At 35.6% G+C, this 72,089-nt stretch overlaps 1 protein-coding gene and 2 long non-coding RNA genes across 3 annotated transcripts; 1 reads left to right on the top strand and 2 right to left on the bottom strand.

Moving 5' to 3' along the window:
• Positions 1-16,686: 16,686 nt before the first annotated feature.
• Positions 16,687-17,463, bottom strand: LOC138337979 (uncharacterized). The gene is made up of 2 exons (XM_069288426.1): positions 17,200-17,463; positions 16,687-16,980 (listed from the first exon to the last, which is right to left on the bottom strand). Exons 1-2 carry the CDS (start codon positions 17,461-17,463, stop codon positions 16,687-16,689), a joined length of 558 nt encoding a protein of 185 aa, XP_069144527.1.
• A 3,260-nt stretch (positions 17,464-20,723) lies between these two features.
• Positions 20,724-21,776, top strand: LOC109120947 (uncharacterized). The gene is made up of 2 exons (XR_002028361.3): positions 20,724-21,560; positions 21,668-21,776. It is a non-coding gene; the product is annotated as an uncharacterized lncRNA (long non-coding RNA).
• Positions 21,777-48,995: 27,219 nt separating this feature from the next.
• Positions 48,996-54,628, bottom strand: LOC112942037 (uncharacterized). Its single transcript, XR_003247878.1, has 3 exons — positions 54,472-54,628; positions 54,075-54,110; positions 48,996-49,189 (listed from the first exon to the last, which is right to left on the bottom strand). It is a non-coding gene; the product is annotated as an uncharacterized lncRNA (long non-coding RNA).
• Between the last annotated feature and the right edge of the window lie 17,461 nt (positions 54,629-72,089).

Genomic DNA, 72,089 nt, shown 5'->3' with positions numbered 1-72,089 from the left:
TTAAACTTGAAAAGGAGTAAGAAAGAACACTTACCTTGGTTCTGCTCAACTCATGATTACTAACTCTTATTTAATATATTCAGTTTAAAAGTAAATACAATATAAATAAAAGAGGACAGAAACATGCTGTAAACTCTGAATGTATACAAGTATACAAATAATATGTGAGATGTATATAAAAGTACAAACAACTGATGTATAAGAAGATAAAATACTTCTGTGGGAGCTTCTCAAACCGACAACCATCACTTAAGAGTTATAGTGATGATACTGCGTTACTTAGCCCACGCTGTTCGGCCATCCTAACCTTGACAGAGCATAGGACCTGAACTGCCTGATGGATCCACTAGCATACTATGAAAAGGGTTCATCTAAAAAGTATGATCTCTTCTATTTATCCATGATGTCTACATGGTTTATATGGAGGCTTGAGTTAATATGAACTCGCATCTCCACATCAGTGCTCAATACTATTCCCAAAAATATATATTGATTCTTATGCTTTTAAAACATATTGATTCTGTGATTTGAGATTAGTTCTCAAAATATAGCTTTAATAGCTTTCTTGGAAATCATGTTTCTCTGCTTGCTTCAGTTCATAAAACTATTACTTATGTCTTAAAACTAGGCCAAAGGCTCTTTACTTGTTAAATGTGAAAACACTTGTACCTCTTAGGGATTACTTAGTCCCTTTATAACTTTTGAGGATGCACTTAACTCTTTCTTCTTGCTTAACTTGTAACTTGAGTCTTAAAACAATGTTAATAAGTTTTGTTAAAGACACTTGGAAACTTTAAGACCTCAATTTGACTTGCTCCTTAACTTTCAAACTTGACTCTTAACTTCTTTGACATTGATATGAACTTTCTTGAATTGGATTATGAATTCAAGGATCATGATATCATGTTTATGGATGATTTCATGATGTTTAGATGTACTTTAGAGTGTTGAAATCAACTAGGAATAATAGATACATCACTTAGGAACCAGTATGAAAATATGGGGAGAAATGCAAACTTCAGGTGACCCTGGAGCTCTGATAGGCGTGGGGCACCAGAGCGTACCCTATATAGTCTTGTGGGGCTATGGATAGGGCGTCATGCCAATCTATGTCGAATAGAGGCTTTCTTGAGGGGCTCTGGCAGGCGCGGCGGCCTAGGGCCTATCATTTCCGACTTTACTTCTCCGATTTTCAATTCTAAACCTCCCAAACTTCCATGTATCTCCCCCCAAACACTTAGGATCACTAATATCATCAATACCCAATATCTTAGACTCGTAAAAAAGTCAGGAAACACGAATCACAAACCACTAAAGGTGCACTACAATTCTACCAACAAGATTTCAACAATTGTTCATCAAGAACATCAAGATATATCATTCAATAAATTGAAAACTTTCTGATTAAACATATAGGTGTGTGGGTTAACAAACCTAACATAAAAAGATCTCACATACCTTGATAGGGATCACCCCACGAATTCCACTAGTGAAACCTTGAAGAATTCATGATCTTCCTCCTCTCTTCTCTCTTCTCCCCAAGCCCTAAGCATTCTCAACATTTCTCAAACTAAATTGGGACTTGATTTTACCCCTAATAAACCCTTAAAAAGAATTAGGAAATACTAGGGTGAAAATATTACTTTGACCTTACTAAAATCTGGATTGGACTTTTCTCAATCAAACAACCCAACTTCTGAAAGGCATATATCCCTTAAAAAAATAAAAAATGTTCAAACTTGGAGACATTGGAAAGATCTTCCCAAGGCTTTATAACCATATAAAGAACTTATCCTAACTCCTTCTTAGTTGGGAGTTATGGCCGTTTGAAATGACCAAAAACTCACTTTTACACTTAGGAAATTTCCAGATTTCCCTATTTATTTCCACAAATGATTATTGTTGGTTTCTTAGGTTATTCTTAGTTATTTCAAGTTACGCGATGAACATTCTTCCTTGAATGAGAACTCTTTCGCTAAGCTAAGGGTAGTAACATCATTTCAACACTTAACGACAAAAGTTAATAACAACCTGCTTACACATAGTCATCTAAGGAGCTAAGAATAGAATGTAATACCTTGATCTGTATTCTCTCCGAATTCAAAGAGATGTATATCTTCTTTATATCCTCCTCAAATTCCCAAGTCACATTTTCAACGAATTGATTCCTCTAAAGGACCTTGACCGATGCAACTTCCTTTTATCTCAACTTGCGAACTTGATGATCTAGAATCTTAACCGGAATTTCTTCATAGGATAAGTTATCCTTAATCCCAACATTCTTAGTTGCTACAATCAAGGAAGGATCACTCAGATATTTCTTTAACATAGACACATGAAATACCGGATGAACTACTTCTAACTCTTGGGGTAGCTCCAACTCATGTGCTACATTCCCAACCCTGATGAAGACTCTGTAAGGACCAATATACCGGGGAATAAGTTTCACCTTCTTACAAAATCTCATAACCCCCTTCATGGGTGAAACTTTCAGATGCACCAATAATCCATCACAAACTCTAACAGACTTCTCCTAACATCTTTTTAGGATTTTTGGTGACTCTGAGTCGTTTTAAATATTTCTTGAAACACATTCACCTTCTCAATAGCCTGGTAAACTAGATCTGGTTCTATAAACCCTACTTCACCAATTTTGAACCACCAAATAGGAGATCTGCATTCTCCCATAAAGAGCTTCATAAGTTGCCTTTTGGATGCTCGAATGGTTACTGTTGTTGTAAGCAAACTCAATGAGAGGTATGTGATCATCCCAACTCCCACTGGAATTGATCACATTAGCTCTCAACATATCATTCAAATTCTGGATAGTACGTTCTTCTTGTTCATCTGTCTGAGGATGAAAAGAAGTACTTAGGTTCACCTTTGAACCCAAAACTTTCTTGAAAGATTTCTATAACTGTGCAGTAAATTATGCACCTCTATCTGAAATAATAGAGATCTGAACTCCATGAAGTCTTACCACTTCTTGAAGGTATAACTTAGCATAGTCCTCGACGGAATAGGTAGTTTTACTGGAAAGAAATGGGATGACTTTGTCATTCTACCGACAATCACCCAAATAGAATCATATTGCCTGCATGATCTTGGCAAGTCTGTGATAAAGTTCATATTGATCAATAGTCACTTCCATTATGAAAGTTCTATATTCTAAGCCAAACCTCCTGGCCTTTGGTGTTCCACTTTCACTTGCTGGCAATTCGCGCATTTGGCAACAAACATAGAAATATATTTCTTCCTGCCTTCCCACCAATGTACCTCTCTCAAATTGCGTTACATCTTGGAGGAACCCGGATAAATGGAATATTTGGATCTATGAGCTTCCTCCATGATCCTCTATTGGAGTTCACCCACCCTAGGTATACACAACCTACCTTGATACTTTAGCACACCATCTCCCCCTTGTTCATAAGCAAATACTCTTTGCTTATGAAAATTTTCCTTCAAATCAAGCAAAATGAGGTCTTGCTCTTGCTTCTTTTTCACCTCACACTCTAGTGATGATTCAGCCACATTAGTCACCACTATCCCTCCTTGTGCGGAATCCATAAGTCTGAATCCCACGCGTGCAAGTATGTGCACATCTTTAGCGAACTCCCTCTTTTCTTGTTCAACATGGGCGTTACTACCCATGGACAATATGCTTAAGGAATCAACAACCATATTAGCCTTACCTGGGTGGTCAGGAATACTCATGTCATATTCCTTGCACAATTCCAACGAACTCCTTTATCTGAGATTTAGCTCCCTCTGAGTGAATACGTAGTGCAGGCTCTTCAGATCAGTGAATATGTACACATAAACACCATACAACTAGTGACACCATATCTTTAAAGCAAAAACTACTACAACCAATTTTAAGTCATTAGTGTCACGAGTGGAGAGCACCCCTTAGTCGTAATCGGCATCGTCGTCCTCGAAAAGGACTAAGACTAACCTCTTAGCATTCATCATTACATTTGATAGGCTAAAAAGTGCAAAAAATTAAAACTTTTTGAATATAAATATATAGTGAGGTTTACATAGACCTCTCGCATAATACATCTTGAGCTTACTTACACTCCTCACATATGAAGCATACATAGGATTCTCATATAAACAATATAAAATACATATGAATTAGTTTAATAATAATCTCATATTGAACCATCTAACGAGTATAAATCTTGGACATAGCAAATATAAAGTCAACATGCCAATATAGTCTTACATCAATATCCAAATGATAAAGGAAAGAACAATGTATTTAAGACAATAAAACTTCAAAGCTAGCTAGAATATATATAAATAGGTAACATACCCGAACATAAGGACCTACCAACTTGGAGAAAAGATTCCAAGTCTTCCTTAATTGTCTTTCTATGAACTCAATAGTTGGAACCTACAATGTTGGGAAAAAGGGGAGAAATATGGTTTAGTACAAACAACATATACTAAGTATGATTCCTATGCATAAAATCATCAATTCATGAGAAAAGTCACAATATAGTCAAAACTATGAATTATGTTCAATAACTCAATCATACACATATATGGAACATTATAAGTGACACATAAGAAACCTAAAGAAATAATTGTGTAATGCCATGTATAAAACCTCATAACCCCATCAAAAGCTGCACATCACACTAAGTCACTTACCACATGCATACAGATAATCTCATAAATAATCATAAGATGCTTGATTCATAAATTCATATAAATCTCAACATGCATAACATGTAACAACTTAATCATACAATCTACTACTAGAATCATCCCTTAGGATCCCACATGTGCAATGAGTAAGAGAAGTCCCATACCCTCCCTCACCCTATTTATTACCTTCAAGACAACCCTAATAATAGTTTACATACTTTACATATTCATTTACCTTAGTAGATTAGAGAAATAGTGCAATAACCGACATGAGACCATGTGAGCTACATGGAATCCGGTGTTCTCCCCCCACATCGAAAAGAGAGGGTTAACACATGCCTAAGATGTAACCAATTTAAACAGGTATCTAGGTGGATTCACTAAGCTATAGTCCTATGTGAGCACATAGTGAAGGGTCAATGAGAATGTTACTAGAAACCTAGACTTGCTAACATAGAGTCTCCCATCTTATTGTAAAACACATATCTTGGGAATCCGTACTTACAAAACATGAAGAAACGTATGTGGGAGGACGAACTTACTAAACGTGACACCTTCATCTCATTTACACGCTCTTTCGTTGCAAAGCATTTATTCCCTTGAATAATCATCATACTCATCATACAAGATCACATTAGTCTCTTCTAGACCCTTATGTGAACATCTCATCATAATAGCTTATATATATTCATAACTGAGAACTATCCTTTAACTTTAGAAACCACATACAAGTGACTACACCTTTCTTTCAATGCTTTATTATAATCATGAGGAACTACTTTCAATCATATAATAATCATACCATAACATACTTACATACCGCATAACAAATTCAATAATCTAGGGTTAAGGACGAAGAATACTTGCTATCAATATTACAACCACACATTAGGCATAAGAGCATTAAAATCAAAGTAAATCACACTTTATTATCAAATTCAAGAAGAATCATTCTTAATACCATATTGCCCTTTTATTGCCTTCATACTTCAATTACAAAGACCTTCATAGACAATACATAAACACGATAAATCCAAGAAGTAATATAAATCAATTAATATTCTACACCTTCATATAATCATCATCTTTCACAATTACTATAGAATAATAAGACATATTGATTGTAGGGAAGAAGAATGGTACATAGGGGCAATCTTGATTTATTAACAATAATTGACCATTAAAACTTAGTCAAAAAAATGCTAAAAAACCATTATCCATCAAAATTGATTAACAATTTTGTTTTGAAAAGAGAACCCATGTCTAGATTTAAACACTAGTTTTGGGGAAGTTAAAAATCATCTGTGAAAGGGCCTCTTGGGGAAAAGAATCCGAAGAGTAAATGAAACCATACCTTGTTGATTATTTTTCCATGAATTTGAGATTAAAAACTTGGTGAATTTTTCCTTGAATTGGAGCCCTAGTGTTCTTCAATGGAGGTTGAAGTTTAGGGAAGAGAGAGGCTAGAGAGATGTTAAAGAGATGTGAGTTTGGGAATTGTGGGGTGTTGGTTTAGTTCAATGAGGGTTAGATTTTATATAGTCCCTCAACAAAATTAATTAATCACCTCTTAAACCCTAAGTGAATCCCTAAATAACTAACTAATTTAATTGACTTCATTAAAAGTTGGACAGTAAAACCTGACCTACGAGACCCCAACCTATGGTCAGTAGGTCAATCGGCGACCCCTTTCACCCACCATCCTCCACATCCGTCGATTGTGTCAGAGACTGTTTCATGGACCTTCCTCAGAAATTCGGCTAATTTTTAAACGATGGATCCATCAACGGAGCATTGTCCAATCGATGGGTTGTCGATGGACACTGCCCAAAATGGTAGTTTTTGTTAATTTGGAAGGGTCCTCCTCAGGACCCTTTGGGTGGTCCTTGGGGAATCGTACCTAGACCTTTCGACCCTAAACATATTTAATACATGTTTAACACCATCCTACTAAATTTTCATTTAATTCGAACTCCTAATACGCTATGAAACATGCCAAAGCACATTAACCTCGATTAAACAATTCTACTGACGTCATGGACATTCCTTGACATTTTGAATCTAAAAATTCTAAATGATATATATAAATTATTTTAGGCCTTAAAACCATGTCACTAGTCATTTTTCAACATGTGAGGCTCTATGTTGGATCTTATACTTTCAGAGGGTTACATTATCCCCCCTTAGGAATATTCGTCCCCTAATGACACTAAAATGTTTTGTAGGGAAAGGATAGACTCAACACTAGAAGTCCAACCAACTACAACGTTTAATAACATGAGTTATAATTCAAATAAACATAAAATATGTCATTTACACATAAAAACTCAAATCACAATTTACTACATATAAGAGCTAAACATCACAACATGAGGAATTTCCTTCTCAACTTCAACATGATCATCAAGTCACTTATGCCAAAAATTCTTAAAACGCATTAGCATACTCAATAATATATCATGAAGGCAACAATAGGAAAATTACACAAATAAGTGCAAATAAGAAAAAATAGCATTTTCCATGAAAACTCATTTTGGCATAAACTCTTTGACCATAATTATGCATGTTTTTGCAAAACAATTCAAATTCAAATTTACTCATTATTTTCATTGTTAATAGGTGAACTAACCTTAGTTAGGAAAAAGACGACGATAACATGACTTCATGTCGGCCTTAGCATCCCATGTTGCTCACTCAACTAGGTGGTTTCTACATAAGACTTTCACGGAGGCTACCTTCTTGTTCCTTAACTTCTTGACTTGTCTATCAAGGATTTACACCAGAACCTTTTCATTGGAATGTCTCTTATCCACACCCAACCCTTCAATCTGAATAATGGATACGAGATCACCAATACACTTCTTTAGCATGGAAACTTGAAATGCCAGATGAAATGAAGCTAGTTCACTAGATAGTCACAATTCATATACCACCTTTCTGACTCTTTGTGAAACCTCATAGGTACCCACATACCGGAGAGTTAACTTCCCCTTTTTGCCGAATCTCATCACACCTTTCATAGGTTAAATCTTAAAATACACCATCACGCCTCCCTCGAATTCAATGTATCCCTTATCACACTAACCTTTATCCAAATCTTTATAGATAATATCGGGACCAAGGATTGAAGACTCACCAACCTTGAACCACCCAACCGAAGACCTAAAACGCCTACTATAGAGTGCTTCAAAAGATTCCATTGAAATATTCGAATGGTAGCTATTATTATAGGAGAATTCAATCAACGGTAGTTGATCCTCCAAATTGACTTTGAAATCTATCACACACGCTCTTATCATATCCTATAGGGTTTGAATGGTATGCTCCGCCTTACCACCCGTTTGGGGATGAAAAGCAGTGCTAAGTTTCACTTGTACTCAACCCTTTTTGGAAAGATCTCCAAAATCAAGACGTGAATTGAGAAACTCTATCCGATATGATGGACAAAGAGATCCTATGTGGAATCACAATTTGATCAATGTATATTTTTGCATAATCCTCAGTCAAATAAGTAGACTTGACGGGGATTAAGCGGATTTTGTAATCTATCCACAATAACCCAAATTGAGTCATTTTGCCTCTGGGTTCGAGGAAAACAACAACAAAGTCCATAATAATTTCTTCCTACTTCCAAGTAGGAACTTTCATTACATGAGTCAAACCACCCGTATTTTGATGCTCGACCTTTACTTGTTGGCAATTTGGAAACCTAGCGACAAATTTGACCATGTCCCTTTTTAAACGTTTCCGCTAATAAACTTCTTGAAGATCACTGTACATTTTGGTGGCAAACGGATAAATAGATTATCGAGACCCATGCCTCGAATTTTCAACATCTGGTAAACACAACTTACCTTGGTACCTAAGTACACCATCCCCCTATCGAGAGAATGACTCATTATACTTGCCAAGTACCGTCTCCTCAACTCTATCAATAGAGGATCAAGATGTTGATTCTACTTAACCTCAGTAACTAAAGAAGATTCCGAGTCATGGTGAACCACAAAACCACCATTTGGAGAATCTTTCAACCAAACACCTAACCGAGCCAACCTGTGAACATCGTGCACTAGGTCTTTCTTACCATCTTCCAATTGAGACACACTTTCCATGGTCATACGACTTAAAGCATCCACAACCACATTGGCCTTGCCGGGGTGGTAGAGAATACTCATGTTGTAATCTTTAAACAATTCCAACCATATTATTTGTCAGAGATTTAACTCCTTTTGAGTAAACACACATGGAAGACTCTTATGGTCTCTATACACATCCACATGAACACCATACAAGTAATGCCTCTATATGTTTAAATCAAATACTATGAATGCTAATTCAAGATCTTGATTTGGGTAATTTTTATCATGGACCTTGAGTTGTCTAGAGGCATATGATAATACCTTCACATATTTCATAAGAACACACCCGAAACCTACTCAGGATGCATCACAATATACCACAAAACTCTTGGTACCCTCCGGTAATGTCAAAACCGGAGTGGAGGTAAGCCTATGTTTCAAAATATGGAATCTTCTTTCACATGCCTCCGACCACTAAAATTTCACACTATTTTGGGTCAAGGTAGTCAAAGGAGAAACAATTGATGGAAAACCATCTACAAACTTCCTACAGTACCCGGCTAAACCCAAGAAACTTCTAATGTCGGTTGGAGTCAATGGTCTAGGCAAATTCTTAACCGCCTCGATTTTCTTTGGATTGACCTCTATACCCTCACTTGAGATAATATGACCATGAAATGCGACTGATCTCAACCAAAGTTTGCACTTGCTATATTTGGCAAATAGTTGGTGTTCCTTAAGGATTTGTAATACCACTCTCAAATGATCCATGTGTTCACCCACATTATTTGAATATACCAATATATCGTAAATTAAGATAATGGCAAAGGAATCTAGGTAATTTTGAAACACCCTATTCATGAGGTCTATAAATGTCATCAGGGCATTAGTGAGAACAAAGGACATGACTACGAAGTCATAGTGACCATAGCTAGTTCAAAATTCCATTTAAGGTACATCCTCACCCCTCAGCCTAAGTTGGTGATACGCCAATCTCAAGTCAATCTTATAAAAGTAGCTTGCCCCTTGGAGTTGATCAAACAAGTCATCAATTCGCGAGAGATGATACTTATTCTTAATGGTGACCTTATTGAGTCGGCGATAATTGATGCACATACTTAGGGACCCATCTTTATTTTTAAAGAACAACACCGGATCTCCCCATGGGGAAATACTAGGTTGAATAAACCCCTTATCTAACAACTGTTTGAGTTGAAACTTTAACTCTTTCAATTCTGCCAGAGCCATCCGTTAAGGAGGGATTAAAATGGGATTCGTATCTGTTAATAAGTCAATCCCAAAGTCAATTTCCTGTTCAGGAGGAATTCTGTGCAAGTCATTGGGAAAGACTTTCTGAAAGTCCTTCACTACGGGGACCAACTCAATAGGACAGATGTCAGACTCAAGATCTTTTACTTTTACAATATATTGTAAACACACCTTTAGAGATCATTTTACAAGCTTTTAAGCAGGAGATTATATGACCTCTAGTAATTGAATTACTTCCCTTCCACTCTAAGACATGTTGATTAGGAATATTGAACTTAACCACTATTGTTTGACAATCAGCGGAAGCAAAATAAGCATGCGACCAATCCATTCCCAAAATGACATCAAAATCAAACATATCAAGTTCTACAAAATCCATCCATGTAACTCTATTTGGTAAAGATACAGGACAAATCCTAAAGACTCTTCTAGGCACTACGAGTCACCCACCGGGGTTGTAACCGAAAATGGTTTATTCAAAATATCGGATAGAACATCAAACTTTTTAGCTACTAGAGGAGTTACATATGATAATGTAGAACCAGGATCAAGTAAATCATAACATCAATAGAAAAAACATGTAACACATTGGTGACCATATCGGGAGATTCCTCTTGCTCACCCCTGAAGCAGAGAGCATAGAATTTATTCTTGTTTGGAGCATAGGTATTGGGAGAACTTGTTTGTTCTTGAACATTTTCTATCCCTTGTTCCTTCATCATAGTACAATCCCTCTTCATGTGACCACTCTTGCCAAAACTGTTACAATTTCTTGTACTAACTAGAAACTTGCATTTATGTTTTCTTCCATATTTAGCACAAGTAGACTTCTTAACATAACGACCACTACCTTTATCCTCCTTAGTCTTGGTGTAGACCCTTTACCTTTGTTGACCTTTGGAATGGTAGAAAGACTTTGATTAGGGAAACTTTTCTTAAACCTTGGATTATCTTGCACCTCAAATATAGTCTTAGAAGAATTTCCATCTTCGGCATTCGTCCTCCTCAACTCTTTACCAACTTGCTTAAGCTTTTGCTCCTCAATTTGTTCAGCATGAACCATGAGACGAGAGATGTCCATGCTAGGAATCAACATAGCAACCTACATTCATTCACCACAAGGTCGGATATCCCCATAACAAATTTGTTCAATTTGGCTCTAGACGACGCCACAACAGTAGGAGCATATTTGGATAGTTGAGTGAACTTGAGACCATACTCCTTCACGCTCATACCCCCAGGCGTAATTTGATGAATTCTTGCATTTTCCTCTCCATTAGTTCCAAGGGAAACACCCTATCAAGGAAGGCCGTCTTGAAAGCTCTCCAAGTAATTCGGCCTTCTCTAACTGGACCCTCATCCTTCTATTGATCATACCAAATTTGAGCCACATCTTTGAGTTGGTAGGCAGCTAGTTCTGACTTTTCTTGAGAAGACACCCCCATAGAATCTAGTACGTTGAAAATTTCATCAATACACCCTTGCGGGTCCTCCTTCATCTCAGTGCCAAATAAAGTAGGGGGAATCATCCTTGTGAAATCCCTTATGCTTGACACAGCAGTGAAAACATTGAGAACCACCTGAAGCCTAGTATCCCTAGGAACTTGATTAGCCATCACTTGGATTTCAAGATATGAATGGATGCCCTTATCTCAACATTAGACATAGCCCCTTATTCTAGAGGAACTTGAGGGTTTTGAGGAGCCAGAGGGGGAACCACCTCATTCACATTCTCCTCTTCGACCCTTCGAGCATTGTTCCTTCTTATATTCATCTAGAGGCACGACTACAAGATTACCAACAAAGTGAGACGTTCTTAAGAATCACATAACATCTCATTCATAAGTGTGGATCACTTCACACCCATTAAAAACACTCAACGTAAAAGTGGTCCAATGATACATCAATCCTAAGATTTTTTAACCTCATGATATGATACAAAGTTTTTGAAGATCGATGAGCACCCCCTAGACGTAACCATCATCATCTTCCTTAGAGAGGACTTAGTCTAACCTCTTAGCGTTCATCATTATACTTTATAGGCTAAAAAGTGTGGAAAATTACTAATTTTTGCATATCAATATATAGTTATGTTTACATAGACCTCTCGCATACTACATTTGGAGCTTACTTAGACTCCTTGCATATGAAGAAAATATATGCTTCTCATTTAAACAATTTAAAATAAAAAGGAATTAGTCTAATACTTCGTCTCATATTGAACCATCTAAATGAGTACAAATCTTTGACATAGCCAATACAAAGTCAATATGCCAATACAGGCTTACATAAATATCCAAATGATAAAGGAAAGCACAAGTTTTTTAAGACAATAAAAATTCAAAGCATGAATATAAAAATAGGTAACATCCTCGAACATGAGGACCTACCAAAAATTTGAGAAAAGACTCCAAGTCTTCCTCAAATGGCCATCTAGGAACTCAATAGACAAAACCTACAATGTTAGGAAAAAGGGGTGAGATATGGGTTAGTACAAACCACATGTACTAAGTATGATTCCTATGCATAAAAATCATCAATACATGAGAAAATACACAATCCATTCAAAACTATGCTTTGTGTTCAATAACGCGATCATACATATATATGGAACATTATCAGTCAACCCAACATAATATTAACCCTACAAATAAGCAACCTAAAGCAATACTTGTGCAATGTAAAGAATAGAACCTCATAATCCCATCCAAAGCTCCTTATCATACTAACTCACTTAACACATGCATACACATAATCTCATAACTCATAATAACATTATTTATTCATAAGGTCATATAAAGTTCAACATGAATAACATATAAAAAACTTGATCATACAACCCACTACTAGAATCATCCCTTAGGATCCCACATGTGCAATGGGTAAGAGAAGTCCAACACCCTCCCTCACCCTATGAAGTAACCTTCAAGAGAACCCTAATAATAGTTTACATACATGAATTATTCATTTACCTTATTATATTAGGGAAAATAGTGCAATAACCGACATGAGACGACGTGAGCTACATGGAATCCGGTGTTCTCCTCCCACGCCTAAAAGAGAGTGTTAACACTTGCTTAAGGTGGATCCGCTAAGCTATAGTCCTATGTGGGCACATATTTAAGGGTCAATAAGATTGTTACTGGAAACCTTGACTTTTTAACGTGGAGGCTTCTATCTCATGAGAAAACATACATCTTGAGAATCTGGACTTACTAAACGTGAAGAAACCTATGTGGGAGACCAGACTTACTAAATGTGAGACCTCTATCTCATTTAAATGCACTTTCGATGTTGCGCATTTATTCCCTTGAAAATCATGATACTCATCATACAAGATCACATTAGTCTCTTCTAGACCCGTATGTGAACATCTCATCATAATAGCTCATATGTGAGAACTATACTTTCAATTTAGAAACCACATACAAGTGAGTACACCTTTCATACAACACTTTATTATAATCACGAGGAACTACTTTCAATCATGTAATAACCATACCATAACATACTTGCATATTTCATAACAAATTAAATAGACTACATTTAAGGATGAGAAATACTTTCTATCAACATCATCATCGCACATTAGACATAGAAACATTACAATAAAAGTAAATCATACTTCATAATCAGATACAAGTAGAATCAATCTTCATACCTTATTCCCCTCTCATTGCCTTTATACTTCAATTACAAAGAAATGCATAGCCAATGCATAAACAAGATAAATCCAAGAAGTAATACATAGTAATTGCTATTCAACACCTTCATATTATCATCATCTTTTACAATTACTATAGAAGTACAAGATATAATGAATGTAGGGAATAACAAGGGTTTAAAGGGGCAATCTTGATTGATTAACAATAATTGACCATTAATAGTTAGTACGAAAATGATAAAAGACTATAATCCATCACAATTGATTAAAAATTTTGTTTTGAAAAGAGAACCCATGTCTAAATTGAAACGCTAGTTTTGGGGAAGTTGAAATCATCTTTGAAGGGGCCTCTTGGGAAAAAGAATTCCAAAAGTGAATCAAAATATACCTTAATGATTATCTTGCCACGAATTAGAGATGAAAACCTTGGTGAATTTTACTTGAATTGGAGACCTAGTGTTCTTCAATGGAGGTTGAAGTTTAGGGATGAAAGAGGCTAGAGAGATGTTAGAGAGATGTGAGTTTGTGAATTGTGGGGTGTTGGTTTAGTTTAATAAGGGTTAGGTGTTATATAGTCCCTCAACTAACTTAATTAATCACTCCCTAAACCCTAAGTTAATACCTAACTAACTAACTAACTAACTAATTTAATTGACTTCATTAGAAGTTGGAGAGTAAAACCAGACATGACCTATGAGACCCCAACCTACGGTTAATAGGTTAGTCAACGATCCCTTGCACCCACCATCCTGCACATCCGTCGATTGTGCTAGAGACTGGTTCCTGGATCTTCCTCAGACATTTGTCTAAGTTTTCAATGTCGGAGTGATCGATAGAGCATCATCCAATCGATGGCTCGTCGATTACTCATCGATGGACACTGCCCAAAATGGCAGTTTTGGTCAATTTGGAAGGGTCCCCCTCAAGGAACCTTAGGGTAATTCTTTGGGAGTCGTACCCATAATTTTCGACCTTAAACATAATCTAATACATATTTAACACTTCATACTAAATTTCATTGAATTTTGACTCTTAAAACACCATGAAACATGCCAAGACACACTAACCTTTATTTCACAATTCACGGACGTCATGGACGTTCCTTAACGTTTTGACTGTAAAAATTACTAAATTATTTATATACATTATTTTATGCCTTAAAAAGTGTACTAGTCTTTGTTCGACATGTGAGGCTCTAAATAAGGTCTTAGACTTTCGGAGTTTTATAATAAGTTGGATAATTATTCTCATGAACCTTCAACTGTGTGGAGGTATAAATTATAACCTTGCCATTTTACATCAACATACAACCCAACCAACCCTATACGCATCACGATACACCACAAAGCCTTGATTACCTTCCGATTAAGTTAAAATCAGAGCGATAGTCAATCTCTTTTTCAACTCCTGGAAGCTTTTCTCATAAAATTTAGACCATTGAAACTTGATTGTCTTCTAAGTTAACTTGGTCAAAGAAGACGAGATAGATGAAAATCCATCAAAAAATCCCCTATAATTGTCAGCCAAACCCAAGAAACTCCTTATACTCGTTGGAGATGTGGGTCTAGTCTAACTCTGAATTGTTTCTATCTTCGATGTGTCAACTCTAATCCCATCACCCGAAATAATGTGACCCAAGAATGCCACAAACATAAGCCAAAACTCACTCTTGGAGAAGTTGGCGTATAACTCCTTTGCTCTCAATGTTTGAAGAAAAATACTAAGGTAACTAGTATATCTTTTTCATTCCTTGAATAAACAAGTATGTCATCAATGAAGACCATAAAAAATAGATCTAAATTAGGTTTGAATACTCTGTTCATAAGATCCATGAATGATGCAGGTGCATTTGTCAAATCAATGGACATAACCAGAAACTCATATTGCCCATATATGGTTCTAAAGCTGTCTTTGGAGTATCACAATCCTTAAACTTCAATCGATGATAGCTTGATCTAATATCGGTTTTCAAGAAGCAAGAAGCACCTCAAGCTAGTCGAAAAGATCATCTATCCTTGGGAGAGGATATTTATTCTTGATGGTCACCTTATCCAATTGGCGGTAGTCTATACATATCCTAAGGGAACCATCTTTCTTCCTTACAAATAAGATCGGAGTGCCCCAAGGTGAGACACTTGGTCGAATGAGACCTTATCTAACATATCTTTCAGTTGCTCTTTGCTCTTTTAACTCTGCTGGTGCCATTCTGTATGGCAGAATAGAGATAGTGAGAGTATCTGGAATGGTATGTGTCGAAGTCTATTTCTCTTTCACGAGGGACTCCGGGTAGATCATCAAGAAAGAATTCTTGAAATACATTGACTATAGGGGCTGATCGAAGGGAAGATAGCTCAACACTTGATTCATTATCTCGAACTAAGTGATAGATACACCCCTTAGAAACTAAATTTCTTGCCTTTAGGAATGAAATGAAATGAATCTTAAGCACTGCTAAACTACTACTCTACTCTATGACGGGCTCATTTGCAATATGAAACTCGACAACTTGAGTTATGCAATCTGTTGATGCATATCATGCATGAAGACAATCCATACCAATAATGACATCAAAATCTACCATGTCTAACTCTACTAGATCAGGCATGGTGTTCTTGTTATAGATGGAAATTGGACAATCATGATAGACTCTTTCCGCTACATTAGACTCCCCAATGGGTGTAGAAACACAGAAGAGTTCACAATCTTTTTCAGGAAGAATCTCAAATTGATTTTAAACATAAGGAGTTACAAAGGATAAAATTGCTCCTGGGTCTAACAAAGCATAATCATCAAAAGTTAAGACTTAAATCACACCCGTGACAACATTTGGAGAGTTCTATTGCTCTTGGCGCTTAGTATTGCATAGAGACGGTTTGCCCCTCCGCCAGTACCAGAAGTGATTCCTCTTGGTACAGTCATATATGGTGGAGCAATTGACAAAGATTCAGCTCTATTTCCCTCATTAACACTGCCTCTCTTACTCTTAGGACATTATTTCATGAAATACCCGGTCTGACCTCACTTGAAACAACCCGAAGAGCTTTCACAACATATGCCGGAGTGATTTCTACCACACTTGGCGCAGGCAGGAGGCTTATTACTATGTGAATATGCAGGCCTAGCTTGGGAGTTCAGACCATGATGCTCAACTTTGTCTCTAGCCGCAAGCGCGCTAGTAGCTGATGGTGCATGCCCCTTCGGCTTCTGGAATTGTGGCCAATTCGAACCACTTTCTGTTGCACACTCATTCATGGTCTTGGCATTCTTGTTTATATACTCCTCTCCATCCATCTTGTTTTCCTCTTCAACTTTCTACACATAGAACATTAACCTTCATATGTCCATGTCGGCAATCAACATCACAACCCTACCTTCTATACTTGAAGCACGACCCAAACCAGCGACAAAAAAACTCATCCTGCTTCTCATATATTTAACCATCTCCATAGCATAGCGAGACACTTGGGTAAACTTTAACCCATACGCATGAACACTCAAAAAGTCCTGTTTCAAGGTAAGGAACTCCCGTACCTTTGCTTCCTTCAGTTCTCGAGGAAAGAAATGTCCCAACAAAGCTTCTTCAGAGCAAACCCTACTTGGATGTGGTGCATCCTCATTTCTGCGCTTCTTCCACTTGTTGTACCAAGTCCTAGCCACGCTCTTGAGTTGGTATACAACCAATTCAACTCTATCAATACCAATAACAAGAATCACATCGAACACCTTCTTCAACTCTTCCATAAAGTTTTCCGGATATTCAGTAGTGCTTGAACCATCGAAGCTTGGGGGATTCATTCTCAAGAATTACCGAATCCTCAAAGTGTCTGCCCCTTCTTCTGGAGCTCCTCTTTGTTGCCCGACTTGGTAGGTCACAGCTTAGCTCAACATCCAGATAGACTCACAGAACTCATCATAAGTAACTTCCCCTTGAGGTTGTACTTCTAGAGTATTGGGTAACTCCTGTTCCTGAACTTCTACATTTCTCTTTGCTGGATGACCTCTTGCTGCTATTCGTAGAGGCAATGTTATTTGAAACATGCGCAAAAACAAATTAGCGAGACACTTTTAATGATAAAGTATAAAGCATGAAAATAGATATGAAAGAAGTGATATATTCCTAAATTTTGTATCCTCCTATTCATATTTGTGGCGTGTTTCACATGATTACTAAGACTCTATAGACAGATTCATAGACTCCCTAGGACTCTTGAACTCTAGGTTTTGATACAAAGTTTGTCATGCCCCGAGTGTACACCTAGGTGGGATCGACACTCGGTGACTATTACTGGCTTTGAGCGAACACTTGGCATGACTTACTTAACTCATTGGAAGACAACAATCACACTTATATGGATAAAATATCTCAACTGAACTGATTAGTAATATTGTCTGGAATATTTTAAAAGTTTAAACATTTAGCTTGGCCAAAATGGCAAAACAAGTATTTAATATAACTATGAAAATGTAAATACTACTGAACTAATATCTATGAAGCCTCTAAACTAACTGAGATGAATATTGGGATAACCCCCACAATATTATATTGAACAAACTAGACATCAATAAAAGATGTTTTTCGGAATGAATGAAGGCTCACCAACTAACTCTGGGATGCTCAATTAGATCAACGGTGTGCTGGATGTCGATTCTCATTGCCTGTGTCTGTATCATAATATGATGCAGTCCAACTAACATCAGTACATTGAATGTACGAGTTTGCGAGATGGAATGTTAAACAACACTTAAGCTTGAAAAGTAGTAAGAAAGAACACTTATCTTGTCTCTACTCAACTCATGATTTATTAACTCTTATTAAATATATGCAGTTTAAAAGTAAATTCAATATAAAGAAAAGTTGACCGAAACATGTTTTGAACTCTGAATGTATACAAGTATACAAATAGTATTTGAGATGTATAAAAAAATACAAAACACTGATGAATATGAAGATATAATACTTTTGCGGGAGCTTCTCTAACCGACATCCTTCACTTAAGAGCTATAGTGATGATACAATGTAACTTGGCCCATGATGCCCGACCATCCTAATTTTGCTAGAGTATAGGACCTGAACTACCTAATGGATGCACTAGTATACTATAAAAAGGGTTTGTCTAAAAAGTATGACTCTCTTCTATCCATGATGACTTGAGTTAATAAGAATTCGCATCCCCACGTTGGTGCTCAATACTACTCCCAAAAATATATACTGGCTTTTATGTTTTTTAAAACATACTGATTCTGTGGTTTGAGATTATTTCTCAAAACTTAGCTTCATATATATCTCTTGGAAATCATAGTTTCTCTGCTTGCTTAATTTCATGAAACTATTACTTTTGTCTGAAAACAAGCCCGAAGGCTCTTTACTTGTTTAATGTGAAAACACTTGGAACTCTTAGGGATTACTTAGTCCTCTTATAACGTTTGAGAATGCACTCAACTCTTTTTTCTTTCTTAACGTGTAACTTGAGTAATAAAACAAAGTTAAAACAGTTTGTTAAATACTCTTGGAAACTTTAAGAACTCACTTTGACTTGCTTCTTAACTCTTACACTTGACTCTTAAATTCTTTGACTTTGATCTTGACTTTCCTTGAATTAATTATGGATTCAAGGATCATGAACTCATGTTTATGGATGATTTAATGATATTTTTGGGTGTACTTTAGAGTGTTAGAATCAATTAGGAGTTGTAGGTATATCACTTTGGAACTAATACGAAAATATTGGGGAGAAATGAAAACTCCAGGTGACCCTGGCGCTCTTAGAGGCGTGGGGTGTGAGAGTTTGACGGACAAAGGCTGTCTAAAGGGGCTTTGGCTGGCGCAGCGCTCCAGGCCTTGAAAGATAGAGGCAGCCCGGAGGGGCTCTAGAAGGCTCTGTGGCCCAGGGCCTATCAGACGAATTTTCCAACTTTTCTTCTATGATTTTCAATTCTAAACCTCCCAAAACTTCCATGGATCTTCCCCTAAACATTTAGGATCACAAATATCCTGAATTCTGAATTGTTTAGACTCATAAAAAAACCTAGAAACCCGAATCACAAATCACTAAAGGTACACTATAATTCTACCAACAAGATTTAAACGATTATTCATGAAGAGCTTCAAGATTTATCATTCAGTCAATAGAAAACTTGTTGAATTATACATACTGGTGTGTGGGCGAACGAACCCAACACAGAAAGATCTCCATACTTAGATAGGGATCACCCCAGATGAATTTCACTAGATAAACCTTGAAGAATTCTTGATCTTCCACTTCTCTTCTCTCTTCTCCCCAAGCCCTAAGCATTTTCAACTTTTCTAAAACTTAATTGGGATTGGTTCTTACCCCTTATAAACCATTAAAAAGAAATAGGAAATAATAGGGTGAAAAGACTATTTTACCCTTAATTAAATCAAAATTGGACTTTTCTCAATCCAACAACCCATCTTTTGAAAGACATATCTCCCTCATACGACATTGAAAATGCACAGACTCGGTGCCATTTGAAAATGACCAAAAACTCACTTTTTACATTTAAGAAATTTTCTAGATTTCCCTATTTATTTTCATAAATTATTATTATTGGTTTCTTAGCTTATCATAGTTATTTCAAGTTACGATATGTTACAAGCATCCAATGGAAAAAAGTCTTACGTTTATCTTTGTGGTAATTCAACTATGTTGAGGACTTCACACACTGATTTGAATATACAATTAGTTCATTCTCTTTTTTAAGTGGATTGAATGATTCATTAATGAGTAGTTAATTTTTGGAAATGTGTAACAGGGATGTAGTAGTACAATCTTATATCTCTTACTCATGTAATCTTAAAATTTATTAATAAAATGAAGCATTTCTTGTATGGTAAGACAATGCAGTATACATACAATTAACATGCAACAATATCCATCAAAACAAAAATAATATTTATATAATCCAACTTTCTTGAATGGCACTTCAAAAACCAACTACTTCAACAACCAATTGTGTTAATATTCAACCACCCAAAACTACTTATCTAAAAACCAAACTGTTTAAGACCAACCATTTACAAAACCAATGCTCTTAATTATCAACCACTAAAACCAAACATTTCAAAAACCAATGTCTTAAAACCCACTTCAAACACAAAATGTCGTAAAAAACTAATATCTTACTCATCACCATTGATCTCCATAACAATACCCATCACGTCCATTGAAATTCATCTACAGACTTCTCCTCTTTTTCTTCTTCGTGCTTCTCCTATTCTTTTGCTTGATCTTCTACCTGCTTTTCCTCATATTTTTATCTTATTCTTTGTGGTTCTCGTTTTATTTTTCTTGATATTCTTTCTGCTTCTTATGTTCTTCTTTTTTTATTCTTCTCTCAATCTTCTCTTCTTTGTTTTCTTCTTCTTTCTTCGCTTCTACTCTTGTTTTTCCCCCATCTCTTCCTCCTCTTTTTTCTTCTCTTCCATCTTCTCTTCGTTGTCTTCCATCTTCTCTTCTGTGTTTTTTCTTCCCTTTCTCATCTCTTTTATAAATTCATTAACTTCTTCTTAAAAGTATTCATCTATTACAACAAGATCTTCATTAAATTTTTCTAATTTAAGGATATCATCAATATCAACTACAACACCATCTTTATCAATCAGCTGCAAGATCAGTGGATGAGCATTCTTACAAATAAATTATTTTACACAAATAGTATATAAATTTGCATACCTTCTATTTTCTTGTTCTTTTGATCTCTCCTCAATTTCTCATCGTATAAAAACAACACTTTCCATCACTGCAAGTTCAAGGGATGCAACACACTCACACAAGTTATCTTCTTTATTTTTCTGTCCACCCGAAATAGAATTCTCAGAATGTTGGTTGAAATTGTTCTCACCCAATATTTCATCCTCCTCTGCTGCACAAGTAAGGACCATGACACCTTTCAATTTGGCCTTTAAGATAACAATGATTGTGTCTTTCACTTCATCTGTATATGACTTTAATGTCGCCATATTATTTTTTTGTCTCAGGGACAGTAGGTATGAGGTATGGATGCACAATCTAAAAAAGATATGAATAGTGTAAGGCCTTCACTATTTACAAATATTGCTAGATAATAAATAAATTTATACTTTTGTACTTCTCCCTTTGTGCTTAAATTGATCAACTTCAGTAATATTATCGCTCTTTGTCGTGTGCCAGCAATGTAAACGGGTAATGGGCAGAGAAGAGTCCAACAACTTCTTTGCATACTTACAAAGATGAGGAAAAATATTATATATCCAAATCTGAAATTAATAAAATAAAAAACAAATAAAAAAAGACTATGAAATACTATATAAATATATAGTAGTTTATTATAAATCAAGTACATAATTGATAATAAGTACCAGAATTGCCTAGGGGAAGCCATACAAAGCATAGATACATTCCCTCTTTCATTGTACACTTCACCTTGCTTCTTCAAGTTAATTTTGTTCTTCAAATACTTCACTGTTAAATCAAAACATTCTTTTCCGATAGATCTTGAAAGAATTTAAATCATTGGCTATCTTAATGTGGTTTGAATCCATAATCTTAGATCGACCGTGGGCAAAATATATTGAATGGACGACCAAACTAAAGAGTACTTCAACTTGTGATTCTTATTCAATCTGGTACCCTTGGTTGCTCCCCAGTATTTATGCAAGTGTACGTAGTTGAGCAAATAATAGAGTGGCTCTTAAAAGAACAAGATTATCGATCCCAAAGGACTTGTCAGTTAAGTATTTTTACCAAATTATACTAGTCTAATTATTTATTTACGAGTTCCAAAAATAAAAGAATGTAGGAATTAAATAATAAATTGGAAAATCCCCGAGCTATAACATATATTAGATTTCATGCATTATATTATTGTCTTAGAACTAACTTCAGTTGTCAAATTACTAGTTTATAGGGTTAATAGTATGATCCGGGTTGTCCACCTCTTTTCGCCTATCCCATTTAGATATTTAACTATATCGTTGAGCGGGGATAAATAGACTGACCGGCACATTTATATTTCATCCTATTTCATAACCAAGTAAGGTGTTCGTTTTTTGGGCGTCAATCTTGAAAACTAATCTTCTCAATTTAATGGGTGGATCGAACTCTCTATATTCCCTGGTCTATCTAATCTCGCTTATGGTAAATTCAAGATTTAGACACTAGATTTATTTCTACATGGCCAGTCAAGAAATAGTAAAACAAGAATATAAAAGTAATTTATAATGGATACCAAAGATTAATTCAAAACACCATTATAATGAACATTCAATCAGTAGCTATAGCCCCAGAAACAAGGGCTTTAGCTACTAATCTCTAAGAAAACAAGAAGAAAATAACCCTAAAAAGTATTAACGACTTTCTCTTTCAAAGTACCTCCTCTAGATTCTCCCCCTCTCATTGAATGCCTCCAATAACTATTTCTATGGACTATTTATAGACGTAGTAAAAAACCTAAAAAAATAATTGAATCCAAAGCAAATTATGAATCCAAAACAAAACGGAACTAGAATTCCGCTTGAACTATGTCGCCTCGATTTATTTATGGTTTTTAGAAGACTTAGGAACATATCATTTAACAATACCACCTCTAGTTGTAAAAATACTGTATTAAAATAATTTTCAAATAAAAATATCAACCACTACTCTATCAAAACAAACAGAATAATGCTAAAAAATATGAAAAACTTACTAGTTCCACAAAACTCGACAATGCCATTGACATAAACACCATTAAAGTCGACCAAAATATAGTAAAAACTTTCAAATCGATAGTACAGAGAAACATACAAAATTAAAAATTTCATAAACATAAAAGATAAAAAATTTCTATGCATTATTCAAAGCAAAAGGTCAGTAATGATTCCAAATAAAATACATGAACTAAACGAGCGAAATTTTTAGAATGTTTAAGCAAACATCTAAACTTCGCTAAATTATAGCAATAAAAAAATCAAATTGGCTAAAAGTTATTGAAAATACGATTAAAGTTGCTTCAGGTGAAGAAGATCGAAAAAGATCCAACTGAACTGGGGAAGAAAATTGAAAAAGCTTCAGTTGAACTTGGGAAGAAGATTGATGAAAAATTGACAAACTCCACTTTGATTTTCAGGAACATTTATATGATCTCTTTTATCTTTATGTTTTCAATAATGGAAGATGGAAGAATAGTGTTGGAGAATGATTAGTTCTATGAAGGTTAATGATTTAAGTAAAACATGTTGATCAAAGTCAAAATGTTCTCCGAGGTTTCGTCGAAAAATGTTTACCCTCTTTTATTAAAAAAGTATTATATTTCTTGGGATTGTAATATAATTATTTGGAGGGATGAATTTTTTTTGATGTTGAAGTGGTGGGATGAAAATGATATTTTATATGCTTGTTTTTTAATGCCCAATTTCTTCAAGTGATGAAAAGGTCCAGGACCCCACAACCCGACCCCACTTTTCACTTTTCTAACAATAACCTCAAAAATTAAATAAAAAAGAAATTAAGTGTCTATTGTGCAAATTAAGTTCTGGGAGTGTCCCCCATTCAAATTACTTTCATGTTATAAGATGATAATAGATGGTTAGTAATATATAGAAGTGTACTAAAATTGACAAAATAGGCATAAAACATCAACTGAAGGTTGAAAAATAAAAATATTCTAATGGGATTGATCATGATGATTTTGTAAAAGCGGTAGACTAATAATAATACACCAAAAAATATCGTGTGACAATCACATATAAGTCAACATTACCAATCCATCTCTTGATTTGAGACTATTTTGAGAAGGAAAAGTCTAGGCACGAGAAAAGGGCAGGAGTAGTGTAAATTCCATTATATTTTAAATTTTAATTACATGTATAATTATTTATGTGACTAAGTTTCATCAATTAGTAATTAATGTCACATGATATATTTTACAACATAATTATAGACAATCTTTGTTATTTATTTATGTACTAAATAGATAAAATAGGAATAAGGCATCAAGTAAAGATTGATTTTTTTTTAAAAAAAACATGCTAGGCTTTCTCATAATGATATTGTATCTTCATCATATGAAAGCATTACAAATTCGAGGAAAATTATAATACACAAAAAATATCATGCAAAAATTACATATAATCCAACATTAATAATATAATTAACCTCATTATTTGAGCCTATTTCACTAAGATGAAAGTCTAGGCACCACATAAACATAAAAACAATGTAAAATCTATTAGATATTAAGGTTTTTTTACAGGTACGATTGGTGAATAAATTATCATCAGTTAATAATTTATGTCACGTGGTGTATCATACAACATGATAATATACGACCACTATTGTTTAGATGTGTATCAAAATGACAAAATAAGAACAAAGTATCACGGGAAGGTTAAAAATTAAAAATAAACTACAGGGATTGATCATGATGATCATGTGTCTTTATTGAGAGAAGATACTAAAAATCGTTGGAAAACGAAAATACACCTAAACAAATCATGCAAAAATCACATATGATCAAACAATACTAATCCAGCTCATGATTTGAGTGTACTCTGAGAAGACAAAAGTGTAGGCACGAGAGAAGGACAATAGTGATATGAAACAATAGATTTTAAGTTTTTATTACATGTTATATTGTGTGACTAAAGAGTCATCAAAGAGGAATAGATGTCAAATGATGTATTTAAGGACTTGTTATTGTAATGACTTTGCCTACGATTGACAATGTGTGATTTTGTATAAGGCCATCACATCTTTAAAATGCGTCAGTAGGTGGTAAGACATGCTTAATTATATACTTGACATCGCTAATTTTTTTTGCCTATGTGGGACTTCTTGTATTAAGTATCGACATCAGACACACCCCTTCTTTGGATTCAGCTTTCGCGCTAAGGTTTGCCCCACCAAATGCTATTTCCTTAGACTCACCACGGAGGTTTACACTTACCAGGATGTGTCCACATTCAGTTGCAATTTGGCCCACATAAAAAATTTTTACACATGAATTGCTTTAATACCATTTGTAATATTCCAACTCACTAGTGATATTTTCTGCTCTAGGCCTAAGCCCATGTGACATTGAAACGCGTCACTAGTAACATACATCATCTGACATTAATTCCTCACTGTTGACACTTTAGTCACACAATTTTACATGTAATTCAAATTCAAAATTTAACGATTTTTACATTGCTCTAGTCCTTCTCTCATGCCTAGACTTTTGCCTTCTTACAATAGGAGCGAATCAGGATTTAGATAGGTTACGTTCAATCACATGTGAGTCTCGCACGATTTTTTGAAGTATATTTTAATTTTTTCAGGGACCATCATGAGCAATACTGGTAAATTCTTTTTTATTTTAAACCTTCACTTGATGCTTTAATCCTATCTTTTAATTGTAGTAAATATCTACTAATATGAATCGTCTATTATCACATAATAACATACATCATGTGAAATTAATTGCTCAATGATTACACTTTAGTCGCACAATTAGACATATAATTAAAATTTAAAATGTGTACTAGTACTATTATGACTCTTTCCATGAAATATTAAATATAGATTTTGAACTATCCGGTAACTATAAGTATTTACTTGACAATTTTTTTTTTAAAAATAACTAATATAGTTGATATTTAATGAGCCAAGTTCATAGTTAAATTAATACTCTTTATAACTTGGCGCATGTATTGACATAAGTTAGTGGGATTTAATCTTTTTATATCTTAATTTGAGTAATAAAAAGAAAAGAGAGAGGAGAAAGAGCAACATGAGAACGACTTCAGGTAGCAAACATTCCAATTATGTTATATTCCTTCTATATGCTTATGTTTATTGTTTATATGAATAGTGAGTATTTGGTATTGGATGAAAGATAATGAAATAATTTGATAGGGTAGCTGGTAATTTTTAGATGTTAATAAATTTATATTTGATAGAAGGTTGAAATCAACCAGAAAAATGGGCAAACCATTGGAAATGGGTGTGATAATTTGGGGTCAGAGGAAAAGGCGAGCTTGACTTGCAGTTGATCTTGGTAGCCACTAGTTACGAAACTAGTGACTTCAATTTAAATTAATATAAATTATTTGTCATATTAAAATTATAGTGTTTGATATATTTAGTTAGGTAATTGAATATTTAATGTACTGTATTTTATGAATGCCTTTAGATTTATGATATATTTGTAAATTGAGACTTAATACTAGGATTAAAATTTAATAATATGAGACTTGACAAATTTAGTTGGCACTAATATTTAAGAATTTAATTATAAATTGGGGAGTTTTGGACCTAGGATAGATCTATAGTAATATGAGTGTCTACGGACTCACTTGCTTACGAATATTGCATATTTGATAGATTGAGAACATTCAGAAGCATTACGAAAGGAATGAAAAAATCTTGAAGGTTCGTGACACGTGTTCGGCATTTAAAGTATGTTAAGATTTTCAAAATTTCTTGAATAAACTTTTTCTAATTAAGTAAAATAGACAATGGGCAAGGGCGAGAGTGGGGATCTGTACCAGTGGTTTGATGGGCATTGGACGAGTACCGGTGCTATGAAGGGAATATTTTTATTATAGAATGACAGATTGTACTCCGAGAATGTCAAAGCCTGTGGGATTACATGATGTATTATTTAATTGATTTCTTTTGTGTGATACATTTGCGATTCTATAATACATTTGCGGACCTTCTATCCTTTCAATCCTTATCGTGTGTACTTGACTTTATTAAAATTTTATTCTTGTTGTCTTAAATTTTTTACAAATTAGGAGGACTCGTGCATTCGTAATCAAAGATCAAGAACTTGTACCCGCACTAATTACTAGGTTTATTGAATGAGGTAGTTGCATGGTTGAGGTCACGTTAGAGGTTGTATTGCACTACTTTTCGATATTAGGCATGTAATGACCATTGATGTGAAGAAAGTGATATAAGGGGTCATGATGATGAATCTCCTGAACTATAATAGTATCTTTTCTAAGAATGCGTATGAATTTATATCACTTGCTATGAGGGGTTGCATTAGTGGAGTCCCATGGTCTTAACTATACATCGTTTCTTAATGTTATCCATATCAATTAGTAATTGAGAAATCACATTACTAGTAGGGAACCAAGCAATCTCCATTTGGAAAGCTCATAATGATCCTATTAAATTAGAATTATTTATAAGTGTACAAAAAGTACCGAATATGAATTAAGTGTCAACTAAACGTACAAATTAAAAAAGATTCTACTATCCTAGCTCATGATGATCCCATAAAATTCACAGGAAAATTATGATACACCTAAAAATATCATGTGAGGATTGCATATAATCTAACATGACCAATCCAGCTCATGATTTGATTCTATTGTGAGAAGAAAAAAGCATTGACATGAAAGAAGGACAAGAGCAATGTAAAACCCATAAGATTTTAAATTTTAATTATCTGAACAGTTGTGTGACTAATGTTTCATCAATGAGAAATTAATGTCAATTCATGTATGTTAAATCCAAATAATAGATAATAAGTATAATTTAGATACGTGCTAAAATGACAAATAAGAACAAAACATCAGGTGGAGATTAAAAATGAAAAAGTATCAACTGCATTTCTCATGATGATCATGTGTCTTACTTATGGAAATATATTGAAAGGTCGAGGAAAATTATAATGAGCATAAACATATCGTGTGAGAATCGCGTAAAATCAAACATTACCTATCCAAAGAAATCATGATTTGAGTATGTTGTGAGAACACTTAAGTCTAGTCATCCGAGAAGGACATGAAAAATAATATTATGATCAATCACGGAAATATCATAAAAAAACTTACTCAGTCAGATTAATAGGCCTTACAATATTAACACCATCACAAGAACACCAACTTGGAATAGACAAGAGAGAGCATACTCGAATGGAATAGAGAAGCAACAACAAAAATTACCATCTCTCTGATCTCCCTCATATTATATATCGTAGAGGACAATGATAGACCATAAATCATCCACCCACCCCACGACCACCACCACCAGAACGCCTTATCATTTGTTGATGTAATAGAGATAGAAAGATTTTCATTTGACTCATTAGATTTTCAATATTAATGATATTTAGATAAAGAGAAAATAATTTTATGTTTTGATTGAGGTACACTATTTATGATTACTATGTATTTTACGATTCATTTTTTGTACTAGCAAACTTTATGGAAACTTCTGACTAGCACAAATGAATAGTAAATATTTTAATTATCATAAATAGCATTCATCAATTAGTAGAACTAATTATATCCTTCTTTATCCAAATATCCTTTAACGTAGAAAATCTCATCCGCCAATTTCAAATCATCCTATCTCTATAAAATCAACAGAAGAACAGGAGTTCTGATGGTGATGGTGGTGGTGGAGATTTATTGTCTATTATTATCGTCTATGCTAGATTGGACAGTGAACCTCAGAGGTTGTTGTTTTCAATTTGGAAGACGTAGGCAATTTGAGTAGGCTCTCTCTTATTACTAGGTAGGGAACTCTAGTGATTCTCTCTCAACACGAGCCCAAATGTGTGTTTGACCAAGTTGGTCTTTTTGTTGATTGACTTATAACTAAAGTATTTACAATTCATTTTAGGACTAGCAAACTTTATAGAAACTTCTGAGTTATGACTAGCATAAATGAATTGTAAATAAAGTAGTAATCATAATTAACAGCCTCAATTGGTAGAGATAATTATATCCTTCTTTATATAAATCTCTTTGATCGCTGAAAATATCGTGTCAATTTCAAATCTTCCAATAGAATAATAGAAATTATGGTGACACTGGTGGGGATTATTGTCTATCATGTCCTCTGTGGTAGATTAAATGGGGGACCTCAGAGGTGATGGTTTTCATTTTGGTAGATGTAGGCAATTTGAGTAGGCTCTCTTAATCATTATTAGGAAACTCTTGATTTTCTCTCAAGACAAGCCCAAATTTGTGCCTGACCAAGTTAGTTTCTTGGGATGGGTTTTCCATTGTGAGGTTCATTGACCTGTACGGGTAAGTTTTTTCACAGTATTTTCATGATGGTTTTAATATATTTTAACATTTCTTCCTCTCGTGGCTATACTTTGGTCTTCTCACAATATACCTATATGCACGTGCATTTTCAATTAATTTTTTCTGATTGCTTGTCACATATATCTCTTTAACAATGGTATCCACAAACATATAGCAATTTATAAACACTGATCAACTAAATGTTCCTTTATGTTTTCTACTAAGTTCTATTGAAATAACTTCTTTGTACCCTATTGTAGGAATGTTGACCCAAACAAATCAAACAAGACTGAGGCTGCACAAGGTAACGCTCATATAAAGAATGTCATAATAAATCTGAATCGATGTGTGGTATTAATATCTTTTGATATGTCATTCGACTCTAGAGTGAAATGTTTTAAAGTCTTATGTTAGACATAGAACTGATGTAACCGAAAATAATATAGAGATTGTATGACTTTTCTATCAGGATTGTATTCATAAATAAAGATAGGATTATATTTGTTTTAAGTACATATTTAAATTGCATACAAAAAATGGACCAATTTGAAGTAATCTCCCCCCATAAAACTACCCTCACGTCAATATAATAACTTTAGGTAAGATCGTTTACCATTAAATTTAACTCCAAATTGCCATAGATCTAATTAATGTTCCTCTTTCATCAAAACAAACTTGAAATTTTGATTTAATTTCTCTTTTGTAGAAATACAAAATGATGCAACATACAAGTAGAATGCACTTCTAAGTAAATTCAATTGTTTCAAAAAAGCCATTTGATGCAACAAAAATGAATTAATAAAACTAAAAAACTGAGGGCTACATATTAAAACAACCAGAAGAAGGCTCATTAAAGCTATAACGGTAAATAAAGGAAAACTTGTAAGAATAAGGCTATTAAAAAAAGTAATTGCACAACAACATATTCGTAAAAAGTTACAAGATAGAACGATAAACAAGAAATTAGACTCAAACTACATCAACATTAAACTGGAAAAAGTTACTACATGATGACCAAATTGATTCATAGACAATTTTGGATACGCAAAATCAAGATCAGATCATACTCTGCAAGCTTTGGTTCTACACTCTAACTCTGGTGGCCTAAAGATCCAGACTAACCACTGTTTTCTCCCTTTGTCTTTCATTTTTAGAAATAGCGTTCTGATACGCTCAAACTTACTTCTCAAATGAGAAGTAAAGCACTCGCGTCAAGTAAATAACCCAACTAGTGAGGTTGGGATCGTTTGCACGAGGAAAATAGTCTAGACTTAACTTCAACTTGTTATTACTATTGTTCGGTTGATGACTTCCTTAGAAAATAAAAGCATAAAAAGGGGGGTTTGTATTTCCTAATGAGCAAAAATAACTAACGAACTTGAAAGAGACACTTAACAGCTTTTAATGTTGGGTTTTAATCAAGTAATCAAAGTAACTAGGGTTTACGTGTTCCCCACAGGTTCATAACTTGATAATTCTAACTATAACAATTCTTTCCTAGTATCTTGCATGCAAATTGATAAGTTATGTATTTCTAAATCCTTGGTCCGGCATCTAGAAAATCTCACTCCGCACCTTGGTCCGGCTACGTGTGTTGCTTTCCTAACCCTTATCGATACCTCATATTAAGCATCGTATTCGATATTTGACTAAGTTATTACCTCGTACTAATCAATACTAGCCTATTATATAGTATACACTAAATCTATGTTAATAATTATTTTCCTATTACCTACCTCCTTGGTCCGGCAAGTAGCATTAAGGCGAGTTCTAACGTTGATCATCCGTTAAAAAGACTTCTAAGCGAAAGAATTATTAATACATGCAAGACACTATTCTAGAATTGTTATTTTAGCTAGGGTTTATCTCATTATTTGCCTATGGTTCCCACAACCCTAGTTATGGAGTTTAGTTCCTCATAGCCATAAACACAATATTCAAATATGTTAACCAAGAATTCATGTACTTACTTCAATGAGAAAGAATAAAATCCGAAAATTTGCTTGATTAATCACCAAAAATCACTTGTAAGAATCTCTAACAATCAAACACTCAAAACACAAAGTCTAATAATATGATGTTTAATCTCACAGAGTCTAACCTCAAAAACGAGGTTTTTCGAACTATTTATAAAAAAATAAAAACCTAATTAAACAAGGATTCTAATTACTGGAAATCTGTCAAAACGTGGCTGGGTCGACGGACCACGCGACGGACCGTCGTGGTCATGACAGACCGTCATGATCATGACGGACCGTCGTGGACTCCGTCGTCCCATACTTGGTGTAATTCTTCTGCTGCTTTCTTCATTCCCCTCGACGGAAAGTGTGACGGACCGTCATAGGTACAACGGTCCATCGAGGGTCTCGCTTCAAAATACTTCAAAGCTTGGAATCTGGGTACTGGGATCACTTCTCTGATCTTCACGACGAACCTGCAGGATGGACCGTCATAGCCATGATGGACCGTCACAAGCTTCGTAATCCCACACTTGGTTAGACTTCCCCATCTTCCTTCAGCAGCTTCTCTACGCTGCCACCTACGGATTGTCACAGGCACGACGGACCGTCATAAGCTCCGTAGGTGTTCTCTTCTTCATTTTTCTCTCAAAATCTCCGCATTCAGCTTTGGACATATTTCCTGCAAAACAAAGAGAAACTTATATCAATATTAGCACAAAAAGGGCTTTTAGACACACTAAAATTAAGGAAAAAGTATTAATTATACCGTGAAACCACGGTATATCAACACCCTCAACTTAAATTTGTTGTTTGTCCTCAAGCGATGCACTATGACTCACTACACAATCTTTGTACAATAGTATTCATATTTTATCCTTTGCAATCATTTGGCTATCAATCCCAATTAATCTCATCAAATCTATGCATGGTATCACTATTAGGCTTGAATTTTGTGGGATTCGAACATGACCCAGACTCACCATGCACTAACACTTATTCTCTTCAATTTCTCACCGAGGTGCTAACAATTCCGGTATTGTAACTAGTGTCCTCACTTTAGAACAAAATCCTCATTTTTCACACAATGATTTCAGTTTGAGTATAAGGATCACATTTTAACACTCGCTCTCAGAACAAAGTCACACTCATTCATACCTATTGCCATAAGCTTGCCCTTATTTTCACTGCCTTAAGTTCGCTATACAACCCTTAGGATCACGATAGGACTTTTTTAGCTTGTAACGTAGGCTCAGAGTAAGGTAGGGTATATTTAGGTATACTTTAGTGACTTTTTGCCCTCCTTGACATATCGGCTAAACCTTCCACTTTCTATCACTTTGTCTCGCCCAGTTTCTCCTATTCTTTCGCCTTGCTGTTTCCCTTCTTTCTTCATTTGTGTAAGTAACTCTTTTCTTTTCTTGTTTGTAATTCTTGAATATTTCTCTTTTTTTCTTTTTTTTTCAACGAGTTCTTGAGTAACTTTACTTTTGATCTTTCTCTCTCTTTGTTCTTTCAACCCCACTTTCCTGAGCATTCCTCAAAACAGCCACCCTCAACTCATGGCTTTGCCATGAGTCAAGGTACACAATACCCAAAGTCGGGTCAGGGCCATAAGGAAGGTTGTTTATACATTAGCCACCCTCAACTTATGCTTTTGGCATAAGCTGAGGTGCACATGTCCAAGGAGGGACCAGGGCCAACATATTGTTCCCAGAAAAGATCAGTTGGGGTGAAAAAGAAAGGTCTAATTTTAAGCTCAAATTATTTGGATCAAAGAAGGATAACTTTCATTTGGTTTCTTTTATTTAGGCTAGAAATGGGCTATATTGAATAAGGGCCTATGATCCTTTCCTAATTGTCTATTACAACTTACTTTTAGCAGGACTAACCAGGCAAGTTCTAGCACAGTACCAATAGTTGACTATTCAAATTTCCTCACACTCACTTGACATCTCATCACTATACCAGATTATCAGACACCTAGTTTGACTTGAAGATTTAGGGTAATGCAATGGTGTAACTCTATTTCATGTTTAGAGCCACACAATTATCAGTTACTACGCCTAGTCATGCAACATTTTCCAGTTTTATCGGGATATCATTTTAGCCATCATGCTTCAGAGTTAAACTATGTACAAAAGATATAACGTGCCGGTTCAACAGAAAAAATAATCAGTCTTTTGGGGAAAAAGAACACAGGCAAGAAAACCCCAAAAGAGGATAGTGAGTTGGGCTACTGAGACTTCACCATAACACTCACTTTCCATTTACCCACCCCCAACAAAAAAACATGCAATTATCCCCAATGCCTAAAAAAATATAAGGATTAGAGGGGTAGGTGAAGCAAACCTGTGGCGCATAGCGCCGTTGATCAACAAGCTGGTGGGTCTGGTTTCCCAGAACCCACATTCTCTGCAATCTGGACACCCTCAGTGGTGTCCTCAGCAATCTGGACACCCTCAGTGGTGTCCTCAGCAATCTGGACACCCTCAGTGATGTCCTCAGAAGCAACCGCACCCTCAGTAGTGCCTCCTACTGTCTCTACAGTGCGGAAGCTAGACGCCCCAGCCGCTATCTGTGATGCTCTGATGTGGTGTGCCTCCGCCTCAGCAAATGAGGCTCTCCTCGCGGCCTCCATCTCTCGGCGCTCCTTCTTCCTTGCTCGTGCCTCATCCTTTGATCGACCCCTCCGCCTGTTGGCACTGTCTCTCGGGGAAGGTGGGGGCAGTTCTGACATAGCAAACAGGGCCGCCAATACAGTGTCCTCAACAGGATCGACAGGCTCCAGCACTCTTGCCTCTAGGATCGTGTCGATGTCTGCACGAAGACTGTCGACTGCAGCCTGGAGAGTCGACACATCTACCGGAGGGGCTGGACGGGCTAAGACTCTCAACTCAAATGCATCGAGGCGCTGGTGAACATCAGTAATCTTGCGTTACATCTTCCTCTCCATACGCGCTTCAGACTCAGTAATAGCCTTTTGCATCCACGACTGGGTATGATGCAGAAGGGTGGCCATTTGTGCCTCCAATTTTTGGACCCTAGCCAGCGGGGCCGGTAACGGTAGAGGAGCTGTACGAGATGAGCTCGGGGCTGGGCTACTACCCAGGATAGACTCGACCGGGGTAGTGTTAGTGGATGCCTGTGTAGCAGTGCGAGCCTGGGCCACCGTGTCCGCAAGATCATCAGCAAGTGGTGGCAGCTCTGGACGTGGCGCTCGATGTGGGGCCAACTCATTGGCCTCGTCTTTGATGAGGCCAACGTCAACGGTGCCCTGTGGGGTCTTCAACTGATCTATGTGCCATATGGGCACACCTGCGGTCCTGCAAAGAGCAAAAATCATACACGGGAAGGGGTAGGTGGTAGTGACCTTGAACGCCTTCTCGTGCATGACTGCCTGGAGAAGCCATGTGAAGTCGACCTCGAATCCGGCGATCATATCCTCTATCAACACTACTCGATCCCAAGTGACGATGTTATCAGCAGCTGTGGAGGAAAGGCAGTGACGGACGAGCAGCCACAAGAACTTCGCAACGAACGTGAGGTTGGCCTTCTTGATGGTCCCCTTCGGCTCAGTGACCCAATCTGCACCCTCTCTGTCGACTGATAGATGCAGGGCCATCCACCTCTTGGTGGTCTCTCTCAGTGCCTGCTCGCGCAAGAACTGGCCATCCTTCACGATCTGCCAGCGGTAGTCAAACTCGGCAGTGTGGGGGGTCCGCGTAGCATTTGCACCCTCACCGTATAGGAACCAGTGGATGGCTGGCAGGGAAATGTCAACCTGCACGCCCCGGACTCGAACCTGCTCCAGTGGGGCCTGTTTAGCGGGAGCAGCCCGCCTATCGATCTGTGATCGGAGAGTCGCTACGTAGGATGCGTAGAACTCTCGGACCACTTCCTCGCTGTATCGTCCCAACGGACAGGCTGTCCACTCTAAGCGATGCCTGGTGAATATGTTGTGGATCTCCGGCATCAATGGGAGACTCCCTGTAAGTACCCGCCGTTCCAAGGTCAGTGTCCGAGTCATTACCCCTTTATCAGTAAGGAATTTTGTGTCGGTTTAAACTTGAAACTGGCCTTCGATGCACCACCGGTTTGGCTGGTCAGAGGCTGGGGTGGGGACCTAGGCTGGTGCGCCGGATGTGGAGTCTGAACTGTCAGCCTCATGAGACGAGGCCGACGCTGCAGCAATGGCGGGTGCGGGAACCTCAGCAGATCCTGAAGCTTCCTCGGACCAGGATACTCCTAAGGAGCCAGACGCTCCTTCCTCATTTGTGGCTGACCCAGAGGGTGTGCCGGTCAGTGTGCGCTCCTCATCAGACTGGGAGGCAGTAACTACGCCGGACGCCACCGTCTTGGGTGTGGCTCTAGGGGCACGTGGAGAACGGGAAGGTGCGGAAGTGCCTGGGGGCACATATTTAGGGTCCCACTTATCATCAGACCCGATGATAAAGCGTGCAGACGGGGCAACAAACTTGGATCGCCCGTGTGCGTAGGCTCGGTCTTGCTTTGTTGTCGTAGTAGATAGTACCTGAAAAGGATCACTATTAGTATAAGTAATGTCAAACAAGACAAGCAAGCCCATACAACATAAAACATTTAACATAGTGTGTTAGTGATAGTGAAACTGTATCACACGACGGGCTGGATGACGGCTCGTCGTGGATACGATGGACCGTCATGAGGTCCGTCGTGTTGTACTTAGTCAATGTATATAGAAAGAACCCTGAAAGAGGGGTCTCTGACCATTATGACGGTCAAGCAAGACGGACCGTCGTTGGGACGACGGTCCATCGTAAGAGTCCATCGTAGGACACTTAGAAAATGTTGGGAGACCCTTATCAGAGGGGTCTCTGACCATCATGACGGTCAATCAGGACGGACCGTCGCTGGGACGACGGTCCGTCGTAAGAGTCCATCGTAGGACACTTAGAAAATGTTGGGAGACCCTTATCAAAGAAGTCTCTAACCATCATGACGGTCAAGCAGGACGGACCGTCGATGGGACGACGGTCCGTCGTAAGAGTCCGTCGTCGGACACTTAGAAAATTTTGAGAGACCCTGAGAAACAGGGTCTCTGACAACCATGACGGTCGTGCAGGATGGACCGTCGTGAAGACAACGGTCCGTCATAGGCGTCGTTGGGCAGGGGTGCTAGGTCTTGTGCAACGGACCCTACGACGGTCCGTCGTGTGTGCAACGGGCCGTCATCGGGGTCTCGTTCTCAGTAGCAGTGTTAGAACTGGGGGTACCCTACGCATCCCTGATGAACCCAACTGGTTGTGTAGTGTTGTGGACCTATATGTGTCTATCCCAACGACCTAAGAAACTACCAAAGCAAAATCACCTATGCCTAAGGTTATCAACATGGCACATACGAACATTTTGAACCTAGGTTTAGACATAAACATATAAAGAAAACAGTATACGACTAAGAACTAAGCTAATACTAACTACAAAACCAAAATGCAAGATAAATAAGTATAAATGTAGAGACACATACCTTGGAAATGGAGAAGAAGACAAACGGAAAATGATTCTGGCAAGGTAGACACCGACAAAAGCAGCACCGATAAGTAGATGATAATGATAAGGCTTAGGTGGTTCGTGGGAGCAATGATCAGTGAGGGGAAGTGTGGAAGTTGAAAAGAGAGGGGAATAAGGAAGTAATGGGGTGGAATATGGAGGGGGAAGTATAAACGGTCAGATTTTGAAAAAGGGTCTAGCCGGGTCGGGTAGATTTCATTAATCGCACGACGGTTCCCCGATGACGGTCCATCGCACCTGCGACACCCCGTCGTAGGTTCCGTCGTGTGTGCCCTAATTTCAAAAATGACAGAAATACGTACCTGGTGTGACGGATGCCTACGATGGTCCGTTGCATTCGCAACGGTCCGTCGTTGTATCCGTCAGTGGCTACTGTGGAGTAGTTTTCTGCAGAATTTCCTGGTGATGTGCCTGCAAATTTAAAACCCATTTATAGAAAAAAAATAAAAATGCTACCATTATTAAAAAGACGATAAGTATTGGGTTGCCTCCCAACAAGCGTCTGATTTAATGTCGCGGCACGACTAGGGCCACTTGATTACTCAGACTTCATCAAGAGGGTATGCCTCGATCACTTCATTCGCTGATTCAGCATGCCCGAGATAGATTTTTATGCGCTGTCCATTCACCTTGAACTGCACACCCTCCTTTGTCTCCAACTCAACTGCTCCATGAGGGAATAGTTGGGTAACCGTGTAAGGACCAGTCCATTTGGACTTGAGTTTGCCTGGAAACAAGCGCAATCTGGAATTGAATAGAAGCACTAAATCCCTGACCATAAACTCTCGTTTTTCAATTTTGTTGTCATGATACTTCTTCATCTTTTCTTTATATAGGGCTGAGCTTTCATAGGCTTTCAAGCGAAATTTATCAAGTTCGTTCAACCCATTTAACCGTTGCTCTGCAGCTTCACTCCAATCCAATTTTAACTTCTTCATAGCCCACATGGCTTTATGCTCTAACTCAACCGGAAGATGACAAGCTTTTCCATATTCAAGTAGGTATGGAGACATATCTATGGGAGTCTTATAAGCTGTCCGGTAGGCCCAAAGAGCATCATCAAGTCTCCTTGACCACTCTGTTCTACTAGCATTCACTGTTTTGGACAATATCTGTTTGATCTCCCGATTCGATACCTCAACTTGCTCACTAGTTTGGGGGTGGTAAGGAGTGGCCACATTATGGCGAACACCGTATTTCTCCAGTAACCCCTTGAACAATCTGTTGCAGAAGTGGGAGCCCCCATCACTAATAATGGCCCTTGGAGTGCCAAAACGGGAGAATATATTCTTTTTCAAGAATGCAGTGACTCTTCCCTTCATTGTTTGCGAGGGCTATGGCTTCGACCCATTTAGATACATAATAAACTACTACAAGAATGTACTTCATCCCATGAGAGGTCAAGAAGGGGCCCATAAAGTCAATACCCCACAAATCAAGTAACTCAATCACAAGAATGGGGTTTAGAGGGAGCTCTTGCTTTCTTGAAATACCACCATCTCGTTGACATTTGTCACATGATTTAGCAAACCCATGAGCATCTTGATGAAGAGTTGGCCAATAGTAACCACATTGCAATATCTTGTGAGCGGTTAGGATACCACTGTGATGTCCACCAACAGGTGAAGAATGGCATGCCTCCAATACACTCAACATTTCACATTCTGGCACACAACGCCAAATAAGCCCGTCGGCACAACTCCTATACAAGTATGGTTCATCCCAAAAGAACTTCTTCACATCGTACATGAACTTTTTCCTTTGATGGAAGGACAAGTCTGATGGAACAATATCACTAGCCAGATAGTTCGCAATATCTGCGAACCATGGAATCAAGTCTTGTGAAGAAGTCAATACATGTTCATCGGGGAAAGTATCATCAATGTCAGTCTTATCCCCTAACTCTCTCATAGATTCATCCTCTAGACGAGACAAATGATCAGCAACTTGATTTTCAGTCCCTTTTCTATCCAGCACTTCAAAGTCAAATTCTTGCAGCAGTAATACCCAACGAATCAGCCTTGGTTTCACATCCTTTTTCGCCATCAAATATCTCAATGCTGAATGGTCAGTATGCACTATAACTCTAGTACCTAGCAAATAGGAGTGAAATTTCTCAAAAGCAAAGACTACTGCGAGGAGTTCTTGCTCAGTCACTGTGTAGTTCTTCTGGGCTTCATTTATGGCTTTACTAGCATAGTAAATTGGGTGAAGGATTTTGTTTCTTCTCTGTCCCAATACTACACCAAGAGACACTCCACTAGCATCGCACATTACCTCAAATGGACTGTTCCAATCCAGAGAAATAATGATAGGCGCAGACACTAACTTCTCTTTTAGCTCACCGAATGCTTTAAGACAGGATTCATCAAAACAAAATTTACATTCTTTCTCCAGCAATTTGCACAATGGGTGTGCAATCTTTGAAAAGTCTTTGATGAATCTCCGATAGAAACCTTCATGCCCAAGAAAGCTTCTCACACCTTTCATAGAGATCGGCGGGGGAAGTCTCTCTATTACCTCAACTTTAGCTCGATCAACCTCTATGACCTTTTCTGAAATGCTATGACCCAACACAATACCCTCTTTCACCATGAAATTACACTTTTCCCAGTTTAGTACCAAATTGCAGTCTTCACATCTCTTAAAAACCTCAGATAAATTGGTCAAGCATCGCTCAAATGAATCACCAACCACAGAAAAATCATCCATAAAAACCTATAGTATCCTCCACCATGTCAGAAAATATTGACATCATACATCTCTGAAAGGTTGCGGGTGCATTGCACAACTCAAACGTCATTCTTCTAAACGCAAAAGTCCCATATGGACAAGTTAAAGTGGTTTTCTCTTGACCTTCTGGTGCGATAGAAATCTGATTATACCCTGAATACCCATCAAGAAAACAATACCACCCTTTTCCAGCAAGTCTATCCAACATCTGATCCATGAAGGGCATAGGAAAATGGTCTTTTTCAGTCCATGAGTTCAGTTTACGGTAATCCATACACACCCTCCATCCAGTAACCGGTCTCATTGGAACAAGTTCATTCTTTTCGTTGGGGACCACAGTCATTCCTCCTTTCTTAGGTACACACTGAACAGGGCATACCCAACTACTATCGGCGATTGGATAGATTACTCCAGCATCCAACCACTTGATAATTTCCTTCTTCAAAACCTCTTACATAGGAGGATTCAAGCATCTCTGGTGCTCAATACTCGGTTTATGATTAGGCATGAGTTGGATTTTATGAGAGCAAATACCAGGAGGGATCCCAATAATGTCCGCAATGGTCCACCCAATAGCTCTTTTGAACCTTTTTAGTACCTTTACCAACCTCTGAACCTATTGTTCATCTAGGTCTGATGCAATGATTACCGGCATAGTGTCACCATTTCCTAAGAATTCATACCTAAGATGAGGTGGGAGAGATTTTAATTAAACTTTTGGAGCTTCCTTTATAGATGGTTTAGCGGGTGGGGACTCGCGATTCTTCATATCAAGCTTAAATTTCTTTGGTTTAAACCGAACATCACCTCGGTCAAGAGCCGCGACTAATGACTCATACTCTTCAATGCAATCGCTATCAAAGTTCATTATCACTGTCGCTAATGCTTCGACACCTAGGCGTTCTTCTATTTGTGTGTCAAAGGTCTCACCCATGTTGTAGGATATAGCAGATGCCGATTGGAGCTCACCACTCTGCCTCATGGACCTACAAATATTAAAGGTCACTTCCTCACTGTTCAACCGAAATTTCATCTGCCCCTTTTCCATGTCTACTAAGGCTCTTCCCGTAGCTAGGAATGGCCTCCCAAGGAGAATAGGCACTTCAAAATCAAGCTCACAATCAAGAATAACAAAATCAGCCGGAAAGATGAATGACTCCACTTTTACTAGCACATCATGAAGTATCCCTATGGGCCGTTTTACTGTTCGATCAACCATCAGTAGCCGCATCGCAGTGGGCTTTGGGTCACCCAAACCCAACTTCTTGTAAATCGAGAGGGGCATGAGATTTATGCTTGCCCCCAGATCACATAATGCTTTCGCAAAATGTAATAGCCCGATTGTACAAGGAATAGTGAACGCACCCGGATCTTCTATCTTTTAGACCAGAGATCTTGTAGCAATAGCACTACAGTGTTACATTCTATCATCATCCTCAAAAGTAACCGATCTTTTCTTTGTGACCAAATCTTTCATAAACTTGGCGTAACCGGGCATTTGTTCTAAAGCTTCTACCAAAGGGACATTGATAGAAAGTTGCTTCAACATTGTTATAAAACACCGATATTTGCCATCCTCAGTTTTTTTACTAATCTTTGAGGAAATGGGGGTGGTAGCGTAGGCATGGGAGTTACCTTTTGAGGCACTTCAACATCTTCTGCACTGTTATCTTCTAAATTAGCATCAGCATTTACCACTGTATCAGAGTCTTTTGTCACCTCATTCTCATTAGATGGCATAGGTGGGTCAATGGTTTGCTTTCCACCGCGAGTAGTGATTGCCATACAATGTCCATCATTTTCCGGATTTTGGACAGTGTTGCTAGGAAGAGTACCCGGTTGTCGTGTGTTCACAGTTGCAGATAATTGGGACAATTGTAACTCCAGTTGCTTAATCGATATTGCATGTGTATCAACTTTTTGCCCAATACCCGTTAGATCATTCCTCAACTCTTTATTGTGCTCATCACTAGCATCGAACCTCCTCATCATTTTATGCAACATATCCTCAACTCGCGACATACTACCTCCACCATCCCTAGGAGTAACTTCACGATTTTGAGGAGGAACATAAGGTCCATTTCTGTCGTTTCTGTTACCATAGCTACCCCTGTTGAAGTTGTTGTCGCGATTGTAGTTTCCATCTCAGACATAATGACCCTCACGATTGTAGTTACCATAGTTTCGACCTTGGTTCCCTTGACCTTGGCGCCAATTTTCCTGATTAGAGCCTTGGGCACTTGGTCGGAAACCCCCCATCTATTTATTTACTGCATAGGAATCCTCCTCATAATAACACTCATCGATTGGAGGTGGTGGTTTAGCCAAGTAGTTGAGTGCATTAACCTTTTCTGCACCCCCAGTGACATCATTTAGTACCAACCCAAGCTCAGTTCTCATCTAAGCCATTTCTTCACGAATATCATCTGTGGCTGGGTTGTGAGTGGATTGCACTGCGAAGGTGTTTCTCCCTGTATCGGACTTCCTAGTACTCCAAGCTTTGTTGTTACGGGAGATTTTCTCTAATTTCTCAGCAATCTCAGCATAAGGGCTTTCTCCATAAGATCCACCTGCTATAGTGTCCAACACCGCTTTATTGTTATCATCCTGTCCCCTATAGAAGTATTCCTTTAGTGACTCATCATCAACACGGTGATTTGGGACACTTCTTAAGAATGAGGTGAATCTATCCCAAGAACTACTGACTGACTCTCCTGGTAGTGCCACAAAGTTATTCACCCTGTCTTTGTGGTTTAATTTCTTGGAGACCGGATAGTAGCGTGCTAAGAAGACATCCCGTAGTTGGTTCCAAGTGAAAATGGAGTTGTATGGGAGCTCAGTAAACCACATAGCAGCCTCTCCTGTCAGTGAGAGAGGGAACACTCTGAGACCTATTACATCTAGATACAAATCAGGCCTCCTCACACAACTTTTACACACTACCGTTACCTTAGCTATATGGGCATGTGGATCCTTAGAAGGTAGCCCTGAAAACAAACCTCTGGCAGTGAGCATTTGCATCAGACTACTAGTTACCACAAAAGTGTGGCCTGTAAGTAGAGGAGGCAAAACCAGTGGCCCATCCGAATCTGCTATGTTATCATAGCCTCTGAAGTATGCTTGGGGCCGTGGAGCGGGATTCTGTCCCCTCTGTTGATGTTCACCCGGAGCATCGGGTAACATCTGACCATGAACATCAGCCGGAGCTGGGATGTTCTGGTTTGGATCCTCATCATTGATTCCCAAATTAGGATTCATGTTTCGTAGTGTACGCTCTAGCTCGTTATCGTAGGAGAACAACGGTTCTCTTTTTCTCCGTGTATTTGGCATACAAGGAGGATAGTTCTGAAAAGAAATCAAAAACAATAAAACAAAGTAAAATCAAGAAAATATCAACTAAACTATAGTAAGAAGTTCAAGTTAATCTAAAAGCTAAATTCCCCAGCAGCGGCGCCAAAATTTGATACGCTCAAACTTACTTCTCAAATGAGAAGTAAAGCGGTCGCGTCAAGTAAATAACCCAACTAGTGAGGTTGGGATCGTTCCCATGAGAAAAATAGTCTAGACTTAACTTCAACTTGTTATTACTATTGTTCGGTTGATGACTTCCTTAGAAAATAAAAGCATAAAAAGGGGGGTTTGTATTTCCTAATGAGCAAAAATAACTAACGAACTTGAAAGAGACACTTAACAGCTTTTAATGTTGGGTTTTAATCAAGTAATCAAAGTAACTAGGGTTTACGTGTTCCCCACAAGTTCATAACTTGATAATTCTAACTATAACAATTCTTTCCTAGTATCTTGCATGCAAAGTGATAAGTTATGTATTTCTAAATCCTTGGTCCGGCTACGTGTGTTGCTTTCCTAACCCTTATCCTTACCTCATATTAAGCATCGTATTCGATATTTGACTAAGTTATTACCTCGTACCAATCAATACTAGCCTATTAGATAGTATACACTAAATCTATGTTAATAATTATTTTCCTATTACCTACCTCCTTGGTCCGGCAAGTAGCATTAAGGCGAGTTCTAACGTTGATCATCCGTTAAAAAGACTTCTAAGCGAAAGAATTATTAATACATGCAAGACACTATTCTAGAATTGTTATTTTAGCTAGGGTTTATCTCATTATTTGCCTATGGTTCCCACAACCCTAGTTATGGAGTTTAGTTCCTCATAGCCATAAACACAATATTCAAATATGTTAACCAAGAATTCATGTACTTACTTCAATGAGAAAGAATAAAGTCTGAAAATTTGCTTGATTAATCACCAAAAATCACTTGTAAGAATCTCTAACAATCAATCACTCAAAACACAAAGTCTAATAATATGATGTTTAATCTCACAGAGTCTAACCTCAAAAACAAGGTTTTTCAAACTATTTATAAAAAAATAAAAACCTAATTAAACAAGGATTCTAATTACTGGAAATCTATCAAAACGCGGCTGGGTCGATGGACCACGCGACGGACCGTCGTGGTCATGACGGACCGTCGTGGACTATGTCGTCCCATACTTGGTGCAATTCTTCTGCTGCTTTCTTCATTCTCCTCGACGGCAAGTGTGACGGACCGTCATAGGTACAACGGTCTGTCGAGGGTCTCGTTTCAAAATACTTCAACTCTTGGAATCTGGGTACTGGGATCACTTCTATGATCTTCACGACGAACCTGCAAGACGGACCGGCATAGCCATGACGGACCGTCACAAGCTTCGTAATCCCACACTTGGTCAGACTTTCCCATCTTCCTTTAGCAGCTTCTCTACGCTGCCATCTACGGACCGTCACAGGCACGACGGACCGTCATAAGCTCCGTAGGTGGTCTCTTCTTCATTTTTCGCTCAAAATCTCCGCATTCAGCTATGGACAGATTTCTTGCAAAACAAAGAGAAACTTATATCAAAATTAGCACAAAAAGGGCTTTCAGACACACTAAACTTAAGGAAAAAGTATTAATTATACCGTGAAACCACGGTATATCACGTTCTCTCCCCTTTTACATTCATTTTGTAGGTTTTCTAATTATTAAATTAATAAAGTAGTCAATATGCTCTTTTTCTTTAAAGAAAAATAATTTGTGGGAGTTGAATTTATTAGGGATGAAAAAGACAATCAAATTAAGGATCTAAAAAGAGATAATTTTTTTTAAAATATGATTGTTTATTTTTATTATGTAAAATATGGATTACTTATATTTTTTATCGGCACATGATTTTTTTCTCAATTTTACAAATTTAATCTTATCATTTATTTTTAATAAGGGAAATAATTAGTTAACAAAAAATATATATGATCATTTGTTAGACGATGAGGGCATATGCATAACCTATTACATCAACTGAAGAAAAGACATATTGCTGGGTGAGTGTGTGTGTATGGGGTGGGGGGATTAATTGTCTATCTTTGTCGTCTATGATTGATTAGACGGAGGACCTCACGGACCAAATTTGTGCTTGAACAATGTTGTCTTTGTGTGATGGGCTTCTCATTGTGAGGTCCATTAACCTACATGGACAACATTTTCACAATATTTTATGACTGCTTAAAATAGATTTTTCCTTGTCCCTCTCGTGAAAAAACTTTTGTCTTCTCAAAGTAGGCTCAAATCATGATCCTTTTTGGATTGGTAATGTTGCATTATATGTGTTTCTCATACAATATTTTAGGTGTAATATAATCTCCCTAAGAATTTTTAAGTACCTTCTCACAAGGAAGACAATATATCATCATGAGAAATCTTAAGAAATTCTTTTTAATATTTATTCTTGACATTATGATTTATTATTATTTTGTCATTTTAGTCCACATATAGATAGTGATGGTCATCTATTATTATGTTGTAACATACATCATGTCACATTAATTCCTCACTGGTGACACTTAGCACACAATTGTACATGTAACTCTAATTCTAATTCTAATCTGTTTTACATTTCTCTAGTTCTTCTCTTGTGCCTAGAGTTTTTCCTACTCACAGTAGGATCAAATCATGACCTAGATTGGTTATGATTAATCATATGTGATGTTTGAATGACTTTATAAAATATATTATAGTTTTTGTGTTTTAAAAGGTATGAATGAAAAATAAAGAGTTGCAACTTTAATGAAGAGTTGTGACTTTTATGAAAAGTTGCGACTTTTATGAATAATTGCGACTTCAATGAAAAGTTGTGACTTTTATGAAATGTTGTGATCTCTCCGAAAGATTGTGACTTTTTCAAAGGTTTGTGACCTGTCTTGTAAGACACAATAAGAACTTTTTTGTACTACCCTTTATTTTGTATAAATTGAGGGATTTTCTTTTATTTTAGGGGACTGAACTTCTTTTTCTACTACTAAATCTAGTACTCTAAGTATACTTTACTACTGTTGAGCAATTCGCTGGCATTGTGATCTTAGGTACCCTATACCGGTGAATAATATAGTTCTATCATGGGAGGATATATTCCATTTACCTCAAGTACTTGAGGGGAATAATATCCTTAAGGGAACAATATGCGTTCAATGAGCTTAATTTTCGTCTTTTAGAAATTATTTTTGTACATTTTTTCTAATCTATTTCTGATTCTATTTTCTATAATAGTTTTAATTTTTTATTTGTGAAAATTCTCTTTAATCTTTGTTATCTCTTACCAACTTCTTTAAAGTTTTGTTCTTAGTATCTTAGGAATACAAGATGGACAACACTAGTTTTTTTATGGGATCATCAAGCGCAAATATGATTGATTCTTTTTAATTTTAGACCTTAACTTGATGCTTTAATCATATCTTTCCATTGTAGTACATTTCTTCTAATAGAAAACCGTATATTATCATGTTGTAACGTACATCATGTGACATTAATTGCTCTCGATTAAACTTTAGTCACACAATTATACTACCATCGTAAAATTTTAAATATAAATTTTAAGCTATCAAGTAACAAAAAGTATTTACTTGATTAATATTTTTGAATAATTATTATAGTTGATATTTAAAGGGCCAAGTTCATGGTTTATTTAATACACTTTATAACTTGGTGCATGTATTGAAACAAGTTAGTGGGTTTAATATTTTTATATCTTAATTTGAGTAAGAAAAAGAAAAGTGAGAGGGGAAATAGATGCCACAAGATGAGAACGACTTCAGGTAGCACAAATTCCAATCATACTATATTCATTCGATATACTTATGTTGATTGTTTATATGAATAGTGAGTATTTGGTATTGGATGAAAGACACAGAAATAATTTGATAGGGCGGGTTGTAAGTTTTTAGATGTGGATAAATTTGAAGTTAGATGGAAGGTTGAAATCAACAAGAAATGGGGGCCAACCATTGGAAGGTGATGTGATAATTTGGAGTTTACAGAAAAAGGGGATCTTGACTTCTTGTTGTTCATGACAGCCGCTGGTTACGAAACTAGTGGCTTACATTTTGATTATCCTTAATTATTTGTCATATTAGAAATTATGTCTTTGATATATTGAGTTAGATAATTAAATATAAGATGTATTGTAAAAGTGAACACCATTAGATTTATGCTATTTTGGTAAATTGAGACTTAATCATAGGCTTAAAATTTACGAATATATGAGACTTGACAGATTTAGTTGGAACAAATATTTATGAATTTAATTATAAGTTGGGGATTTTTGACCTAGTCTAGACCTATAGTAATATGGGTGCCTACGGATTCACTTCTTATGAATATTGCATATTTGATAGATTAAGAATATTCAGAAAGTTTGTGAGAGGAAATAGCGAAACCTTGAAGGTTCGTGCACATGTTCAACATTTAAGGTATGTAAGATTTCCAAAATTTTTAAAATTAAAATTTTCTAATTTTAATGATTAAAATGGAAACATACAATGGGTAAGGGCGAGAGATGGGGTATCATACCACTGGATTGATGGATATTGGTACGACGAGTAACATTATTTTAAAGGGAAAATATAGTACTATAGAATGACAGATTGTACTTCGAGAATGTAAAAGCCTATGAGCATTACCTGATGTATTATTCAATTGATATCTTTTGTGTGATTGTGATTATTTATTGAACCCATAAATTTGTAATAGTTTAAGGGATATTATACTTTCCATATGTGTTGGACATGTGTCGATCAATCCTGCTGGAAATTTTGAGATGTTATGACTGTAAGTTGGGAAAGTGGGGATCATTTGTGATGGGAATTATTTGATTTTATCATAGTGAGTTCAGATTGCTCACAGAGACATGTGAAACTCTTCTGTAATGGTATATGGACCTCGCCATTCCCCCGGGGTAATCTACTCTTCATGTATTTGAGAAGTATAATGTAAATACGGTTGAGACACTACTTGGTATATGCGGTATATCATTTAATAGTTTTTCATTATATTGAATATCATTACATCCTTTAGTCATATTTGATTACGTGTTTATTGGGTGGATGGACTTTACGTGACCTTTGTGTAACAATTCGAGAGCACCCCCTAGTCGTTATCGGCGTATTAGACATTAAAGAGGTCTTAAGCCCTTAGCATTCATCATAGCATGTATCGTTGAATAAAAGTGCGGAAAATTTAAAGCTTCTATGGTGGAAGTTCAACTTCACTTCATATATGAAAAACTGAATCTAACTTCGTCATATCATACAATCTAAACATAGGAGAATGGAAATTTGGGATTTAGCCTTTACATCAGTAAGAAGTCTAGAACTAGGAAAGTACAACAATGTCTTTCAACATAACAAAAGAAATAAAAGCTAGAACATAAGGATCTTATCTTGGGACTTGAGGATTCACCAACTTGGAGATGCAAATCTAAGTGTCTTGAGAAATATGTCACGACTGGAGTGTAGACCCTACACGATATCGGCGTCGTTAACCTCTCAGAGGTCGCTGATAAGCCTACATACGTTATTCATACTTCACCTAGGTTAATTTAAGCGGAAAAATTAAAATTTTTTTTTCTTTAACATACTTGCTAAACATTCTTAACATTTCATAATCGTTTATCATCAACCATCTAACATTAATAGATAAGCAATTGAGAGAAATAGTTTAATAAGTATTAATTGTATAATTTCGAAAATGGCACCAATACAAAGTCTGAATCAAAACAAGAAAGAAACACTAGTGGAACATGCTCCACTAACTCACTCTAAAACTAAGCTGGAATGTAAAATAATAATATCCTTGAAAGCATGAGGACCTACAAAACTCCGGATGAATGCTAACGTCTGGATAGCTGCAACAATGATCCTGTAGCTCTATTGCCAACCTGTGCCTGCACCTAAAATAATATAGATGTATAGGGTTAGTACACACTTTTACAAAGTATGGGTATATGCAAGCACACACCAAGGACATGCATGAGAAAGATTGCTCTTTTCTAACGACATGAATTTTGGAGATCAAGTCGGTAGACTTGCCAACTCGAGATAAGGAAAGTTAGTGAACTTTCCAAATTTGATTAGGAAGGTCATGTCACGAGAGTAACATGCATCATCATAAATATCATATTGAACACAGTACGTAACATATTTATATAGTACATACCATAGCACATAACATAGAACACATAGCTTGTTTCATATCATTCATTCATATGCCATGAGACCTTGAAATCATGGACTTGACATTAATACTTTCAAAAATGAGGGCTAAACATATGGGACCTCAACTAGGGAGTCTTCATTAGTAAACACAGAATCTACTTCATTCATTCATACGTACTTCATTTCATTTAATTCATAGGCCAGTGTGAACACCTTCTATACCTAGGGTGTAGTTTAAGACTTTCATCGGGTTTGTTGTGCAATGATCAGGAATAACCTAATGTCATTACCTGAGTCTAGCTCACCTTTTGCTTATCCTATCCTAACACCTTTGGTAACATTCATTTAATTATGTGCTTCATTTGAGGCTGGCCTCATTCATTTATTGGGAGCTTTAACTTTAACCTACATAGATCATGTGAGCATCACGAAATCCAATATCTCCCCCACACCAAAAAGAGGTAGAATCACCGGCCAAAGTGACTCAATAATATGCTATGCATATATTGGAATTTAACCTCGTTAGATCCCTATATTGGAAGTATAGGTTCAAAGACTAGGAGATGTATGGAGACCCATACACCGCAAGCCGGACAGTCTCATCTCATGAGAGTTACGTGAACCTTCACCCTTCCCGAAAGAAGGCATCACCGCTCATAGCTAGCCTATTGGTGCTCAGTATAAAGTTCCATTACATTCAACTAATACATCATGGAAGCTGGCTTCTAGTATGAGAACAATATAGCTCATTAGATGATTTCTCATCTCATCATTAGTATTAACTGTGTTAAACTCTATACTTTCATTAAAGTGTTTATAGTGACCGATGTCTTCATTATGTTACACTCTCATTGGTGATTACGTATTGGTAACATTTACTTAGGCTTATTTGAGATTGCTCTCATCATATACATTAGCCTCATATCATGTTGTCGCCACATTCTTCATTATTAACACCATTGCTTTTCATAGTTACTGACCTCTTATTACATGAATGCTCATTTCATCATTTAATAGTTCATGTCATCATATGCCAATGCACTTGTCCATTTAGTGTATCTTACACTCATAATTAACCCTCCTAGGGTTCATCATTTCATTACGTACATCTTAGGTTCACTTACTTTTGAACATATGTTAGACTTATGTGTCTATACATACAAGCCATAGGGCTTTATTCATAGCTCGTTAAGTGATTCTTACATTCCTAAGATTATGTAGTACACTTATGTATCTTGTATATATGCCAAGATCTTGATTTTTGATCTAAGTTGATGCCATTACTCTTGGATGATTACTCACATATGACTTATGTATCAATACGGAAGTTTGGGCAAGGAACCCAAATCTTGAATCACTTGGATATCATTTATATTTTTCATTGATTTTATTTCTAATATTCATAACATTAGAATTCTATATTAAATCTCAACATTTACATTGGAAGGATAGATTTTTAATTTAATTTTACTCTATATTTATCCGATGGATTGTGGGATCCAACCCCCACAACCTCTTTTTATTTTTCATTAAGAATACATTACTCATTTTGGGCCAAACCAAGAGGTTGTAGGTTAAAACCCCCACAACCTCTTTGATTTTTCTATTAATTTCGCTGTGGAGGCTGTGAAGCGGTGGGTTCGAACCCCCACCTCTCTATAATTATTTTATTTAAATTGGGCGAGTGGCAATGAGGTTGTGGGATCAAACTCACACAGCCTCACTCCATTTCCTAATTAATTTCGCTTCTTCCTTTAGCCTTGAGGTCGTGGGTTCGATTCCCACGCCTCGCGTTTTCTTTTTCCTCATTTTCTTTTCTTTCGCGCGTACCTGGAGGTCGTGGGTTCAAATCCCACGCCTCCCATTTATTTATTTAATTAATTTTCTCCTCCTTCTCCCTACAGATCGCGAGTTTGATTCCTCCCAATCCCATTCTTTTTTTTCTTTGAGGCGAAATCTGTAGCTAGGATTGAATCCCCCAGCCCCTATTTTTTTTCTTGGCCTCCCGAAACCATAAGCTAAGGGGTTCGATTCCCCTTAGCTCCTTCACGTTTTTCTTTCTTTATCAGCCATCTCAACATGTGAGGTGTTGGGTTCAATTCCCACTGACCTCACTTATTTAATTTTCCATTTTAAGCCCATATTTCAACCTTATTATAGAGTACCCAAATCTGAAAAATTCTTGTCATTATTCAATTCATATTTAGTTCCATTGCTCATAAGTTTTGTTGGCTAAAAGATGGTTATTTCAATCCACTATATTCATAGTAATGCACATCACATTGTACACACATTGCACACATAAAATACACAAGAAATACATGATTTATACAACCCCAAAATAGTGGACAAAGCCACTGCCCACGTTCACATACACACACCAATTTTTCGATCACACTTTGAATATTGTTTTCATAATTTCCCTCACATAAACATGTTCACATTTAATATAAATACATCATTCATGCCTAAGTCTAGCATCACAACATACCCATCCTACAAATTCATTTGGGAGCTAAGGACAAGGACATACAACGGGGAACAACTTTAACTTTCAAGACATTGACAATCGTTCGAAGGAAAATACTCTTGGAGAAAGAATTCCAGGAGAGAAACCCATTCCTTTTGATGTTGTTCAAGTGTGAATCTTCTGCCCTGAAACTCCCCCAAATCACACCCAATTCTCCTCAACGTACACACCACTCGACGAACAACCTCCCTTTGCCTTGACCTTTTTGATTACCTTACTTTTCTTAAAACTTTTCGTGTGTTTTTCAAGTGTGACGAAAAATTGTTACTAAACTGTTCCTGAGCTTTCTTGTTAGTCAGAGCGTGAGAGAATAAGAGTTGAGAGACGTGAAAGAGAGTTGAGAAACGTGAGGGAGATAGTCATTAGGATTAGGAGACTAAATTCAACACTTAGCCAAAATAGGATTTAGTTGAATTAATACAAATATCTGATTTATTTTAATTAGTACATGAAAGCACTATTTTTCCCTTAATGAATAGATTTTAATTTATTATTAAATCATCAATTCTTTGCTCTTAGTGGGGCTTGAACCCGAGTGGCACCCCATTTGCGAAATGGGTCACTCCGGGTTACCCCAATCCGAATTGCTCTTTTAATTAAATTAATTAATTTATTAATTCCACAGGGTAATTAAATTATTACCATTGTCCTGGAAAAGACCATTTTACCCCTGGACCCTCAAAACTTAAAATTTCCTCTTTATGTTCGGTAAAGATTCCTTCGATTAAATCTTCATTTTCGCGAGCCTTACTTGGTTGGTTCCAACCTTTCAAAGCTCAACTAACTCCCCAAGTTAGTTGACTTCGTCGTAGTAAGGGTTTTGAGGTCTGGTTCTACGCGTTTCAATCCGTGTGAACCTTGGTTTAATAGCTATGAAAATCCTCAATGACCCAAACTATAATGTTTGGGGAAAAGGAAAGAAAATATGGATTAGTACATCACACATACTAAGTATGATTTATATGCATAACATCATCAATGCATGTATAAAAGGACATTTTTGTCAAAATATTCTTTTTACCAAGTAAATCCAATATGCACATAAGTAAGCATCATAAGGTAACCCAACATAATGACATCCCAACATTTAGACAACCTAAGCAAAACTTTTGCAATGCAACAGACAGAATCACATAACACTATCCAAAGCTAATAATCACATTAAGCAACCCACTTCATACATACATTCCTCATATCATATCATAACTTACCATATACATAAGGACCATACATAAGTCATAGTCAACATAGTCATAAGGGAAGCTACTACAACTATCTCTTAGAATCCACAAGTGCAATGTGATAAAAAAGTCCTATAACCTATTTTACACTATGTAGAACCCATTAAGAGACCCGTAATAAGAGTTCATACATTTCCTTTATTCATTTACTTTTACATTAGGTAAAGAGGTTGCAATAACTGACATTACACCACGAGAGCTACATGGAATCCGATGTTCCACTCCCAGACCGAAAAGAGAGGGTTAGCACTTTACTAAGGTGTAATCTTTCATACATAGTTATTTAGGTACATCCACTAAGCTAGAGTCCTATGTGGATATACAGTTAAGGGTCAAAGAAATTGTTACTAGAAATCCTAACATAGTAAACATGGAGGTTTCTATCTCATGAGACCACACATATATTGGGAATCTGTACTTGTTAAGCATAAGGAAATCGATGTGGTGTGCCAGAGTTACTAAAAGTGAGACTCCCATTTCATTTACATGCCCTTTCGGTGCTAAGAATCTATTCCCTTTAGGAATCATAGTTAGGCATCACATAAGTTCATGTAAGCCTTCTCTAGATCCTTATGTAAACATTTTATAATAAGAACTAATAAGTGTTTATAAGTGAGAACAATCCTTTCACCTTAGAAGCACTAGCAAGTGAGTAAACCTTACACTTTAAAATTTCATTATAATCATGAGAAATACCTTTCAATCATATAACAATCATACCATAACATACATACATACTTCATAGCTAATTTAAGTGTCATCAACAAATAACAAATTCTATATAACATCATTAATATCTAAGTAAATCATCTTTCATACTTGAGTACAATGAAGAATCCACGTTCATACCTTCTTGCCCATCATGGGACTTCATGCTTCAACCACCTAACAATGAATAACTAACAAATAATATAAGGTAATTCATGAAGAAATAACTTAACTTACATCAATATAAACAATCGGTATATTCATCATGTTTAATCAATTTACCATATGAAAAATCCAAGATTTATGAAATTGGGCAAGAGCATGGGTTCAAGGGAATTCTAAGTGAACAACAACAATTATCCATCATTATACACCTAAACCACCTTAAATAATCATAATTCACCATAATTGATTCATAATTTTGTGTTTCAAAGAAGACCCATGTGTAGAGAAAAATCCTAAATTTTTGGAGAATTTTGGAAACATCTTTGGAGGGACCTCTTGGGGAAAGGAATCCCAAGAGTAAAAGAAACCATACCTTAATGAAGATTTTGCTACGAAATTGAGTTGAATCCATTGAGAATTGATCCTCTTCTTGGAGCTCCAAAGTTCTTCAATGGAGGTTTAGCATAAAGAGAGAAGCTAGAGAGAAGGAAGAGCTTCAATATTTTGTTAACTTCTAATTGAGAGTTTTGTGTTTTTGATTGGGAAATAAGTTTAAAATGACTAGAAACTATATATATATATATATATATATATTAATCATCCTGAAATACCCAAAACACCCTTACATTAGTTGGACCTTAAAACAAAAGTCCAACTTGATTTTTCATTAAATTCCTTATTTCGTCAAGATTTGACGGTGGGTCCGCGACTTGCCACCATGCCCCATTTATTTTTTTGAAATTTCCATTTAAGGCAGAAGATCTCGTGTCAGCTCTGCATCGTGGACCTAATATTTTCAAGAATTGGGGCCAAGCGCGCGAAGCGTGACCACTCCCATAATCTGCCCGACGAAGTCTTTTCTTCGTTATTAATCTCTAAAGCCTCTGAACTTCCCCAAATATTTCCCCAAACACTTAGGACTATAATTACCCCTTTTAAAATTATAATTCATTGCTTTAGGCTCTATTTTAGGTCATAGAATTTCTAGACCATTATAATTTGATTGTTCCTAATTGATGAAATTTGACTGATTATTATGATGTATACTTGTAAAATTAAAGGATTATTTTTTTATAAACTCATGTTACTACTTTCTCGTTGTTGGTCTACAAGACATTTGGGTACATGTGCTTTTATACTAATACAACACGATTTGCACCTCTTTATGCTGTAAATATCTAATTCTAGATACGAGTGCATCTCCTCGAACTTTTTGAATTTGAGCTTGGATTATTTTAGAGTTATGGTGAGCTGCTTGGTTGTTCCGCAGCCCACACCTCCATCCATCATGTTATTTATGTTCTTATTTTTTTTATTCAGATTTGATATTTCTTAGGCTTTTCATATAGTTTTAGATTTGCACTATATTTTAGACGCTCTTGTACTTATGACACAAAAATCATGGGTGGTATTTTAATTTTTTACACTTTTTACTTATCCAACACTCAACATTTGTGATATTCCCCTTATTGTTTATTTGTTTTTACTGTTTTCACTTTATTCATTTTATTTACATGGTAAAATTAGTGGTTTATATTACCTAGAAGTTTGAAACTTAGGTGAAATCACGACATGTGAATTTGAGTCGTGACAATTTGGTGTCAGTGCCCAAGGTAATTTGGTTTCACAAGTTAAAGAGAAATGTCTAATAGATTCTTACGGATCGGTATGATGACGTCCATACTTATCTTCGAGAGGCTATAAGTCTTTTAAGAAACAACTATCCTTTCATTCCTTATCTTGCGTACTCGACTTTGTTAAAATTCTGTTCGAGTTGTCTTATTCTCACACAAATGACAAGGACTCGTGCATTCATGATCAAAGATCAAGAACTTGTACCCGTACTCATTAAATGGTTTACTGAATGAGGTAGTTGCATGGGTGAGGTCACATTAGATGTTGTATTGCACTATTTTTGCATATTAGGCTTATAAGGACAATTTATGTGTAGAAAGTGATAGAAGGGTTCATGATGATGAAGCTCCTGAATTATATTAGTATATTTATGTGAGAATGATTATGAATTTATATCACTTTTTATGAGGGGTTTCACAATCTTGGATTAGTGTTTTTCCATAGAGTTAACTACACACATTTTCATAGTGTAATCCCTATGAAGTACTGGTTGATATATTACAATATGAGTAGGCCAACTAAGCAATATCGACTATGATAGCTCATAATTATCCCGCAAAATAAGAATTATTTAGAAGTGTACAAAAAGTATCAAATAGGAAAAAAGTGTCAAGTAAACATTGAAAATTAAAAAGATTCTACTGGGATAGCTCATGATGATCCCATGAAATTCATAGGAAAATTATGATACACTTTAAAAAATCATGTGAGAACTGCATATAATCAAACATTACCAATCCAACACATGATTTGATGCTATTGTGAGAAGATAAAAGTTTTGACATGAGAGAAGGACAAGAGCAACGTACAACCCATAAGATTTTGAAATTTTGAATTATGCGGCCAATTGCATAACTAAAGTTTCATTAATAAAGAATTTATGTCACTTCATGTATGTTAAGTCATGATAATTGATAATAAGTATTATTTAGATACGTACTAAAATGACAAATAGGAATAAAACATCATATGTAGATTGAAAAATTGAAAAACTATCTACTGCATTGCTCATGATTATCATGTATCTTCCTTGTGAAAAATATATTAAAAGGCAGAGGAAAACTATAATAAATCTAAGCAAATCTTGTGAGAATCACATAAAATCCAACATTACATATCCAAAGATATCATAATTGGAGACTGTTGTGAGAAGACTAAAGTCTAGTCACGAGAGAAGGACATGAAAATTTATAGTATGATCAATCATGAAAATATTATGAAAAACTTACTAAGTTAGGACAATAGGCCTAACAATAGTAAAACAATCACAAGAAGACCAACTTGGTAAGACCCAAATTTGGGCTCGTGTCAAGAGAGAATCACAATGGCTTCCTAACTATACATAAGACAGAGCATACTCGAATAGGCTCTTTCTTATAACTAATTAGGAAACTCTAGTGATTCTCTCTCAACACAAGCCAAAATTTGAGTCTAACCAAGTTGATTTTTTTGTGATGGGCTTCCCATTGTGAGGTCCATTGAACTACATGGGTAAGTGTTTTACAATATTATCATGATTGGATTTAATACATGTCTTTCTCTCTAAGCTAGAGATTTCTCTTCTCATAATATACCTATATGCCTCGTCTTTTCATTTAATTTTATTGTGTTGCTTTTCCCTTATATCTATTTACAATGTTCTCTACATACTTATAGATGTTTATAAACATATAGTAGTTTATAAAATGAACAATTAAGTTTTCCTTTATGCTTTGTACTATGTTTTATCAATCGGGAATTAATTTCATATGATATATGTTACGAAATAATTATATACGGTTAATACTATTTAGATGTGTAGTAAAATAAAAAATAGGAATAAAGCATCATGTAAATATAATAAACTAGAAAGAATCTATCAAGATTGCTCATGATGATCTAGTGTCTTCCATGTGAGAAGTATTAAATGTCATGCGAGAATCACATAAAGTCCAACCTTACCAATCGAAAAAGGATCATGATTTAAGCCTACTATAAGAGAAAAGTCTAGTCCATGATCGAAGGACAAGAGCAATGTAAAACTATTAGAATTTAAATTTGAATTACATGTCCAATGTTGTGAATTAAGTATCATGAATGAGGAATTAATGTCACATGATCTATAATATGGAATAATAATAGAAGGTTGATAAGTGTGTTATAATGAAAAAATAGGAATAAATCATTGAGTGAAGGTTTGAAATTTAAAAGATTCTACCGAGATTGGTCATGATGATCCCATTTCTTCATCATGAAAAGGTATTAAAATACCAAGGAAAATTATAAAATACCTAATAAAATCATACAAAAATGGCATATAATAAAAAATTTCAATCCGAAAAAGTTGTGATTTGAGCCCATTGCAGCAAGACAGAAGTGTAGGCACGAGAGAAGGACTAGAACAATGTAAAACCTATTATATTTTATTTTTAATTACTAGTCCAGTTTTGTGACTAATGTTTCATGAATGAGGACTTAATGTAAGATTATGTATTTTACGACATTATAATGATTGATTAGAATTATTCAGAAGTGTACTACTAAAAGTACCAAATACGAATTAAGTGTGAAGTAAAGGTTGAAAATTAAAATGATTATACTGGAATAACCCATGATGATCCCATGAAAGGCTTAGGAAAATTTTGATACACCTAAAAATCATGTGAGAATCGCATGTAGTCAAACATTGCCAATCCAGCTCATGATTTGATCCTATTGTGAACATAGAAAAGTATTGGAATCAGAGATGGAGAAGAACAATGTAAAATCCATCACATTTTAAATTTGAATGAGTGAACAATTGTGTAACTAAAGTATTATAAATGAAGATCTAATGTCACTCCATGTATAATACAGATGATAATAGATAATAAGTACTATTTATATATGTGCTAAAATAAAAAAATAGGAATAAAACATCATGTGGAGAATAAATATGAAAAAATATCTACCGGGATTTCTCATGATAATCATGTGTCTTTCTTTTGAAAAAATATTAAAAGGCAAAAGCAAAGTATAACAAACCTAAACAAATTATGTTAGAATCGCATAAAATCCAATATATTTATCCAAATAAATGATGATTTGACCATGTCTTGAGAAGACTGATGTTTTGTCACGAGAGAAGGAAATGAAAACTATACTATGAATAATCATGAAAACAGCGTGAAAAACTTACTCCATCACAAGAAGACCAATATGGTAAGATAAAAATTTGGGCTCATGTCGAGCGACTCCTAACTATAAATAAGAGAAAGCCTACTCAAATGGGTTACAAATTTAACAACGGAAAATAAACACCTCTCTAGTCCCCCATCTAATCTACAATATAGGAAAATGATAGACAATAAATCCTCAACCCATGCCCACCACCAGAAAGCCTTTTTTTGGTATTTATGTAATATAGATAGGAAAATTTGGATTTGGCACATTAGATTTTAAATGTTAAGAGATACTTAGATTAAGAGCAAATGATTAGATAAAGTCTGTTAATTATTAGAACTAACGTATTTACAATTCATTTTACGAGTAGTAAACATTATGGAACCTTCTGCCTTATGACTAGCATAAATGAATTGTAAATATATTAGTTATCATAAATAACATAGATCAATTGGACTATAATCATATCCTTCTTTATCTAAATCTCTTTTATTGTTGAAAATCTCACGCGTCAATTCCAAATATTCCAATCTCTATAACATCAACATAAGAAAGGAATTCTGGTGATTGTGGTAGGATAATTGTCTATATGTCCTCTGTGGTAGATTAAATGGGGGACCTCACAGGTGTTGGTTTTCATTTCGGAAGATGTAAGGAATTTGAGTAGTGTCTCTTTATAATTGTTAGGAAACTCTAGTGATTTTCTCTCAAGACAAGCCCCAATTTGTGCCTAACCAAGTTGGTTTTCTTGTTACGGACTTCCTATTGTGAGGTTCATTGACCTGCTTGGGTAAGTTTTTTCACAGTATTTTCATGATTGGTTTGAATATATTTTACATGTCTTTCTCTCATGGCTAGACTTTTTTCTTCTCAAAATATACCCATATGCACGTGCATTTTCAATTAATTTTATCATCTTTTTTTCCCCACATATATGTCTTTAACAATGTTATCCACATAGATATAGCTGTTTGTAAAAGTGAACAACTAACTTTTCCTTTATGTTTTCTACTACAATCTGTTTTTAAACTAGAAGCTATTGAAACTAAGTACAACAAGACCACATCTTTAGGAATCTAAAAAATTGTTGTTTTTAATTAACTTTAACTCCGGATTGCAATAGAGTTCATTGATGTTCCTCTTTTACCAAAACAAACTTTTAATTTTTATCAAATTTCTTTTTTGTAGAAATACAAAATGATGTAACTTACGAGTAGAATTTATGTCTAATCAAATTCAACTGTTTCAAGCAAACCATTTGATGCATTAAAATGAAACTAGTTAAACTTCCTAACTGAGGGATACATATTAACTCCTGCAGAAGAAGGCTAATTGAAGCTATAAGGTAAATAATGGAACAATTGTAAGAATAAGTCTTAGAAAGAAAGTAATTGCACAATAAAACATTTACAAAAAGGTACTAAATAGTAAGATAAACAAGAAATACGACTCTACTATATAAACATTAAAATTGAAAAAAGTACTACCTAATGACTAAATTGACTCATAGACAAGCTCTGTTTCTACACTATAACTTTGGCGGCCCAAAGATCCACACTGACCAGTGTTAGAATAACACCACTTTTTTTTATCTAGAATAGGGGTTATCTTCCATTGTTTTTTATTTTAGAAAAAAGATTCTTTTCCCTTTTACTTTCATTATATAGGTTTTCTAATTAATTAAATAATAAAATATCCAATATGCCCTTAATTTTTTTTAAGAAAACGTAATTTGTGGGAGCGGAATTGTTTTTTGGATGAAGGAAGCGATCAAAGGAGCTAAAAAGAGTTTAGTTTTTTTCCATGTTGTTGTTTATTTTTATTAGAGAAAACACATAAAAAAAACCCCTTGAACTAGTTCGGATTACTTACTTTGGTATTTATCTATACGGGCGTTTAAATATCTCCTTAACATCTTCGAAAAGATTTTTTCCCACACTATGAGACTGTAACACCAATCTCACCTGCCACATCATAGCCACATAAGCGCAACTTTATAACGATGTAGGCACCATGCCATTAGTTTTTTAATTTATTTTTTATTTATTCAGTTTTCTTTCTTGAACATTTTTTAAAATTAATTATATCAATTGGTTAATTTATAAATGCGTTCCCCCACCTCCACTTACCCTGTTTTTCTTCTTACTTGTTGTTTACCATTATTCCAACCTTCAAATCTTTCTTTTTTATTCTTCTTCATCACCATTCTACAATTTTATAAGTCATTTTAAAGAATAAAATTCACATTATCCTCTTTTAACCCTTCTTACGAATTTTACCCTATTGGAGAATGAATTTGTTGAAAGCCATTTTTTTACTGACAATTCAAATAAGAAATGAAGATTGCATAATAAAGTTGATCCAAAAAAACATAAATTTTATGATAAATGTTTTAATGATCTATCTATCAAAATGGGCCACGAAAAATTAAGAAAGTTTACATTTGTGAAATCGAAGCCAATATTAGAGTGCAATCAACGTCAATAAAATAAATTGGTATTGAACTTTATGAATTAGTAAAATACAAGTGAAATCAAAATAGTGGATAGAGGTGGTGATGAAGATGTAGGATAATATGTCTCAATGGAGAAAGATGTGTATTGTTACTCCCAATTGCACACACAAGCATACGTGGTCGCATAAGTAATATAGTGGCTCTTAAAAAGAACCAGATTATCGCTCTCAATGGACTTTTCAATTAACTATTTTTACTAATATACAAGTCTAATTATTTAATTAATAGTGTCAAAATAATACAAGAATAAAATAATAAGTTTACATACGATGGTTGAAAAATATTAGGGTTGCAACATATATTGTATTTTATGTGTCATATTTTTGGATTAGAATAAATTTTAGTTGTCAAGTTGCTAGTTTATAGGGTTAATTGTTTGAGTCGGGCCACACATCTCTTGTCGCCTACTTCAATTAGATACCTAACTACGTTGTTGAGCGGGGTCGAGTAAACTAATTGGAGAGCATTTATATTTCATCCTGTTTTGTAACCAAACAAGTTGTTCGTCCGGGCATCACTCCTCAACACAAATCACCTCAATCTAATGGGTCAATTGAGCTCTCTATATTCTCTGATTTATCTAAGCTCTCCTCTCTCGTTTTATCATTAGACAATAGATTTATCTCATGTTGATCAAACACGAAATACCAAAACAAGAATACAGAAGTAACTTATAATGACAACCAAAAAATAATTCAAAATGTCATTAACAATAAACATTCAATCCGTAACTACAGACCGAGACCAATGTTTATAGCTACTAATTTCTAAGAAAACAACAAGAAGAAAAGAACCGTAAAAAGTGTTGACGACTTTCTCTTCCAAAGTACCTCCTTCTTCTATTTCAATTATTTCTATGGACTATTTGTAGATGTAGAAAGTCCTAAATAAAATAATTGAGTCCAAAATAAATTGGAAAACCAAAACCCAGTGGAACGAGAATTCTTCTACGATCGAAACACTGTAGCCGAATCAGCGCTGCACAACCTCAACCTGCTGAAGTTTTTCTACTGCTGCCACGTGTATGCTATCATATTTTCCTATTTCAAATTTGCAAATTTATATTTTATTAATTACTATATTTAATTTAATCCATTAAGTTGTCTGCTTGATTTCCTTCGTCAATCTTTCATCTGTAATTCATTTTAGATCCAAACTTCTTTAACATTATCATAATTTATTCCTACAATTAAAATACACAATTTAGCACAATCCGCAAAATTCATGCTAAAAAGGAAAAACAAAAATATTAAATGTTAGACAAATAACGATTTTTAAAATATATTTTTGACATCACATCACCACCCCACACTTACACTTTTGCTCGTCCTCGAGCAACATTAAAGCTCATCACAAATATATCAAAATATACATGTCAACACTTTGGTTAATACAAACAATTAGGTCATATATTAATTTCAAAACATCAAGTATATTTCTCAATCATTATGCATGAATCCAAATAAACAACAAATCTCTAACCTCCTAACCTTAAGAAAAGATATTGAACTCATCAAATTTAAGTTTGTTCACCCACTCTCATCAAATAAAGCTAATAAAATAAACTATCTATCATGAAACAACTGCCCACACAAAAAAGAGTAGTCCACACACTCAATTCAAAATATTGAATATAATTTAGGACTTAACATCAAAGAACAACTCCCACACTCAAAAATAAAATTCACATGTATGCATAAAGAACCATAAGCTTGCCCATTATGTATATCTTTACTAATAAAGCATGTCTGAATAAAATCAAATAGGACTTTAACGGGTTGTAATGTTTTCTGGGGACGAGTAAGAAAACTATATAGTAGTGACACACTTCTTTAAGTACTTTGCAACTTTAGAATTTATCAATCATTGTTTACTTCTTTTTCTTTTGAGCCCTCTCTTCAACAATTATTTCACAAGTAGTTCTCATCATCTTAAAAATGATTTAATCATTATTTAAAAAGTTTCCTTCATAATAGCCACCCCAACTTACGTATTTTACACGTGTTAAGGTGCACGACGATCTTAGAAGGACCAGGTCCATCATAAAGGTAAATTCTTTGGTTTATTTTTTTTTACATTAAATTCTTTTAAAGAGGTCTTTTAAAGTACTTTGTTGCTATCATTGATTACTTTTTGACTCAACCATTCCCATCCCTTTATTATAGCATTGATAATTAGAATAAGACTATGCTATAGTGCTCAAGAAAGCTAGGTGCAAAAACTAATGATTCAACAAAATAGTCAAGGAAAAAATATGGCTGCTAACAAAAGGCTACAGGCTCAAAAAGACTAACTAGTGATATAATATCTGAAAAGGCTAAAATTACCGTGCAAATCAAAGAAAGTCTATTATCATCTGCTGAACAAAGCATCGCTTTTTATTTTATTTTAATAACATGCACAACAAATTCTAGACTAACATGCAAAACATGGATTAAATAAAATCTCACAATACATGGCACAAATTTCAATCAAGATGGACCAATTCCACTTATAATTGAGACATGATCATAACAAACTCATAAAATAAATAATTTCTATACAAAGTCACAATCATGAGCTTAGGTGTCAAAAGGTTTACATTTTTTTTTGGTAATCAAGCATCAAAAATAAAGCACTACTAAAAAATTAGACCTAAATAGCAAGTATCACACAACTTAAAACGGTGTTTTCTTTTCTCTAAATAAAATAATTTAAAAAAATCCTATTCCTAAAAAAATAAAATAAAAGACATTTGGTTCAAAGGCCTAGCTAGTAGCATGTTCTCTTTATCTTCATCAAGGGTCATACGCACCTCACAATTAAGTTCCATCGTGCTCCTTAGCTCAAAATTTTAGATACTCAAACTTCTCCAAAACCTGTAAAAACAACACAAAAATGACAATGAATTTTTTTTTAAAAAATTAAGTTACACTTTAAATTGGGTTGCCTCCCAATAAACGCTTATTAACGTTGTGTCACGACACAAGTATGTTCACCACTTTCATTTCTATTTTGAACTTATTAAATGTACCCCTAACTTTGCATCTAATTTTTTACTCCTTTCAAAGGGTGGTGGTATAAAGATAACGGAACCATGTAATATATGACTCATCTTGCACTTGTTCGCCTTTAAGTGAGGAATGTTGTTTTGTCTATGTGGACTAAAAAAAATTTAGATTGTAGAGGCCTTGTTCCTCATGAATACACTCTTCCATTAGTTCAGATTTTATAAAAAACCATTTTGAATGAGATTTAAGTTCCCTCAATTTTAAAGCATTATATTTTTCAACATTCTCACTTTTGTACTCTTTCTCAACATCGATATTAAGGAATAAAGTATAGTTGAATAGTTGAAATTCCTCTTTTTGCTCCACTAGTTTAACATTATCCCATACCATTGATAATTGGGCTTCAGATGCCTCAATCTTTTTGTTTAAGTGAGCCTCTAACTGATGAAAATCTGAACCAAATTGATCTATTTCTTGTGTGAGCTCAACTCTTTCTTCAATTAGTTGGTTGTCATGTATATCAGACGATCAATAATAGATTCTTGAAACATTAGAAGTTGAGTTTGTTATTATAACCAAGATTGACTCACCATCTCATCTTCTTCATAGCTTTCTTTTTGTTGGGCTGCAATTTCAGCTAGGGCTGTAATTTCTAATTGAATAGCATCAAGCTCATATATAAATATCATGATTTTTTTCTGCCCTTCTCTGCATCCAAATATTTAACCTGTGACTTTTGAATTAACTTTATCCAACATGTTCATACATTTCATAAGCGAAACTTGTTTCGCATGCTGCACTTCATCGCCCCTACCAACATCATAAATAACAGAAGAATCATAATATGGGCTTGGGGGAAGGGAATCAAATTTCGGACAACCATTCCAATGAATATATTGATGACCACATATATGTCATATTACTTTCATCACCCAATAATGATTTATCTCAATCATCCATATTAATAAGAGTTCTGAATTATTCAAAGAGGGAAATAAAAGAACAAAAGAAAAAAAAATCAATTATATTTTTAAAAACTAACTTAAATAAAATCAAATTTAAACAAATAAAAAGAAAAAGTATAAACTAGATGAATAGTTAATTTCTAAGTCCTTGGTAGCAGCGCCAAAAACTTGTTGCTCCCAATTGCACACACAAGTGTACGTGGTCGCGTAAGTAATAAAGTGACTCTTAAAAAGAACCAAATTATCGATCCCAAAGGACTTGTCAATTAACTATTTTTACTAAATTACACCAGTCTAATTATTTATTTAAGAGTGTCAAAAGAATGAAAGAATAAAATAATAAAGTTACTTACAATGGTTGAAAAATCTCAGGACTGCAACATATATTGGATTTCATGTATCATATTTTTGACTTGAACTAATTTTGTTTTTCAAGCTACTGGTTTATAGGTTAATTATATGAGTTGGGATACACACCTCTCGTCGCCTACCCCATTTATATAGTTAACTTAATCGTTGAGCGTGAACAAGTATGCTAATTGATGAGCATTTATATATATCATCATATTTCGTAAACAAGCAAGTTGTTCATCCGGGCGTCACTCCTAAACACAAATCACCTCAATCTAATGGATTGATCGAGCTCTTTATATTCTCTAGTCTATCTAACATCTCCTCTCCCGATTTTAAAATTAAACAATAGATTTATCTCATGGTGATCAGGCATGAAATACTAAAATAAGAATATAGAAGTAACTTATAATGATAACCAAAAATTTATTCAAAACGTAATTAATAATCAACATTCAATCTGTAGCTACAGCCCAAGAATAAGGGATTTAGCTACTAATCTCTAGAAAACAAGAAGAAGAAAGAACCTAAAATGTATTGTTGATTTTATCTTCCAAAGTACCTCCTCCTCTAATTCAATTATTTCTATGGACTATTTATAGATGTAGAAAATAATAAATAAAATAATTGAGTCAGCAATAAATCAAAAAACCAAAACTCAGCGGAATAAGAATTTTTCTACGGGCGAAACAATGTAGTCGCCTCAGCGCTGCACGACTTCAACCTGCTGAAGTTTTTCCACTGCTACCACGTGTAAGCTATCATCTTTTCCTATTTCAAATTTGCAAATTTATATTTTATATGTTGGTATATTGAATTTAATCCATTAAGAGGCCTGCTTGATTTTCTTTTTTAATCTTTCATCCTTAAATCGTTTTGGCTCCAAACTTCTTTAAATTAATAGAAATTTATTCCTACAAATAAAATACACAATTTAGCACAATCCGCAAAATTCATGGTAAAATGGACAAATAAAAATATTGAATGTGAGACAAATAATGATTAAAAATATGTATTATTGACCTCACATCATGTATTAACGAAGACAATAAAATGAAAATTTTAAAAAAAGAATTAAAAACGGACCCACTTATTTCATTAACCTCTTAATAAGAAAATTTACATATTTAAAAGATTTAATATATTTAAAAAACTTTTCAAATAATTTATTATATATTGTCGAATTAAAAAAGGGTATAGGGCTTTAAAAATTCAGTATCTTTTTTCTTTTTACACGCACTTTCAGGAGAGTGCACTCACTCTATTTTCCAAATCATTCCTTTGGGGGTGTTATAATTACTTGAAAGATGTTAAGATATGTATTAAAATACCCATATAGTTTAACTGTTAAAGTAAGTTTTGCTGCCAAGTTTAGGGTTTCTTTTTTATGTGTTTTCCCTTTTTATTATGTAAAATATGAATAACTAAGATTTTTTGTAGGCACATGATTTTTTTCTCAATCGTAAAATTTAACTTATGATTTATTTTTAATAAGGTAAATATAGCAAAAAAATATGTATAATCACTTGTTGGACGACGTGGGCATATGCATCACATATTACATTAAGAAGAAAAGATATTTTGGTGGTGATTGTAGGCGGAAGGGTGTGTGATCTATTGTCTATCTTTGTCCTCTATGATGGATTAGTCGAGGAACCTCAGATGTGGTAATTTTTGTTGCAGCCATGCAAGCAATTGCAGTAGGCTCTCATATTAATAGCTTGGAAACCGTAGTGATTATCTCTCAACATGGCCCAAATTTGTGCTTGACCAAGTTAGTATTCATGTGATGGGCCTCACACATTAACCTACATGGAAAACATTTTCACAATATTTTCATGACTGCTAAGAATATATATTTTTTGATGTCCCACTCGTGTCTAATGCCTTCTAACAATAGGCTCAAATCAGGATCCTTTTTGGATTAGTAATGTTGGATTGTGTGTTCCTCACAGAAGTTTTTTGGTGTATTATAATTTGCCCAAGACTTATAGTACCTTCTCACAAGAAAGACACTGGATCATCACGAGAAATCTTAATAAATTCTTTTTAATTTTTAATCTTCACGCCATGCTTTATTCTTAATTTTTAATTTTGGTAAACATCTAAATTATGTTAATCGTCTACTATTCTAACCCCTAAAAAATAAGACCTAGCAAAAACTTACCTTAAGTAGTGAACCACAACAGGGTTCACGAAATGTGATAGGGTCCACGGTCCATTGAACTTCCCTTAGTCATGACTTGGATGTCACAAGGTATAGGCATCAAAACACAGGAACTTTTACATTTTGTGATCTTGATAACGGGCCGCGGTGACGCCCCTGGAAGTCAAGTAGTAGCCCCCCTTGGCCAACTCCTCATACGCTCACGCCCCAGTGAAGAGCAGGAGGGGCTTCACAGTTAGTGGTATTCATGACGAAATGTGGGAGTATCCTTAAGTATTAACCAATAGGCTCCCATACCAACCCTTAGACAACCCTCGCCTAAGTAAGGACAATGGGGACCTTCACGGTCCGTGGTCCTGAAAATGGGTCATCGTGGGCGTCAGTTGAGCTAACAAGTAGTCCCTAGAGCTAAACCTCCAGATCTTAGCCCAACAGAGGACCAAGGAGACCTTCACGGTTTATAGTCCTCCACACGGGCCGTGGTGGGGACTTGTGGGCTAGACTCACAATCCGTAGCTCCTTGAACAAGTACAAACCACGACTAACTTCACGTTCCATGGTCTCTTTCACAATCCACGAAGCTGGTTGCGGTCAGCCCATCTTCAGTTTTATGTAGGGGTATTTTAGTCTTTTCCTATTTCGTTGGACATTTAAACCTCATCGTTCTTACCTAATTTTTTGTGGTTTTTATTAGTTTTAGACTAGAAACATAAATATAACTTACCTAAATCATATCATTCATGAAAACTTAAAAAAGTACAACGCATAAGGATAAAGAAGTTCGGAACCCAGGTCCAAGAATACAACAAGATTCTATCAGTTCCAAACAAAAATCGAAAGATTTCTCTGTCTAATTCGTCACTTGGTGTGTGGTATTTCAATGGTGGGTTCTTTTTGCCCATTATAGATTTTAGTCAGATTCTTAATCACCTATTATCAATTAGATTTAGGGTTTCTAGAATTCCATCAGATTATTATGAATTAGTTTATTTACATGTTACAAATTAGATTATCATGTTATCACTTCATTTCTTAAATTAATTTCAGAACCCTAGATATGTATTTCTTTAGTTCTTGAATTACAAATGCTAGTCCTGATATTTTAGTTGTTTAGTTATACATGCCTTGATTATAAATTCATAATTATCAGATTAATTATTGCAATTTAAGTTTGGATTTTCATTTTGATCTATCCAGCATATAACAGAAACTCCATCATAATGTATAAATTAATAATCAATTGATAGTATCATAATACATAGTTTTACTAAGGTTTAGCGTACCAAATAGTCTAGAACTACTGGTCACGTAGGTTATAAGTCCTCTATACGGGCTTTAGTTGTGATCAAGCGAGGAGGCCTCTATATATTTGGTCAAGTTTATTGGGTCCTCCCGATAAGGAGTATACACCAGACTTCATATTTAGCTCGTGTGGTTTTATTATTGGTTATTACTAGATCCCACAATTCAATCAGATTCTATTGCATTGACCACATTTATAGTACAGTCGGTATTTAGTGTCAACGTGTTATAAAATTTATCATTGCATTCATTTAGCTTAACATTTATTATCTATATCTTGTTCACATTATATTCCTGCTTTAGTGCTTGTTCCAAGTATATGATATTTCAACTTCACGATATCATACATGCTCAATACCTTTTAAATACTGATGCATACTCTATATCATATCTTCTTATCATATAGGTTCAGGTTTTTAGTATCTAGATCACGCTTAGACCGGTTCCCAATCACTAGATTAGCAGCATTAGTGGTGAGTCCTCATTCATCGAGGATAATAATCAGGTTATGCTTTTAATATTTTAGACTTTTAGTTTCAGTTTTGCTAGACTTAGCTAGGGAGTGTACTATCATTTAAAGTACGTACAAGGTTATTTTCAGACATATTTAGATTCAACATAGTATTTAAGCTTGATATTTCTCTTGTATTAAATTCTCTGATTTGATATTGTGTTTTAGTATATGGAGTTTTCTCATCATTTATGACTTTCGTTATTATTTAGCTTCGCGCAATTCCATTACTTAGTTTATTATGCTCATGAGTATGCCTGAAGGGTTAGCTTAGGGTCACTCGTGCCACATCTTGAGGGTAGCGCATAGCATAACAAACATGGTATCAGAGCACTATGTCTAAGTGTCCTAGGATGTTTGAAATGCCGCACTAAGTAGATTCAATTTTATAGGTGTGTAGTGCGCACTACATCTAATGAGAGGGAGGCTACAAAGTGTTTTCAGGAAAAATATTTATTTTCTTATTACTTTTATCATGAGTAAGGTGTGATCTAATTCCATTTGAACTCAACATTCTACTTTTTAGATCATGACTATTTGTAGAGACAAAAACAGGAATGCAAACGCATCTACGCCTATCCCAAATCAGTAGTTTCAAATGCAGAGTTGGGAAATTCCATTCAGATGTTTACTCAAGTTTGGCCAACCAAAATAATTAGTTGACTCCAGTTCATGCAAAATGCCAAAGTTGGGTCTGTTGCAGCTAGACTTCAGATATTTGTAGGATGAAGTTGCCATTGTTCTTCAGATCGGAAGTTAGAGAAGATCCACAAAACTTCATTGATGACGTCAAAAAGATCTTCGAAGCGATATAGGTAACTTGGGATGATTGTGTTGAGTTGGCATCTTACAAACTCAAAGGTGTCGCTCATATTTATTGAAATTAGTGGAAGGAGAATATAGGTACAGATGCAACTCCTTTCACATATGATTTCTTTAGTGAGGTCTTTCAAGATAGTTTTTCCCAAGGGAAATAAGAAAGGCAAAAGCTCAGGAATTTATGAACTTAACGCAAGGTAACATGACAGTCCAAGAGTATGGGCTCAAGTTCTCCCAACTCTCTAGGTATGATCTTCATATGGTTGTTGATTCCAGAGCTCAGATGAATAAGTTTCTTTATGGAGTGTAAGACATGGTGAAGACAGAGTAGAATAATGCTATGTTTGTGGGAGATATGAGCATCTATAGGCTCATGACTCATGTTCAGCAAGTTGAATGTGATAAGCTTGGGGAACAGTCCAAGAAAGACAAAAAGGATAGGTTTGGGAACTATGAGTATTCTTAGTAGAAGTTTAGTGTAAAAATTGCTCAAAAGGTCTACAGAAATTCTCAACTCTAGCACCTTCATCAGCTAATGTTACATACTCCATTTTCAAAAAATGATAAAAAATGTAGGGAATCAAGCTCTAAGTCTCAGGGAAGTCTTTCAAGTTCCGAAACCTACCCGACTTAACCTATGTGTTGTAAGAACCGTCCAGGCGAGAACCTTGATGAAAAGGATGAGTGCTTTGGATCTGGTCAGTTTGGTCAGAGGTTGAGGTATTGTCTTTCTAAACAAAGTCAGCGAGGTAATAATGGTAGAACTTAGTCTAAAACTTCAGCAGCACCAACAAGTTTTCTATCTCAATAGCTTAACTCATCTAGTACAGGTGGTGGACAACTCTAGAACAAGTTCTATGCTTTTCAGGCTCGCTAGGGTCATGAAGATTCTCCTGGTATAGACAATGGTACATTATGATTCTTTGACCTTGATGTTTATGCTTTGTTAGATCCAGGGGATAATCTCTCCTTTGTAACTCTTTAAATAGCATTCAAGTTTGATGTTAGTCCATAAACTCTGTCATAACCATTCTCAGTTTTTACTCCAGTCGGTGACCCAGTTATAGCTAGATCGGTATTTAGAAATTTACCTGTCACAGTCTTCTAGAAAGTCACCTCAACAGATCTTGTAGAGGTAGAAATAGTAGACTTTGATATTGTTATAGGAATGGATTAATTTCATTCATGTTATGCCTCAGTCAATTCTAGAACTAGGGTTGTTCCTTTTCAATTTCTAGATGAACAAATCTTAAAATGGAAAGGTAGTAGCTTAGAGCCTATGGGTTTATTCATTTCTTACCTTAAGGCTAGAAAAATGTTTTCTATGGGTTATCTCGATCATCTATTACTGGTTAATCATTAAAGCTTTGAGACCCCAACTCTTGGGTAAGTTCTAGTGGTTAATGAGTTTCCAGAGGATCTTCCCAGAGTCCCTCCCGAAAGGGAAATCGTCTTTGGAATTGATCTCCTACTATATACCCAAATTATTTCTATTATTCTTTACAGAATGGCTCCAACATAGCTTAAGGAATTGAAATACCTTCTAGATAAGAGCTTCGTCTGACCTAGTATTTCACCATAGGGTGCGATAATGT

This window comes from Solanum lycopersicum, chromosome 8 (assembly GCF_036512215.1).
Source record: "Solanum lycopersicum chromosome 8, SLM_r2.1".
NCBI lineage: Eukaryota > Viridiplantae > Streptophyta > Magnoliopsida > Solanales > Solanaceae > Solanum > Solanum lycopersicum.
Note: the sequence above shows the minus strand (reverse complement) of the source record. Positions and strands in the feature narration are given on the sequence as shown.

Coding starts and splice junctions, on each gene's coding strand:
- LOC138337979 (XM_069288426.1), bottom strand. CDS start 17,463: ATGAATCCCCCAAGCTTCGATGGTTCAAGCACTACTGAATATCCGGAA. Junction 16,981..17,199: donor GAGAACTGAAGGAAGCAAAG/GTACGGGAGTTC, acceptor TTCTATGTGTAG/AAAGTTGAAGAGGAAAACAA.